The 72,089-nt window shown below is 45.0% G+C and overlaps 1 protein-coding gene across 1 annotated transcript; it reads left to right on the forward strand.

The window, feature by feature from the left end:
• The first annotated feature begins 41,606 nt into the window (after positions 1–41,606).
• On the forward strand, positions 41,607–45,284 carry MAFB (MAF bZIP transcription factor B). The gene has a single exon (XM_030010252.2). The coding sequence runs from the start codon at positions 42,343–42,345 to the stop codon at positions 43,276–43,278; it is 936 nt and encodes a 311-aa protein (XP_029866112.1). The 5' UTR covers positions 41,607–42,342; the 3' UTR covers positions 43,279–45,284.
• The last annotated feature ends 26,805 nt before the right edge of the window (positions 45,285–72,089 follow it).

The raw sequence follows: 72,089 nt of genomic DNA on the forward strand, positions 1-72,089 counted from the left end.
TGAATTACCTTTTTAAACCTATTATTTCAACGTGATTAACTTCTCCTCTTTTCATTTAGCTGTAAGCAAAATCTTGTTTACAAGGCAAAAAAAATGCATTTGCTATAATATCGGCAATAATAATAAAAATGAACATCGCAGGGAAATAATTTATGTGTAAACCAGCATAAAAATGTCATTGATGCATGAGTTTCCTCTTCAATTAATAAAAAGGAGGAAATATTTAAAAACAATTTATCAAGGAAATACATACAGTTCATATATCATGCACTCACAAAGACTGTACTAGTATCCATTCCACAAATAGCAGTGTGACCTGGACTATCGCACAGATGCTGGATTCCTTTGTGTGACCTAATTTGGAGTAGTTGTCTAGGACAGGACTTTGACTTTGTACCAAATTAAGATCTTGGGTCAAAATACTGATGAAAGCATATTCTGTTAAAACAGGTAACAATTAGTGCTGGTTGGATAACCCAAAATAAAATACAGCTGTCAATGGTTCTGGCTTCATTATCTACTTTTCACGAAGGTTGTTGTCATCACCCATAAACCCAGATGATCTACTCATAAAGAATAAAACGTTATCTATTCTGTGTATGATGGAGCTAAGTTTCAAAGTGGTCACAAGTATATCGTAAATCGGACATAAGCATCTTGCAATTATCACTTCAAAACAGTGTTACCCAGAAAATGAAGAGTTAAAATAAATCTAAAGGGGTAAGGTAGGGTGTGACTCCCCTACTAATCTTAGCTTTGCACACTAGATCAAGATTAAGGAGGTCTCTGAAGGCACATTCACTGTCATCTCCTAATGGTGTCAGAACATGGCTTTGGCTGTTCCTGCGGTATAAATATTAGATAACAAAAGTGCATTTACTGAACCAAAATCTGTGGAAACACTTACAAACCAGTCAAGGTATTTGGCAGTATTTGGCAACGTATTTATGCAGTATATGAAAATAAGACAAGTGAAGAAAAATCTGTTTTCTCTTAGTCATTTGTCTGGGCTACTTACAGTGAGATGCTTTGAGGCAGGTAGCATCGATAGGATGGGGTAATGGCTTTAAACTGAAAGAGGACAGATTTAGATTAGATGTAAGGAAGAAGTTCTTCACTGTGAGGGTGGTGAGGCACTGGAGCAGGCTGCCCGGTGAGGCTGTGGATGCCTCATCCTTGGAAGTGTTCAAGGCCAGGTTGGATGGGGCTTTGAGCAACCTGGTCTAGTGAAAGGTGTCCCTGCCCATGGCAGGGGGGTTGGAACTGGATGATCTTTAAGGTCCCTTCCTACCCAAACCATTCTATGATTCTATGTTTTACTACAAACTTGTACAAGGCCTAACACACCAGGCACTGAGGATGTTGAGCACCATAGGATGGGTCATGAGCTTAAAATAAAACATGTGGATATGGCTTTGCAAGACTGAAGCTTCAAGATGCAAGTTTTTCCAAGTATTTCCATGAGTTTTAGTGTAGGTACTAAACCCAATGAAGGCAAATGCAGAAGTATAAAACTGTTAAAAGGCAATGACCCTGTTTTCTGTGTCTTGAACTTGTGTCCATTTTCTACTGAAATGTAATGGATATATTCAAGACTATGCTAATTCCTAAATCACAAATTTTCTCTTAAGAACCCAAGGAGTTGGAAAGGAAAGAAAAAGGACATCCTTATAAAATCTCTATATACATAACAGTAACACACTTCAATATTTCCATTTCTCACAGGATATTTGAAGGGGATCTTTCACCCCAACACCAGCTATTCCTGGAACACATACACAAGTGCCGTCTCCTCTACTTGCAGCTCTTAGTCAGCAATTAATAAATAAATGGGACAGCCTAGAAATAGAAACAATATCTGTTTTGTCTACCAGAAAACATTATGCTTCCCGTTCTTCATCTTTGTAAAAATGTGTCTCAATTATACACCATGTAGACAAAAAAGATACTTTGGGCAGATCACCCAGTTTAAAGCTGATGCAACTTTACTGACGTCAATAGAATTACGTAGATTTACACAGTGGGAAACCTGGCCCTTTGTGCAGAGTTGGCACTGGAAAACCAGATGTCTTTGGAGTCACATATGGAATCAAACTCACATTTAGAAGTTTCATTATTGAGGAAAAATGATAGAATACCTATGCTGAACAGAGATATTGGCATTGTCAATTATATATTGAACTCTGTCCATTGGTTTGTGGCAATCTGAGTAAACCTTTTTCATTAATTACATCCCTACAAAGAAACTGGTGCCTTTCCTGCACTTGGCAGTCTATAATTTACCTCTTACATTGGTCTCCGAAATAGAATATCTTCTTAAAGACACCCACTCTGATTATGAAGTTATTTTTCTGTTTGTTTTTTTTGTTTGTTTGTTTTTTGTTTTTTTTTTTATTGCATTTGCTATCTGAAAAGCATCTACAATGATTTTCAAGGGAAGGCAAATAAAAAAACCAAGGCTGGTCTTAATCTCATTCTGTGCAGGAAGCTGGTTCTAACAAAAGGTGTCATTGTCAGCAAGCTCGACTTTTAATAGATTAGCAGTTAGTTTTTTTCTTCTGTTTTGTCTTACAGATATTGAACTTCAGGGGGTGGCAAGGAATAAGAGAAAAATAAAACTAACCAGGTAAGATTAAGCACAACAGTTAAAGTTATCTCACCAATACGTTTCTGCAGAAACCTGGTAACAAAGCCAAATTCCAAATGTAAAGCCTGAAAAAGGAATAAAATCAGATGTCAGAGTTTGCAGAACACATGCTGTTATCTCAAAAACAAAGGTTGCGCAGCTCTGTAGGCATTTGCCACTCAAAATAAATAATCAGCAACACTATGGTCCTTCTGGCAACCAATTGCAATGTGACTCCAGATCCGGGTGTTCTGGTTAAAGGCAGAAATATAATTTGTTTCCTTGTCATTTTTCTTGTTTTTCAGAATTGTCCTTAGGTAAATGTGTGTGAAATTATAACTGCTAGAAAATGACAGTCTGTAAAAGCTTTTGTATCCTTCCAGATGATGTGTTTGGCCCTAGGACTCAACCACAGAAAAAACTTCTCCTCTGTAGACTGTCAGGTGTTGTACAGAGGTATTCCCCCCTCTCTCCTGCCCTGGAGGAAAAGGAGGACTTGGAGCTACACGTAGGGTTTTGGGTGGGTTTTTTTCCTGGTGTTGTAACAGGGAGGAACAAGGTATGAATAATTTGGCTCAAAGCACATGAAAGTCATGCACGGTGCGATAGGAGGTATGTGCATTATTCCTGCTTGCTCCCCCCAGATCCACGACCCGGCATTCCCTGCATTGCCAACAGCGGGTGCAGGGCTTGGGAACAGTTGTTGTGAAGTCCCTGAAAATCTGGTTGGGTTTGGTTTTGTACCTGAAAGCAGCAAAGGACACTTCTGACAAGAAGGACAAGCAAAAGGGTCATTGGAAAGGAGGCTGCTCTCCTGGAGCAGGGTTGTTTCCTTGCTTTCTAGCACAGTCCAGGCAATGCAGGCTCCTGGAAGCTGCAGGTGGAGGGAAGTGGTGCTACGCATAGCTGGGATGTCTCAGGGGAGGTGTGAGAAACCTGATAGTTTCTGTTTGCTGAAGCTACTTGTTCACTCCCTTGTGGCTGACAAGTTTCCAGGGATACTTATATCCCACCACCTGGGAAGGCTTCTCATCCCACTGGGAAAAAAATACCATGCAGAAAACCAATGTGATATTAAGCAGGACTTTGCATCTAGAGAGGATGGAGAGAAATCATGTCTGCAATTCCCCTACATCTCCGCAGCAGCTGTTGGTTTAGACAGGCTCACTCGCACCCCGAGAGCAATCCTGCAACACCAGCCATGGTGCTCAGCAGGGTTAACCACAGGCTTTGCAGCTTGCGCAGACCTCTGCTCCACCAGGACGCTGCTGCCTGCTGCAGCTGAGCTGGATAGTTTAAACCTCCCAGGAAAGAGAAACCCTTGGCTAGCTGTGGCTAACCCTCAGTTCCCCTCTCCTCCCTGGCTCACTGGGACTAGGCAATGCAGTTAAACACCCTTTTTTTATGTATCGCCAGCTATATTGCTAAAACATTGAGTGCGTTTAAGAGAGTGAACAGTGTGCATCCCTATTGCAGATGGATTGTACAGGCAGTGCCATGCCCTTCTGCCAAACTCTCAGAGAAAAAGCACTTGTGGGTATTTTCTCAATTGCTAGCAGACCCCTTGATCTCCTTCTCTCACATTTCTCTATTCATTTCTTCCTTGCTTCAGGCTTCAAAAAATGAAGATACAGGTCTCACCCTGGTACCGGGGCTGCTGCTGGTGTGTGGTTTTGCCTGGTGCATTTGGATGCTGATGAGTTGGTACCTCGTTAAAGGAACATCAAGGACTGCAGCTGGGGCAGGGGGATGGGGTTTTCCATCCAGTGCAGGAGGAGGTTGAAAGATTTTTTGTGCAGAGAAAGGGACATAGCACAAAGAATTTCTCCTGCTCCTTCCTTAATTCTGGGTCCCACCTGCCTATTACTGAGCTGTTTTCTGGAGCTGCAAATGGACTTTCTTTTGTGGTACAGCAAACAACAGCATTTACAGATTAGAAATTACCCAGTCTGCCACTTCACAACCTAAACTGTGACCGGGGTAGAAAGGCAGAGTACTCTGAGTCACTGCTGTTTGCTTTGTGTCCAGCCAGTTTGTCTGTCAGTACTTCAAACAAGCAGCTTTCAGTTCCTGCACTGGGAATACCAATCCTTTCCCCTGTAAATGATAAAGGGTCTCTTCCCTTCCTGTCTAAGGCTTCTTCTGGCCAGGATTTTAAAAAGAGGCATTAAATTTTGCTGGCCAGGGAAGGCACCTGTCCCAGGGTAGTTATTTTTAGCAGCAGAGCTGACATCCAATACGGTAGCCCAAGTTATAAAAGTTGGCCAGCATCGTCTCGCTGTGAGTTATATTTTGCTTCAGCATGATTAACTGTAGTTAAAAAATTAGCTTTGAGGGCATGTAAACAGGAGAGCAGAAGGGTTGCTTGGAAGCATAAATCACACAAATACTAAATGGGAAAGTACATCCAAATTGGTACTTGTTTGCTCAAAGCTATTTAAATTAAGGGAAATATCATCCCTTCTCAAGAAAGAGAGTCCATAATTTCCTCAAATGAGGCCTAAACCAGCAAAGACCTAAAGTAACACTATATAGCCCAAAGCATTACCAACACAGGGAAATGACAGCAGAACACTTTCTGGCTCCCTCTTTGGTTTCTCCATAGAAATGGTGACATGAGGGAGGATCGTGGCCATGAGACAAAGGAGTTTCGGAGGCCACCTCAGCAGATAGGTCACAACTGGACATGCCTGTCTCCCCAGTTTCTCCATCTCAGCTTCATGGCAGCAACAGAAAGGAGAATTTTCTTTCTTATCTTGAACACGAATTGGCCTTTTAATGCCCTTGCTGATGCTGACAACTAACTGGAGGGCAGGAAAGCCCATCCCTAAATTGAAATTTCTGAGATTTGCAATATCCTGCTGAGTTGATTGGGAAAGGGAGCTGCATTTTTCTTTCCTGAAATTTCAGTGAAAATACAGAGGAAAATTCAGTAGTAATAGCAACTTTTTAAAGTTATTTCTCCTACAATTCAAGTCTTCTAGAAATACATGTAACATTTTCACCTCCCTTTGTCCATGAGAAAGCTACAGCTGGGATATTCAAGACCATATGTGTATTTTTCTGTGGCAACACATGGAGGTTTCCATCCCAAAGCAAGCTCCCACTGGGGTAGGTACTGTACAAAGAGAGCCTGTGCCCAAAGCCATGATAATCCAAGTGTCTGGGAGCAACAAGGAGTTGTCTTACGTCTAGCCATGAGATTTTCCCATTAGTGGTAACAGGCACGATTTTTTGCTTGTGATGAAACCCTAAGTAATAGTATTGCATGCTACTAGATGACTGGGTTTGCTCAAGGAAATGGTTATTTATTCACCTGTAAAACAAACGAGTGCTTTCTCTGGGTTGAAGTGTAGGTTAGGAACATGCCTCTCTACATCTCCCTAAAGCTATATCTCATCTTCCAGCTATGATTCAACATTTCCCTAAGTGTGTTGGCAGCACTCAGTTTGAAAGGTGATACTGTACCAGGCTTTCCAGTTCTTCACCTGACCAGCGTCATTCACATCCCTCCACCACCATCAGGGCTCTGAATAATGTTCACTGCTGAATGCTCACATAATTTTTCATTAGCCACTTCTGTTGGCTTCATGTCTTTTTTGTACACATAACCAATATGCATTAACAGTTTCCAGTAGGTCCATTAGGATTTTCTCCCCAGTCTCCCTGGCAAATATAATAGCATTATCAGAGGCTCAGATTTAGTTAACCCCTCCATATGCCGAGCATCTCTCCTCCTCCACTGCCATCCATATTTCCTTTTGTTCACCCTGCTGAGTTTCATTTTCAGTAATTATTAGTAGGAGTGTTTTTTTCTTCTTGAACACTGCAAAATGAAAATGCATAGTTTGGGGGCTTCCTTTAATTAGGCACTTTCATATAAAATCTGCTATTGCATCTTTGTATAGAACCTGCTTCAAAGAAAACAAGAAAGAATGCTGGTTTGCTCTGTTTTAGTTCTAAGTTTTTCACTAGCTTTACCCATTGGTAGATTAATTGAAGTGATGCTAAACCAGGCATGAACTTGGCCTGTAATATTTTAAAATATTAAAAATTAATCAAATTATTCCAAGAAAGCACCTCATCAAAAATCACTCAGGAAGACATCAAGCAGGGATAGGTAGGGTTTGTTTTTCTGATACTTCAGTCCAGTCAGGGTTTAACACTGGTTCAGGCATACACTGAAGTATCCAGCACATCTGACTAAACCAGACCAAACTCCTCCAGCAGCTGGTTGTTAGATACATTTAAAAGAGTGGTAGTTGGGATCAGCTTGCACTGTGCTATTTCAGGCATAGAGATGTCACAGCACGCAGCACCCCCGCCACAGTGACAGCCACACTAAAGCCTGCATCAATAAAATCCTTCGGTGTTTACCTTGAAAACGCTCCAACGCGTCGATTCGTGTTGCCTCCTATTTCAAGGCTGGGGGAGATGCGTTCCAACTGCTATGCCTCAGGCTTGTGAAATATTATATGGTGAAGCTGAATGCATGTTTATTTTAACAATAATAGCTTTACAGGAGGGGAACCCCTGATGGACTTGTTCAGCAAGACTGTTAGCGGCTGTAGCTATGAAGCAGGCGAAGAGCAGAGCTGTGCTCAGAATCAGTGCACAGCACAGACTTAGCTACACTTACCGGTGAGGGACTGGAGCTGCACCAGTTAGTAGCAGCAAGACCATGTCCTGTTTTCCACTCCCAGCCATGTCCTCTCCAGCACTTTGTCCATGATGCCAGTGTTTTCTATTCAGTTTGCTCAAGTTACAAATTACAAACTCAGTCCTGGGTTCTTTGCTATCAGCAGTGTGGCTCAGCCCAAGCATATGCAGAGAGATGCTCACTCAGCTCTACATCTTAACTTGGGATTTCAAACTCCATCACAGTTCATGGCTTTCCAGCGCTTTGATTCATGTTGGACTCCTGTTTTATTTTCATTACTTAACTCCAAGCATTTACCAGCTTACAGCTGAAACTCAGAGCCAGCCTCACAAGCCATCCTACGTTATTTTTGACTCAACCAACCTATGAGAGGAGTTTTTAAATCCTATCTGGAGAGAGGCAAACTTCCAAAACAAGTGGAGGTCAGATTTTCTGTGGGGGAACATCCAAAAATCTTGGGCATGTCTCCAGAGTTTATCCAGCCCAAACAAAACTGGCCTCTAACCTGGAAAGCAAGGAAGTGATCCCAAGATGCCAGCTGGATTAGAAGCAAGAATACTCTCTTGGGTGGTAGTCTCAGACTTGTAGTTCTGGTCTAAGTCAGCAGCCATGAGCCCAAAGGTGATCATTTTATCACCTCATAAAAATTTTGGTGTGAGCCAAGGCTCTAAACACAGGTGAGGTTTCATGGTTTCCTCGAATGGAAAGAACTAGAGGGACACACTTGTTCCCCTGAGCTGACCTCCCGAGGGCCAGGGAAGCCTGGATCCAGCTCTGGGCACCATGTGCCACCAGTGATGTTGGACACAGTAGTGACTGCAAAAGGAAATGGCTGTGAGGCTGCAAAACAGCTGCTGGAGAAAGGGCAAAGATTTGGATTTGTGCAAGGTAGGAAGAGGAAAGGCAAGGTGCAGGGTTGCAGCTAGGGGCACGTGCTGGTGACATCCCCGATAGCTGTCCACTAATCTGTTAGAGGGGCCGTAAAGAGGGAGATGATTGTTTCTTTTCTTTGTCCCTGGGGAAAGAAAAAGAAGTCACTGACCTAAGTCATAGTAGATAGGTATTGGGGAACTGACACAAGTTAAAGATTTGGAATAATCTGCCTGGGGAAGCTGTGGGTTCCTCTTCAATGAGTTTTTAAAGAAAGTCCTTCCAGAAAGGACACAGCTTTGTCCTGCAGCTATGGCAACGCTGAGCTTTCTGCTCTCCAGCCCAGACCAGAAGAGACGGAGCAAAATGGAGAGATGTCCTTCTCCCAGAGGCCAAGGTGGAAACAGACCACCATGACCATCCAGGTGGGACCGAGCCCTTTTCCCCCCTACATCTCATGCAGTTTGTTTGTCTTTATTGTCTAACATACAGGCAAGGGGCTTTGGTATCTGTTCTACCAGGAGACAAAAAGAGAAGATCTTTTTCTGAACTGAATCTGCATCTTTTACCGATCCCTTCTATTTGCATCCTTCCCTCCTTGGAGAGACTAGAGTTGGAGTGTGGGAACATACGCATCTGAAAATCATTTTTTTATAAACTGGGCTGTAGATATTTTTGTTGCTAGAAACCTGCAGCTTATTGATCTAAGCTCACCTTGCCCCCAACCAAGGACTGGGTGTTACATGAATAATACAATCAGCCTGTAACAGCACTGCAAACGGGACAGGATCAGAGGCAGCAATAAGAGTGTAATCTAAGTAAAAACACTGGATCTGTCTGTTTATGGATCTAATAAATTATGTTGGAATTGTGTGGTTATAAATCCAAGCTGTCCAGTAAACCCAACAACTAATTTGTCAGTCGCTCGTCTAGCAATCTGACTCTCCGTTGCAATTGCTCACCATGCAGATAACAAGGTGCCTTACAAATCTCTTGGTTAAATGTCATTTGTTTCAGTGCCATAACATGCTATGGATCATTGCTCACACACAGTAACCCAATTATATTAACCTGTGCAGCAATACGGTGTAATGACATGACATTAATGCGAACACTTCAGAGGTTTCCAACAGTTTGGTCTTTCCTCCAAAGGGGTTTTTCTCCTTGAGCATCTTTCTCCTTCTTTCCTCCCTCCCCCAGTGCTTAGAGGCAAAGCAACATATCTACCCAAACACATCTAAAATCATAACTTCCCAAATAACTGAAGCTCATTCACAGCTTAGAAAATGGGCTTGAGCCATATTACTTGTTGGAATCTCTCCAAATCATAAGTATTGTTGTTCCTTAGGCTCTGACTTCTCTTTGGCATTTTTATAAGAATATCTTGTAAATACAACCCCTTACATTTTGTCAGTATTGATCATGTGACCCCACAGCAGCAGGGGAAAACAGCACTTTTAAAACACACACAGGGAAAAGAAAACAAGTCTACTGGAAGATGAAGCTGTTATTATTTTCCAGTGTTAGAGAGAAAGCTGGCTAAATATGCTAGCAAGTTGCTTGGATGATTTGCCTCCTGTTTGCATTGCTGCAATAGGCACTGAGTAACAAAACAGAGACAACAAGATAAATTTGACAAAATCATGTCGTTCAGGCACCTAGGCTTCTGGGGGAGTGGCATAAAAGTAGTGAGTGAAGGAGGCTATTTTATAATAATGAACGTTGGTTTGGGGTTTTTTTTTTGCTAAAAGGCAAATGAATTTTGAAGTATTGCTGAAAATTTCCTTTCTTCTTATTTCTGAGAGAAAAATAGAAGTCTACCACCTAGTTTCACTGGCTGTCACTGAAAAAATCTCCAGAGTGCTGTAGAGAGGGTGCAAGAGGGTAACCAGCCAGTTCAGAGATGGATGTTGGTCCGATGGAAAGATGTGAAGGATTTATAGCTCTGTCTCATGGTGGTAGCTGTTTTCCATCATTATGGGGGGGGGGGGGGGGGGGGGGGGGGGATATGGCACAGATTCTGATCCTTTGGTGATCCTTCAGTTTCCAGCTGGTTTGCTGGTGAAGGTGACACCACAAGTGGCGTAATGTGCCCACAGTCTGTGCTCAGAATATGCCCCTATGTTTCTGTGTATTTATGGCTTTTCTCGGCTTCTGCAGAAAAGGCAAGTAACCCTATCGTAAGCATTGGGCTAAACTTGCTGATATCAGCTAAACTGAGCTTCTTCTTCTAGGAAGAATTTTAGTAAGTAAAGAAATAAAGAGACTCATCTATGACAAATCTTACCTGACACAAACATATTTTGATCAGCCCGACACAATCTGTAACAGGCGCATCTAAATATTATGAAGAAATATGTGGTGATCAGCTCCAAATACACGGCCTGTAATGTATACTTGCTAAATTCTTTCCATTGTGCTGTTAAATGCATCCAGCTGTCCATACGTTAAAGTTAAATATACTGTACTATAAAACTGAACTGAGAGTGGAAACTATTAAAATAAACCCAGCTATTTCCCTGTTCCCCCTCTCCCTCCCAATCAAGTATATTTTAGTTGGGGAAGGAGGAGAGTTATAACAACAATTATTTGATGTGGTGCATGGCAATGTCAGGGGGAGAGGGGAGTGTGAGCAGCAGGGAACGGGAGCAGCCCCAATCTGATGAGCGAGGAGAAATAGGGGTGAATATTCTGGGTGACCTCAGGGGGGGCAAAGGATCCTTCTTGTGAGGAGCAAGCAAAACCCTGCCTGGCTGGGTTTGCCATGCATAAAAAAGATGTATGGGAAAGGCAGGGAGAGGGTGATGTTGTCATGGATGAAGGGGGAGGTCTTGGAGAGCTGTGATCACTGATCTCATAAAGGAACAAAACATCTTTTTTCTTTTAAAAGAGCTTTGGGGTCCATGGGCAGCAAAGCATGTCCTAACAACTGATTTTGTTTGGCTATTTATCATTATTTTATCATTAACTGCTATGCAAAAAGCAGAGATACAAGAGCAAGAAGAATGTAAACAGGAATGATTTGCAGTTCTTATGGGCAGTGCAGGTTCATGTCTCATGTCCTAGGATAGGAATATCAAACCGAAAACTCTCTTATCCAGGGGCTGGAGCAAGAGGAACATGATAGAAAAGCAACAGCCTATGAGAAAATAGCTTTTTTCTAACTAACTTTCACCCATTTTTCTAAGGAAGCGAGTCTTGTATTGTCTGTCTGAAACGCGGTTTCCATAATTTTGTTTTGTTTTGTTTTTTAAATCAGCAAAAGACAGATACCAAACACAGTGCTCCTGCTGAAGGAAAGGTAATTACAGCTCAGTCCTTATCCATTTTGAGAGGTAGCAGCCAGGTGACCTGTTGGGCCGCTTGCCCAACCAAAGAGTCAAAGGATGCAAGAGGGCTGGCTTCAGTGTATATCAAGCCAAAAGGTAATATATTGCATCTTCTTTTGTCTCTGTTTTGCTGAAAGCATACAGAGCAGGGTAATATCTCCTGATCACTCTGTTACTGCAGGGCCCAGGAGGTCCCCCAGCCTGTGGATGTCCCCAGCAGTCAGAGGATGAGCCTTGTTCCCCAAACCAACCCCCCACCCCATTCCCAAACACTCCATTGGACACTCCATTGGACACTCACTTCATTTCATGGTAAATTTGCCAGATGTTTAATTATGTGTGATCATGTTGGCTAACATGCTTATTTAGAAATACACAAGAAAACAAATCTGGATGGCAGAGAAGGGAAATGTGAGCAGCAATGTGAACTGGTGACAAAGCCCTTATAGCATTTTTCCCCTTCCTGTATGTGAGCATGTGTTTAGCCTAAATTATTGCCCAGATCAGGTGAGGGTTCATATTTAAACACCCTGGCTGAACAAGTGCAAATCAGTTTTGTCCTCCAGTACCTCTCGTGAGTAACAAATGTTAAATTAAAAAAAAAAAAAAAAAAAAAGGAAGGTGTTTCAACATCACTTTTACAACACGCCAGATGCTGCTCTGTGATGTGAGATTTATGCCACTGTAGTGTGATGCACACACTGACTGCATCATACCTGTACAGTGTGTCGGATGTAGGGAGAGTATCAGTACACCATCAGCCAGAGCATTTACTCCATGTTGGAAACCAGGCTTCATGTGCCCCATTTTACTGAACTTTGCAGGTCAAAACCCCATAAAAATCAGAGGTGGGAGTGTAGTTTTGCTCTATTCTCATGGAATCACTTGGAAATTTTTTTTGTTTCCTTTTGTTTTGGTCACAAAATTCCAGAGCTGTTTTTCTAAATGTGAACTTTTGCCAAAAAAATCCTATCTATAAACAAGGTTATGCATCATGAGAACAACCATTTCAACAGCTAATTTCATATCATAAACAGATCATGGTTGAAGGCAATGGTCTTCACTTTGAAGGAGGATGAAAATAACGTCTGGGTTGGCTGTCAGTAAGACCAGAAGCGGTAGGTTTAAAATTCAACAAGCAAGATTAGATGAAACACTAAGAGCAAGAACTGAGTGCTTTGTACAGTGCAGTTGGGTTCAAATCCTTTCTGATTATTCATGCACAAAGTGCATGTGATCCTGTTTCCTGCTCTGTTGACGTCTATCAACAGCAAGGTGTTTTTCCAGTACCATTAAGTAATCCACTTAGTCCCCAATTATTTAATGCTGTGCAACTATCTTGTTGCTGTTTGTCCTCTTGACAGCTCAGGCAGCAGCAATACAACATATCTGAACCCTTAAGTATGTCTGCATGGAGGCTCGCTATCGAATACTGCAAAGGTCAGGGCCTCTCAGGGTGTCAGTGACAAAGAGGAGACTGTGGCAAAATTTTCTGGGGTGAGAAGAGTGATGGATAAATCAGCTGCCTGTATGGATGAACATACGGGCATGGAAAGCAGCTTGGTTGTTGAGATTTTGCCAAAAAGGAAGGGAAGGTGGAGGGAGATATGAGATGTCCAGCTTATATCATTGCCACTTTGCTTTGGCATTTTTTAAAATAGATGTCCCTCTGTCACACTTACGCATTTGGGATGCACAGGAATAGCAAAATCAAGTCATGTTAAAATGTCCTAGGATCACACCAGCAATAGTTTTCGTAGCTCTGATGGTCTCAAATCCTTCTCTCATGTCATACACTTGAGATGGGAGTGCAATGTGCTATTTGCCAAGTGTCAACTTTCAGGAGTATTTGGTATCAGCCTACAACTATCAAAAGGCAAATTAAAGGTGAACTAGAGTAATCTGTGCAGTGGAGAGCGTAAACGTGTGAGATAAGAGGGTTTTGATGCCAATCCAAGTTGCCTCCTCTCTCTCATTCCTCCCTGGTTTAGATAGAAAAAAAAAAAAAGCTTTTGAAAAGCCATTTCTATTGCTACCTTGTAATCAGCTCTAATTTTTCCTCCTCTCGCCCACTGATTCCTCTGCACACTTTACTTGATTTTTTCAATAGGAGCCATCTTTTTTTCAGAAGAAACAAATGCACTTTGCACTTCCACAGCTGGTTTTGATCCAATGATTTCCAACAGCTTCATGGACGGGCTTTCAGCACCTTCGAGAGATGAGAAATGCACTCTTTTATAGTCCAAGACCCCTATGTCCTAGGGGAACCATCACAACCTTCCACGCTAGGTAGCCACTTACACCTGTGAACAGAGATTTTAACTTCCTGGCTTTGAAGCATTTTGCTCTCGGCTTGCACAGCAGGGCTGGGGAGTGGAGAACCAGGTCTTCTGCAGTGCAGAGATGTGAAACGAAGTGGCCTGACCATGCAGCAGCTCAGTGGCAGCCTGGAGGAGTCTGCAGCTCCTCCACAACTGCTCTCTCTTCTGCCCCAGCCAGGAAATGTCCCTTTTTACTTCCCACCCATCCACATCACATGTAGAAAGAACAAAACAGTGCCCGTGCCACCCATGTTAGGCTGGAGTTTTCAGAGGTGTATGAAGAAGTTTGGTGACTGATTCCCACTGAAAATATGTTGCAAATGGACATTTAATGCTCTCTGGCTTCACTGACAGCCTCATACCTTGCTGGGTTAATGGCCTTAGATTCTTTCCCTTCCCAAGCTTGAGGCAATTGTTTTATAAAAGCTGCATAGCCCACCCCATGACAATCTTTCACCAGCTTTAAAATCCTTTTTGGTTCAGGTCTTGCAGCATTTGCTAGGCTTAAGTAATTTGACAGAGTGAGGATTGCTGGCCTTTGCTCAGCCAGTAGGTAAATAAAAGCCCAACTCCCTTTTCTTCTGCTAAGAGTAAAATGATGTATTGACAAAGGGCACGATGCATATTCACCTCCATTCATCCCTCCTGTTACTCATTTCCGTCGAAACACGAGGATACCCCCATTCAATTACCTCTGCTAAGGACACGACCTGTCGAGAGGTGTGCGGTTAAATGGCAGAGTAGAGCACGGCATGAGAAGTGGCAGGCGGAGCATATGCCATTTACATCAAACTCATGCATGTTTTAGAAAGGCATATAATGAAGAAAGCACTGACTTTTCCCAGGCCTGCCACTGCCCTTCAGATCACCTTGGAACAAACATAGACCTATTCCTATTCCCATACAAATATCTGCATGCCCTGTTTCTCTTCCCATTCCCTCCATTGCATTATTGGTAATTTACAGGGTGAATTTCTGCAATTTAAAAAACAACGTGAGGACAGAGGCAAAGCTGCAGGGTGATATTTGCAGATTATTGTAGTAACGCCCTGCAGACTTGTGCCCATCTGTAGCCAAATACTTTCAGGTTAGATTTTGGGGGAACCCAGGTGATGGCCATAAGCAGCATGAGATACCCCACATCCACCCGGCTGAACTCCTTGGCTGACAGGCAGGTTACTTGCAAAATGGTGGGGGTTTTTTTGCCAGTGTATCTTATGATGCCTTGCTGGAGGTCAACATTTTTAAGGAGATGAAACCTCTGATGTACTTAACTCTGCAGGCAGACCGCCACTGCCTACTGACAAAGCATTTCTAGGGAAGATTAAGGTTTTGCTACTCTTTAATTAGGGAACCAGGGAGAATTAGAGGTGTGACTGCATCCAGGAGCTTCGTAAAGGGAGCCCTCCCTTGTCTCTAATGCAGGAACTTTTAATAGCCCTTTCACAGGACTTTGTCCTGAATGTAGATTCAGAAGTTAGTCCCAAAACAACAATTAAAGATCTGTTAATGACAACAGATAAACTGAGAGATAAAGAGATTTGTAGGAGCTGTTTTTTCCTGCAATGGTACTATCCAGAGAGAACTTTCTCCCTCCATAAACATTTATCTTGTACTCCAGGCCCACTGGCCAACTCCCCAGCCGATATCTGGCTGATTTGCTGCCCTGACTTCAGCACAGCTACGCTGACTGCCACCGGTGCAAGACGAGGCTGTTAGCAGAGCACACTCAGCAGCTTCTTAGTTCTTGGGTATTCAAATGCTCTAAGCAACTCTCAAACCTACTGATTTATAGCTGCCTTGTGACTGAATTTCAAACCCATTTTTATCCCATATAAAGTCACTTTTCTATCTTTTAAACAGTAAGTCACCTCTGCAAAGCCCCATTCTTGCTCCTTGTGAGGGGATCAAGAGGGAAGGAAGGAAGGTGCTGCCACTTCAGAAAAAAAAAATCCCAAACTGGTCCAATTGGCTGCAGTGCAGATTCCTACTGTCCACCTACACAAGTCACCTGCCCTTGACGGATTGATTTTATTTATCTATTTATTTTGAGGACGCTTTTGCAAAAATCCAAAGGGAAGTAACCTACAAAAAGAAATGCTGTCACTGGGAAGTTAGTCATTAACAGCCAAGTGTCTCCCAGACAAGACAGAGGTGCTGCAGTCTCTCTGAAGTTTGCATGTCATTACTGAAGGATGTTGTGATGTGACAGACACAGGGATTTAAGACAGATCTTTTCCTTGCCCAGGGTCCCTTCTGCTTCTGCAGTGTTTATATGGGATCACTGAGCTATATCGAGCATTCGGTATCAAATGCATGAGGTACTATCCACATGCATCAGCCGTCAAGAAAGATTAACTTTTCACTGCACAGCAGCACAGAAATACTCCCAGGGCAAAGAAGGACTGCCCAGACAGAAATCTTTCTTTTTCTTCCCCCCCATTCTTCTCATTAAAATTGTAGGTGGCTGATGGAAATGGCTTACCTAGCACAGAGTTGAATGGCCAAGAGATAATTTGCTGCAGGAACTGATTCTGTTGTGGTTCTAGATAGAACAGTGATTTGTCGGCACCTTAAAAGTGCTTAAACCACTTTGCTGAATCAAGTCTGAGTCCAGAATTAGATTAAAACCATAACTGATCTGGAATTTAATGTCAATTATTTTGTACTGTAGCTGCCTCTGAAGGGGTAAGCAAAATATCCCATCTCTTTGCCCTCTAAATCCTTGTCAGAGCCAGTCACAACCTCATGATCCAATTTAACCACCAAGGAGGTCAGGATTTGCCTTTGGACCTGGATTTCAGCTGTGACCAGGTTCACCACTGTTGTCCTTGAGGATACAAGTCGGTTAGCTCCAGGTCCACAGCAGGGTTTTGTGTCCATCCCCATGTTCACAGCAAGACTGGGAGGTCCAGCTCTCCCCCAGGTGACAGAGGGGGAGAGCTGGACCTCCCGATCTCGCTGTGTCCCACCACATCCCTGCCATCCCCCACTGACCATGCTGGGCACATTTAAGGCAGTGGCTCAGGCAGGGCTAGCATGAAGAGGTTCCCACGTTTCTTCTCCTGGGCCATCACCCCTGAGCAGAGCGTAAGTCCTCATGCAACAGCATTTCTTTTCCTTCTGTGTTTTAACAGTGGCAGGCGAGAGGAAGACGGTCCGGTGAGCATCGCTGCTCTGCTCACCAGGCAGGGCTCACACTGCGTTACACTGAGCAGCGTGCCGCCTTCTTGTTTTAAACGAGTCAGCCAGTAACCATGAAATGAAAGCGCTTAAAGTCATCTGGAAAGGACAGATTGGCATGGCTGACCATTGAGGGTGCTCCAGGAGAAACCAGCAGCATCCTCTTTAGAAACACAAGCCAGGCTTGCAGCAGCATCAAAACCAGGAGAGCCGGTGCTGGCTCCAGCTCTGGCCGAGAAGTGATCTGACTCTAGTGATTCTGGTGTGCAAAGGAATGGTTACTGAGGTCCACATGGCTTCAATGGATGCAAGCAAGGAGAAACCATTCACAGTGCAAAGCTGTTTCGCTGTCTCTGGGCCCACATTTCTCAGAGGAGGCGAGTCACAGGCTTAGGGATGTTTTTCTCAGTGCAAGTTCTATGGTTATACCTCATGTGTATCTCAACTAATCTAATCACAGCATGTTAATGAAACTAGACCTAAAAGAGTAACCAATAATCAATACCAGGATGCCCTAATATTATGTTCCATGGACCTAACAAACACCCCTATTTTACACGCTTGTTTTCATTTTTCAGTACTGTTTTCTTTTCTTATACAGAACACCCAAGTGGAATGACTAACTTCACTTTAAAACTCCAGCAAAATTTTTAAAATCCCCTTTTAGTGGTATTTTAGTGATGATTCACTGCAAGCAGCCATTAAAACAATTTAACGTGGCATTTCAGAGCAGAGCCAAAAGACAAGAGACCCGAGTTCAAAGACCGAGCTGTTGCTGAACTGCTGCTTTCACAATTAGTGCGTTTCTTTCCGCAAGCAATGCATGATAGAAGCAATTTTCCAAAGAGAAGGAAAAGCACTTTGCACTGACAGGAGAGGCAGAGAGAGGGGAAGAGGCAGGGAAAGTTCGCTGTTTGGTGCCCTTAATCCTATTATCTGTAGAATCATCACAAAGCAGGAGTGCAAGAGCTCCTGAAACAGGAACAGAAGAAAAGACTGTATCTTCTTCATGCCCTTCCTCAAAAGTTAAACCAATCTTTTTTCTGTCTTATTGTGCCAAGACCTGCTTACACAGAGAACACGGATTGCCTGACAGTGATGACAAGCTTAGATACGTTACTCGTGTGCAGTGGAGATGGACACACAAAACTTTTCTCCCAGTCTCAGAAAAGACTGATGATCCTCAGATACCAGGGCAACTATGCAAAGGAGGGGTCTAGACCATGCTTTTTTTGTAGTTTACATCTGGAATTTATTTTTTCAGAATAATTTCATACTTAATACGAGGCCCAGTGTTCAGCCTGGGAAACATGGAACATCTTGGCCCTAAATACTATTTTAGTACTTTATCAGAGGGAAGAGCTCTTCTTTTGTTCACCCTGTTGTACTTCACCTCAAGCAGAGTAAGTTCCTCAGACATGATTGCAATCTGTTGGTACAAATATAATGCTAAAAATTAAAATGTGCTTGAAAGGGCAAAGAAAGCCTATTTTACTACATTTATAATTTTAGCCCAACACTTTGGGTACACCAAATCCTCCAACCTGCAATATGAAGGCTCACTGTAAGACACTAACAACCAATATCAATGTACTTAGCTTGATGTGACTGGTTCTGGATGCAAACACAGAAATAATGCAATAAACTTCTTTGCTTCAGCCACATAGAAACATCCCCCACCAAAAAAAAAGCTACCACCAAACTTGACTCATTTTTTTTAAAGAAAAAGGCAATTTTTCACATTTTAATAGCTTTCATTCCATGTCTTAATAAATGCATGTTTGTTGATTTGTGTAAGCATGATGTAGGATTCTGCAAATGAATGTAATCTGCAACAAGGGGATAGCTAACCACTAGCTAACACTTTTGAATAATGAATCCCTACTGTATCAGATGGACGCTATTCATAATAATTCCTTGCTTTTCTCATTTTGTCGTGTACAGTAGCGATTAATCAATTTGCAGTGTTATGTCACCCGCAACAAATTGCTAGCACCAAGACAAATTTATTGCTTTATGATAAAAGAACTTGTTTAGGTAGAAATAAATTAAATTTGGGGGTTGTTATTTGAATTTGATGTTTACATATATGACCCATGCTGCACAGGCCAGCAGAGGTAAGGGTATCCAATTATTACGCCGGTGTGTTGAGGATAGTTCAAAGAGATGCAAAAGCAAATGGTATGTTTGTACAGCTAACTGGTCCTTGAAGAGAGCGACTCTTCTTGGGAACTCTCTGTGCCATGAATGAGGCTCTCCAGAAGAATTTGGAAGGATTATCACGGAACATAGTTGTGCATTCAGTGTTTCTTCCATTTTAAGATGGTTTGATGCACTTTGATCTGGGGGATCTAGAGGAGAAGCATCTCCCAGGGCTCTGAAAAGTGACATTTTCACAGCTCTTCTGAAGACTGTGTTGCTTTGTGAAAAGGGACTGAGCAGAAATAGCTCTGTAGAAAGAGACAGGGAGATCTGTCTGCCAGGCTCCATGCTGCCCCGTCATCTCTCTCCGCAGATGATGCAAACATGTTCAACGAACCGCCCAGCTGTGAGCACAGCAGCCAAAGGTTTGGTGCTGGAAACCAAACACTGTGTCTGCTCTCACTGACGCAGAGTTTGGAGTTGCTTCCCAAGGTGCTCGGCAGAGATGGCCAGCCTCGAGGGTGCAAAGGCTGATTAACTTCTAGCAATAAGAGTGACCAATTTGCTGCCTTTATTTTATTTTATTTCTTTTTAGTTTCCTTCAGCATTTGACAGGCTCCAATCTCATGTTAGCTGCTCCTCCATAAATCTTACTTTTCCTCATACTTTCGCCTTCCCACTGCTGCAGAAATCACTTTGACTCTTTCTCCCTGGGTTAAATGCTGCTGTTACTTCTCTTTCTTTGCTTATTTCTTCCACTCTTCACTTTTTCTCATTTCTCGTATTCCTGACTAGGCATTTTCTGTAGCTCTGGATAATACCTCTCCCTTCCCTGCTACTCCCTACTAATGCCCTTGTCAGCCTTCTCCTGAATCATTGCCGCACCATCCCAAAAGATGTTTAACTGAGACTACGCCTGGCTGGAACCACAAGACTGAGAAAACCCCATGTGTCAAATGGTGTGTCTCCCCACCCCCCACTCCAGTTCATCAAGGTGCCCCTGAAATCTTGAGAAAACAGAGGAGACGAGAGGAGAGGAGAGGAGAGGAGAGGAGAGGAGAGGAGAGGAGAGGAGAGGAGAGGAGAGGAGAGGAGAGGAGAGGAGGGATGCTCAGTGTCTGGGTGCACAGCCCCTTCTCTGGAGGTGCAAGCAAACCTCACAAAGAGCTGTGGTAAAAAGGGAATAAACTTCATCAAGTGCTTGTAGGGGTGTGAGGGCACCACTGCTCATTTGCTGAAATCCCCTCTGTTAGTCCCTTTTTCTGAGGTGTATAACCATGTGTGAGCATTTGTCTTGTAGAGAACATCCACAGATTCTGACATGAGTGTGGACAGCACCTGAAAAAATTATGTACTCCTAAAATTCAGGTCAAAGCCTATCATTGAATCCAAGTTTCACCAGACTGACAGTTCCTCCAGATTTTTGCCAGCATAACTAGTCTCAAAGGGTTCTAACGTTAGTCAATGACAGCACAGTAATGGTCTATTAATTAGCCAGTTTCTATCAACACCCGCAGTGCAATTTTATTACCCATGATGGCAGCCAGCCTTTGATAGCAATCTGCCCCCAGAATCAGGTGACGGAGTTTTCACGCTTGCTGAATAGTCGTCATCTCTGACACTATCTGGTGAAATCAAGCTATTTCATAAAGCTTTCTCACCATCAAATATTACTTAATCAGGGATTTAAAAAAAAAACAAAACAAATAATGCTATTTTTTGTATCTTATTCTACCACTGTGTTGAAGGCAGGTGGTTCAAAACCTACCACAGCCATATAAGAAAACATACAGCGACAGAGAGCTGGAGCGTTGTCTAAATTAATCAAAGTTTTGCTGTAAAAGAAGCCTAAGTATTATTGTTAGGTTTTTTATTTGCATTATGGCAGTGTTGCTGTCACAACCCAATCATAGCATCATCATGCCAGCTACCATACAGTACAGGTGGTACGCTCCTATCTATGTTTCAGTGAGAGGTATAATTGGGGCATGTGGGTAAGCATACCCAAATTAATTTTAAATAACTGCCAATTTAGCACAGCACTATAAACAATTCATTGCTCCTCTCCTGTTCCCCATCTCAGAGCTCCGCAGATGCAGGGGATGAGCTGGATCTGCCCCAGTGCGAGACGAGTGCTCCACACATCTCCTTCCCATTTCAAGCCCTCTTTATGCTGCGTAATATTCCCTTTACTAACACAAAGTGAAACACGTGAAGTTCTGGATCTCCCTCTCCATTTAAAAAGTTACATACTGCAAGTGTCAAGACCTACATTTCTAATGGCTTTTTTTTTTTTTAAAGAGAGAGCGTAACAATCATTTTTAGATTGAAAAGGGAAAGAGCACTGAAGTACAGAGTTAGAAAATCTCAGCTGATTCAGTCAATTAATTGGCAATCTGAGATCCTATAAAATAAGCAAAAAAATACGTAAAGCAGGTTCATCCTTATGCACGTTAGTGCAAGGGGGGAGGGCACTGTGTTACTCTTAAAATGAATCAATATTTTGACAAAGCTGATATTTACGCTCACACATTTCAAACCCTTTGATGCCCACGTGGGACTTGGCCTCACAAACATGGGTTGCCAAATGCATATTCATTAACCTCACAATTGGCTAATCCAATAAAAGAAAGCAAGAAAGAGAAAGAAAGAAAGAAAGAAAAAAATCAATGCCCTAGTAGCATGCTTATGGAGTAATTTATTTTAAACATGATCCAAGCAGCTCATTCCAGACGTGCTACTAAAAGCTTAAAAAACACTGGCATTGCTTACCCCCAAGTCAAATCCTGCACAAAGAAAGGGCCTTCAGCCCAAGCCAAATGGAAAAAGGGAATTAGAAGGATGTTACTCATTCATTACTGCCACTTTAATCACTTAGAGGTCCAATTAAGTATAAATCATTAGTACTAAGTTACTTTATCCAAGACTCTTTATAACACACATGACTGGATTTGGAGGGCTCTCAGTGGCTAGATGTAGCGTGAGCTGAAAAAGGCAGTCAGATGTTGGGTTTCCCCCCTCCCTTTCCCTTTCCCCCTTGCTATGAAATTGATAAATGAAGGCTGCATTCTAGGTGCAGCAGTAATTTCTGTAGTGCAGTCAAGTGCTAGGTCCCTTGTCTCCTCCGAGCAATGAGGCCACCGTCCCCTTTAATGCCTCAGCCTTCCCCTGGGCTGCCAAAAGGCCGTACCAGAACCAGGCGCAGTTTCATTTCCATGCACAAATCCCCAGCGCAGGAACCCTTTATTCATTAACAGATCCGTCCTTTCCCAAGGAAGGAGGCGGAGGGAATAGAAAAGCCAGGAGAGAAAGTGGCTTTCATCCCTTTCCTGGTCCCTGACCATTGTTACTGCCCGAATCTCTCCCAAGGAGCAAAGTGGCTTCGGGGGCATGTTAAAGACATGATGCAATAGCATCCTTTAGGATGCCTTCCTCTTCCCTTCCTTTTCCCCCCCTTCTTTCCAGGGATAAAATTTCCCCAGCGGCCTAGATCACTGTCTGGGAAGCATATTTCCTTCTAATCGGTTTTACAGCTCTTTTAAAGTAATATGTCAGATCATTTTCTCCATATACATAGTTAATGAAAGTAACCCTACAAATTCATTTTAAATAGATGGAAGTTGTTATAACCCTGATCTGGAATTTATTACATTCATTACAATCTTGCTGAAGTAGGTAATGTAATGGACTATTACTTTTATTATCTTTTTAATCCCTCAAAATTATTAGGAACTGACTAATATTTGGCATCACCCTGTTAATGTTTAAACAGAAATTGATATCTTCATTCATCTAATAAATGATGGGGTCTTTTTTCTGCAGAAGAACTAAAGCTGGTGACTTTTTTTTTTAACCTGAACTAGGCCAAAAGATTTCTAAGTAAAATCATAAACTGACAATATAATAATTTTATTAAATCAGCTCTTTTATCAGGTTATAAGAACATTTTCCAGAATTATTTTCATGGCTCCTGACTGCCCGAGAGCGAGGGATGGATTAAGATTTTACTTCAGTGGTCAGCCCTTTAATCCAGCTTTTTGCCTCCTGACCAACACAAGCAAAGTATTTCACAAAAACCCTCGCAGTCAAGACAAACTTTGTTAACCGCTCAAGAGCAGTATTTTTCAAAGTTATCCTCAGATGCTTTAAATTGGCCTCCCAAAACCATCACTTTCTTGTACGTGTTCTTTAACACGGTGTTTAGTCACACCTCTTTGATATCCAACGGGATGTAATTAGTCCCACCTTAATTCACGACAGATGCTGCCAAAAATACAACGAGCACTTCCTTCTCATCTCCCTTGCTTGCTGGTAGCAATGCTTGCAAGTTCACTGAGCAAATTTGGTTTCGGACTGAAGTAAGAGGCCATGCATTGCATCATCCATTTTGTGGGTTAAAGAGTCTTCTGGGGGTTGTTTCAGGGCGGCAGATGTGAATACAAGCACGTGGTAGAAACTGTCTGAGGCCCGTGCATCCTCACACGTGCATGCACACGTGTGCAATGCTACATTTGGGCTCTGCAGCCTGTGCAAGCCAAAAAGTCCTGTCCAGAAAGACTGGGGTGCAGCCCGGCATCATGCACGAGGTCCCAGCGGGCCCTGAACTTTCCACCAGCAGCGATATGGACTGCATTAAAGTCCTCATCTGCCAAATCAGTTGACATCTTGCCAGACTTGTGTATACGCCGATGTCCCTGGGAGAAAGCTTCCTGCTATTGAAGTGGTTATTAGTGTTCAGCTGCAGACGCAATGCTGAAAGGGCAACAGCAGGGTTTTGCTATTTTCTACAAGTCCCTGTAGACCGGGACCAATGTCATTGATAATGAGTGGCAGTTGTGCCACCGACTCTGGCAGAAATAGAGTTAAACCCTATTTGAATGGCCTTCTTGGGTTTCCACACAAAATCTACCACCTGGACTTCACCTCTGGCTAGAGCCCTGTGCTATCCCAACAGGCACATGGGACACACTTTCCAAAACCATCTAAATGACAAAGTCCCATTTTTGGAAGTTATTTAGATAGAGATGGTAACAGTTTCTAAAGGGATTTGCGAAAGCACCTCAATTTTATTTTACATTGGTGATGATGAAGGTGCTTTTGAACCTTACATAAAATACCTATTTGTACTTTTGCATAGCTTTAGACATCTTTAAAAAGAGGAATCGAAGTCACTTCTAAAATTGCACTAACAAATCTGGCCCTTTGGCACTTCCCGAAATGTTACCCAGCATGCAACCTTTGAAACCATCCAAGCTATGTTTTAATGCTTTTAATCTGTACCTCACCTTACAAGGGCTATTAATATTCATTATAGATTAAGGCCAAAATGAAGATAACAAAGAGTTCTTTACAGTTTCTTTTGAGTTAAAACTGGGTTTTGCAGCACAGTGCAAATGAAAGACAAGAAAAGTTTCTTTGGACAGTAGCCCTAAAACCCAGTTACTGAGGTATATATATATTTATATATATTAAAAAGACCTTTTTATTAGTATATAGGTGAAAAAATGCACAGAGTTGGTAGCATGATAAAAGAACTACAAAGGGGACTCACAGCATGGTTTATTTTTAATTGAGATGAAAAATGAAAAATATAAAAATTTAGAAGCAACCTTGAAAGCGAAACATTTTCTGCAAATTGACCGGGTGAAATGAATATTAGATAATATGTATTCACAGAAGTAAAGATCCCCGAGACAAAACATGAAAGATAAGTGCCAGATTTCAGTGAAAATAATGAGAATGTTAACAGGAAGAACCTGCTTGGGCTGCGTTTATGGGAGCTTTGGAAATCATGCAGAAATAACCAACCTGCAAACTTTTACCTGCAATATTCATATCTTCAGATATCACCATGTCCCCAGTACTTTGAGAGTAGTTGGGGTTAGAGATGCAGCTGGGCTCTCTCTACTGGTTATGATGGCCTTATGCCAATTTATACCAGCTAAGGATCTGTTACGAACATAATCATGTTTTGTCCTCAAATGTTCTCTCAAAGATCAATTACCATTTTAATCTTGTAACACTGAACCTGCTGTAGGTACCTGACCAGAATAATCACTGAACCATACTGGTGCTGTTAGCCACAACCTGCCCTTAGCTCATGGACCAGACGTCCACAAAAGGATGTGGCAGAAAGATGCTATTTACTGGGACTTCTGTACTCCTAACTTCATTTTTAAAATAAATTCCCTTTCTGTCTCCCTACTGATTGTAAAAAATAAACAAATAAAGAGATTTGTTGGCTGGTTCGCAGAAAATCAAGTCTTTCAGCTGCATATTAGAACCAATGCTTTCTTGTCTTGCATTAATGCTGTCCATGCTTTATGATCTGCCGCTGAGACAGAGTAAAAGGAGCAGAGGAAAAGAATCCCTTTTTTTTGTATTCCAAATACTGCTTTAATAAGACTGAAAGTCTCTCTGTTTCTCTCCTTATAGCCCTACAGCAAATAAATGGAGGTGTCAGCCCAACACCCTTGTAGGTTTAAACTGAATGGAAGTGTCCTTTTGAAAAGCTTGTTCTGTCTGACAGTCCTGAATGTGCTCCTATTGCAGTTCCTTTGAACACCCATCTTTTCTGTGTTGGTGCTCTGCTGACATGGCTTTTCGTTGAGTTAAAGATTAACAGAATGCTACAGAATGACAGGACTTTGTGATAACTTAATTGCACGAAACATAGTTGTTCCTATGCAAATCGGAGTATAATTGGACACTGAGAAATTACTCTCCCTATATAAAGATGGCAAAGTGGATTTTGGACACATATGGGGAATAATAATCTATTACCTTTTATTATACTTGAAAAACATAGTTCGTAGTTTTTATGGTGAGTGTTAGACATGCATTTAATGCCGTGAAAGTATTTGATTATATACATTAAATATAAAGTCTGAAAGCTCTAAAGTCTCCTTCGTTTTAAGTGTATTTTAACTGCTGACATTGGAATTAACATAACAATGTGGGAGCTCTGCAATACATTCATAAATTGTGAACCATAAGGGACATACCTTTCAGAGGTCCCAGGGCATTTACCAGCCAGAGAGAACCCTGCAGAAACTCTTAAATGAGAAAATACCAAAGAAGCTCCCTGAAACTGTTTCTTTGTTACAATTAGGTTTGGGTAAGGGTAAGTACGGGATTATAGCATCATCTAATCAAATATCATAAACTAGATAGAAAAATGATATCATAATCACAAAAGGGGACCATTCCAGGGCAATTGCTGCAACCCAGAGTAAAGGTCTGTGTGCTAAAGAGCAAACGAAAAAGCAAGGTTAAAAACGAAAGTGATGTGTGACAACCATAGAATCCGTGATACTGTTTACCGAACTATTTAAGACTTTACCTTTAACAATAGCAAGGGATTGTAAACCAAAGTATGCGAGCTAAGCCCTGTCTCGTGTCGAAAGAGCGCAATTACAGCACATCACATCCTTCTCCCCTAGTGTTTCGCTACAGAGGCTCAACACTTTAGGAATGCTAAAGCACAACGGAATGGAAATGGTATTGGAACAGAAAGAGCCTCCCGAAATGAACTGTACGCAGCCCGTTGTGTTGGCATGATTGATACTGGAGCATGTAGGTGTAATGAAACTGATGCTGTCTCTTCTGCACCTGTGATTTATTGAGTACAAATTTAAGATGAGAAAAGGCCCCATACCAGGAGCTGCATCTTCCCCCTCAAAGAGGGTATGGTCATCCATCACCAGCCATTGCAAAAGGCCCAATAGTGAGCGGCTCATCAGATGAGCCAATAGTCTCTTTGTTGGGATTCCTAACAAGTGTTGGATCAGCAAAAGTCTATTTAGGCTGGTGGACCTTTCAGGACCAATTTGTAGTGGGTCACTGATTCTGCTAGTGTATTATCTTCTTTACTACTAGTACCAGTTGGGCAAGCAGCAAAGATTAATGATTTTAGCTGCTGACTGTTTGTGGCAATCTACTGCTTCTGGACCAAAGATTAAGATTTTTTTGTGCTTTACTAGAAAGGACACACCTTTTATCCGGGACCCGTTTTTATTTGCTGAGTTCTGTACAAATAATAAAAAAAAAAATAATGGGCACCTCAGCTGCCTTTTTAATGGCAATAAAAAGGATTTTTGCTGGTGCATAGCACAACAGAAGAGAGTTTTGCAAGGGAATAATAAAACTCAAAGCTGAGAGTAAGTTTCATTCTCATTGGGCTAGAGAATATGGCACAGCACAGCTCTTTTTTCCATCCCTCAATACACAGTGCTGGGGAAATGCAAAGATCTCCCTCCTCCTCTTTAAAGGAAGAGGAAGGAGGGAAATGGGGCTCTCTACAGCAAGAGCTCATTTTCCAGGTTGATCTTTCATTACTTTTCATTATTTAGCAGAAATCCCCATTATAATGGACTTAGCCATGGTGCAAAATAACTCAAGACCCATCCCAGCAGCCTGAATCTGTGCTGGGTCCCCTTGGCTTCTGGGGAGCTCCCGGGATGCCGAGTGGCTTCGGTTACTTTGGGAGCCAGTTTCTCCGTAAGAGAATTCAGAAATGACAATGCTGTGACTGTATCATCGGGGCAGAACAACATGGGAACACTGACTGACAATTCCAAGAAAGCAAACAAGGGAGGGGAGAGATTTTGGTTAAACATGTCTTTTCAGAGATATTAGCTGTCTCTCATTAGTCTTGCTAGCAAACTCTGAGATCTATTCCCAGGCCTAAGGGGGTGGTATAGCAGGACACTGGGCACTTCTAGAGAAATGCCACTGACTCCTTATAAAAACATGAGACCTTGTACTGCTCAGCTCCTTGGGCCAAGAAGAAAGGGACAAACTGCTGCTGAAGAATTTGGAAGTGGAAATACAATGACAACGAAGTGATTCTGCTGTTGGAAAGAAGAAGGGGCAAAACCAGGATAAAAGAACCCCAGACGGCAGCCCTGGTCCAAGTTTTCATTATGGGTATTATTTGCCTGTACCAGTGTGATGTGGTAGAAACTTCCCAGCAGCTGAGAAGAAGGTTGCAGCTCTATCATAGGCAAAGGTCAGGCCAGCAGAAAGATACAAGCATCCAGCAGTGAGAAAACGGTACAGAAACTAGCACAATTCCTGCAAAGGACTTGGCAGGAATTAATCTTTGCAAAGGGCTTTAAGTGTAGATGAGCCAGGGCTTGTGGGGGAGCTCAGGGAAGTCCTGTGCGCTCCTGCAGCTTTCTCAGCCCCTGTGAAGTTAAAGACATTGCACAGCAGCGTTTCCAAAGGAAAGCCCAGGATTTTCCCTCAATTGAAAAATAGGACAAAGCACGCGAGTGGGTGAAAAATGCACTCATCAAGGATCTAATTTTTAAAGGGAAGAATTCTATAAATGACCTAATAAAAAAGTGATCTAATTGTTTCCACAACTGCTTCCGAAATTACCAGGGCCTTTTCTCCTCGCTTGTCATTGTTCATGGAGTCATAAATCACAACCCGGGAGATCACTCAGCTCTTGACAATTTGCAACCGTACTACCAGGTCTCATATTCAGCCGGGCCGTGATCACTGACAAGCTGTTACTTAAGCAGTTGACAGGTTCAAAATAGCACAAACTACAAGGATACCATCAAGTAAAGAGCTTTTAATTCATTTTTTTTCACATGCTTATCTTCTACTCTTGTTGTGAGCACTGTCAGAAAACATGGGTACTCCACTGTAGGTGTTGCAAAATCACATTGTGAAATCTAACATGAATATGAATTTTTGTCTGTCCTATTTCTTGAAATATTGATGCAATTTCATAAGGCAGGTAAAGGTCTCTCATTCTGAAGGACATTTATTCAAAAAAGTCTTCCGTGTGTTACACGGAGGATATTTTCTTACTTCAATTGCTGAAATAGGCTTTCGTTAAAAATGAAAAGCACAGGAAGCTGAAATTTTAGGAAAACAATTGACCTTCCAGAAAAACAAACAGAATCATGTTGCATCTCACACCTTCTTATTTTTTGGTGGCCATCTCTCTGGATTTGTCCTTGGCTGGTTCCCTGGGAGGGAGGTGCTGGAGCCAGGGCTCCTCTGGTTGCAAACCGAAGGGAAAGCCACCCGTCTCGTTTAGCTGCCTGAGCAGTGCGGTGGCATAGCAAAGCAAACAGCGTTACTGACAACAAAGACAGGGTGATGACATATATATTTTAAATCCCAGCTAGCCAAACAACAGTAGGTGTTTCTCAGATTTGATCCTCCGGTTGACAAACACCCTTCTGTCTTTTGTTCCCCCAACAAAATTGAGCTTGCCCATTTTGCAGCTATTTTTCATTCCCTGGTCAGCCTTGCAGATGTGTTTTGACATTGCTCGGTGAACCTGGGCCATATTTTAGACACAAAGCTATGGAAACTGGGGTGCATCTGGCACTGTGAAACAACACACTGGGATCTCTCTTCTTCCCTCATACCAATGGCAGCAAGTGTCCTTCCTAAACCACTTCACAAATAATCCAACAATTTATAAATTTCAAATTCATTCCTCCAGGCACTTTTTTGGATTTGATGCCATTAAACAAAAAAATTGATACTAGGTATTAAGCTGAACTCATAATATCTGGCAAAACCCCTTATCAATCCTTCTTTTTGGGATGGTCATCCCATGTGCTGCAGCTTCTTTCTTTGAGAAAGCTCGTCCATACCCAGGGAAAGTAATAAAACCAGTTTTTTCAATGAATCATCAGAAGGTGACTTAACCTTTGCTCAGAAGAAGCAAGCACCTGACAGAAAGTTGGGGCCAGGGAATCAGCTTTCCTGACCCATGCAAGAGATACCAAGAAAGGAATTTAATAACTGAGCATTGGCAAGGGGAGAGCCAGTGCTGTGGTGAACTTCAAAAGCAGCTGTATTGGAAACGAAATGAGGCATTACCTGTGGCAGGAGTAAAAGTTGTACAAATTACATCATAGTGGGAAGAGCGGTGAAAAAGAAAAAAAAAAGAGCTTGTAGTAATCTCATGGTGTTATGTTTTTGGGTTTCTTTGGGTTTTTTTATCCTCTAAACACTGCCACCCTGGGAGAACGCAGCCCTTTCAGGGGTCCTTTATTTGATTTTGGCCTGGTTTCATGAGCAGAGGGCACTGGTGGGCAGCATGCTAGGTAGGGGTCAAGCACTGAGCTTGAAATTTTCCTAAACATTGGCTGGCGAACACAGCCAAGGCAACTTCTCACGGCCAGGAAGGGGGAGGATATGCTTGTGGGAGAGCTACATGCTGCAGGGCACTTCCCTGTGCCCGCCCAGCTAAGGTACAGGAGATCAAAATGTTACTTGCACTTGCAGGGAAACCTGTTCAAAGTCAAGTCCTCCCGCTTAGTGCAGGTTTTGCAAAAAAAATACCCCAAATGCACAGACGCTTTGCAGACAGGGCAGAACAGTAACAACTGGAGACTTTTCTTCCTTTTCACTCTACGTAGAGCGTTATTGCCTCCAAGTTCAGATTTGGATACATTTTTTCCCCCTACTGAATTCAAAGGCAAAGTGCACAGCTGGCCTAGGCTCCAGTCTTCTGTATACAAAATTGACTTGCCTTACAGGAGGATCAGATCTCTGCTGATGACGCTCAATAGCTAGAGCAAAACAAAAGGGCAGCTGGTCAGAAATTGCTTGGTGAAACACCACTAGACACCAAGCAAAGCCAAGCAGCAGAGTGCTCTGGTGTCTTTGCATGGAGACTGGGTGGAGCACTTACGGCAACATGTCATGAAGCACTGTGTCATTGTTATACCTAAATAGAGAGTGAGCCCCTGTGTAAGGGGAGTCCAGGACAAAGACTGAACACACACAAAAGCATCAGCTCCAAAGAGCTGCTTTCAGAATTGCCTTCCTGCAAAGGAATTAAATACTGCAGGACAACTAGCAGTCCTGCATATTCACATTCATTTAGATATTTATGTGATTGTACAGTAATATCCAAGCTCTTCCGCTGGAGATTTTTAGCCAGTTAAGGAGGCACAAAAAGGGCAAGTGACATGACCAAGGCCACAGAGGAAATTAGTGGCAGAGCAAAAACTGATTCTTCTTCCCCACACCCCCAATTCCATTAGTTGCTCAAACTTCTGGAGGACTGTGCTTATAGAAACCAGCAGGAGTTTCAGTGGTTTAAAGGTCAGGCCCAAGCACAGCAAAACCCTGGGGCAAAAATGTGTTTCTCCTCTCCCTTCCCTCCAGCAATTGTATATTCCAACACTCTCAGTGGAGGAGGTTAGTCCTTCACTAGAGTCCCTTGAATAAAGAGAAGCTTCTGGGAGCACACTGAGCAAATGGGTTATTTTGAAAGGACAAGTTAGCTCTATAATTTGCCTTCACAATGTGTTCTGCACTCTAATTACAAATGCAAACACAGTAATTGAGAACAGCATCATAAAACTCTTAAGGAAGCCATAAGTGATATAATACATGGACATGTTTACCATTTGGTGCAGCAGGATGCCTCTGTGATGTTTTCCCCATGTTTAAACAGGGTGGAGATTTGCTTTTCTTTCAGAAAGTTAATTCCATGACAGCAGTTCTCCCCTCAGCCTCCCTGCTCCTGAGCCTGGGTCAATTAAAATACAGCTTTTGGAAAACATTTCCTCTCTTGACTCAAGTCAGAAAAAAATCTTATTCTTTCAAAAGATAAAAAATGGTTAATTAAAGCTATTCTAAAGGGAAGAAAAACAGAAAGGTCTTAGTGTGTTCTCCACCTGTGATGTCCCACTCTTGCCTGCAACAGCAAAAAACTCAGCAGGGTGAAATGTAGAAAGGACTGGGGGGGGCTGTACTGCTGCTCCCCCCATCTAAACTGTCCTTGGGGAGACTTCAGCCCTTCCAGTGGTTTACAGGAGAGAGGCTCTCCAGACAGCATTCCTCCAGGTACCCGCTGCCTGAATAATGCAGGCAAGCGGTGCCTCTTGATGCTCTCCACCCATTGAATGAACTCTGCCATGTGCTGGGGTGTGGAGAAGACTTCAAAGCTCCAGTTTTTCCCAGTAGAAGAAGGGTGAGTAGTTTAGGCTGACGAATGGTAAATGAAGTCAGGCAAGCTGCTTGCAGACTGGCTGAGAGTTTTTCTGCATGGATGGACAGCAGGAAGGTCTGCAGCATCCTGCACATGGTGCAGTCCCACATTCCTGTCTTCACCCACTTTGTCCCTTTTTGCCCTTCTATCCCTCCTCCTCTGTCATCTCTCGGGTCACACTCCCCATGTGAAACTGGGGTCCTGCTCCAACAAAGACTTCAAATCAAGGCAAAGTCTACGGGCCTCAAAAGTCTTCCCAGACACAACACAGAGAACAGAAGAAAAGTGGAAAAATTAATGTAATATCAGCCTTGTCCCCTGGAAAGGACCTTTGGGATGCTGGGTGGTAGGGAGGAGCGGACAAGAGGGATGCTCGGCACTTCAGGGAGTACCGCAGGAGGAACGGTGGGACCGACCCATTTGCAGAGGAGCCAGGTAGTGGCACGGACAAATAAACCGGGAGAGGATTAGGGCTGAGTGTGCACCGATAGGGTCCCACAAGCTCACCTAAGCTTAACAGCTGCTAAATAACATGACAAATCATGTGATTCAAACCAGAACGGTTCAACCTCCCTTTCGAGATCAATGAAGACATGTGTCCTATCTGCAGCTCGCTCTGGCTCACACGCGCGCACACCCCGTCTCTTTAGATTTGCTGAAAGCTGCTATGGCCTGATTTTCAGAGGTGCTGAGTGCCTGCAACTCATCATGACAGGCTATACATCAAATCCATCACCTCTTGGGAAACTTGATTACCCTAGTGGAAACCCTCATTTCAAGCGTTTAACTGGTTCCTACTGGTTTCAGCCGGCCAGCTAGGTTTTGGAATGGATCACTTGGTTTGGGCTGTACTAATCCTTCAGGAGAAATAAATCCAAGTCCATGAAGACCAGTGTAGGAATCTACTGAAATGTCTAGAAAGGTATCACTTAAAAGGAAAAAAAATCTATTTTTAAAACATTGAACCAATAAAAATAACTCACACTTGGCTGGTTAGAGCTGTTCATCAGGTGACTTGCTGCTGAACAGATGTCTCCAGCTGGGAATTCTTGGATGAAATTCTCTAGCTTCTCCTTTTTTTATAAACCAGTTATTAAAGATGTACATTAGAGGTTTGAAACGTGTTAATTCAAGCCAGAAAAACAAAACAAAACAGAAACCACACATACGTTGCCAAAAGAGAGGTTGCTGAGGTGTAATCACAGCTTTAAGGGGTGAAGCTCTTTATCTGGATGTTTGAAGGATGAAAACACAGTTATTAAAAAACCTGCAAATACAGAGTTAAGGCTGAACATAAACAGGGCACTCTCACTGAACGCATGGAGAGTCTTAGAGAAGGCCATCCAGGAGACTCTAATCTGTTTTTTCACAATGCTCAGAAAATGTACAAAGTGGTAGTTAATTGGTATATGGAGATTAGTTCACCACAAGTAGAGAATTTTTTTTTTCCCTAAATTTTCAGCCACAGTGGGTATTTTTATTTATATATATATATATATATATATAAAAAACCTAATTAATACCTGTATTACTGTTTAGCCAAAGACTCTGGCTAGAAGAGGGATAACTGAATCTGATGTAGCATGGGTATATACTGATTGCTTCAGGAGCTGTTTCTTTTCTACCTTAGAGGGTATATGCTGGAAATTTTGGTGTGCATTTTGTCTCCACTAACGTATGAGGAATTGATCCCAGCAGAGAAAAACAAGCAGAAATGATCTCCCTTGGTATAGCAAATCCAATGTGTGCCATAGGATTGCCATTAAAATAGACACAGAAATGAAGCAACCTTCCCTGACCACCTTTCATTCTCACAGCAGCCTGCGCTCACCTTGCACCGTCCCTCTCCTTGCTGCATTTTTCTGCGAGCCCTCTCTGCAGCCAAGGAGATGTGATCACTATTTACGGGATCTCAGAATGACCCATACAGCAACCGACCAATTTGGCTGGGGAGCATTTAGCTTGGGAAACACTGGTTGAGAATTTGTAGTACCACTGTGCTGCCAGCTCTCCTGCACAAATTAATTTAACCATTCTGCAGAGAAGCTCTGGAAGCAAAGAAATAGTTACAGAGAAAGTGCAGCTTGTCCTAGAACAGCAATCAGCTTCATGAACCCTCCCCATGTCCTGGCCGAGTCATGTTAGATCTGCTCCCCTCAGACCCTCCATAGGATCCTTGTAGTGGCCCGTGATTGGAAACATCTCCAGCTTTTCTAGGCCCTGGACGACTAGTGAGATTTGAGCTGGGAGGTGTTCACAACGCGCAGCAATACACAGACACACATGCTAAAACGCAGTTTTATTTCCCAAAGAGAAAATGGCAAGTTGCACTATAAGCCAATATTTTGTTTGGGCAAACAGAGCATAATTTACACTCCGAGACTGATTTTAAAAGAATCTGATCTGGGGCTATTCAAGGCTGTGGATCTGTTTATATGTAAAAGAAACAAAGATCGGGAGCCTTTTTCTTTCCCCTGTCTGGGTAACAGCTGAATAAGTGTTCCTCAGGCTAACGAGAGCAAACAAAAGCATTTCCCCAGAATTATTCCCTTTCTTTGTCTCTCTTCTTTTCCCTTCTCATGTTTAGGACTTAAAAATGTTTGGGGAGGAAGGTGGAGGCTTGCAGAAGCCACCTTGTTTCCAGTTTGGCTCATCTTTATCTCTCAGAAATACAGAGAAGGACTTTAATTTCACTGAATAACAGCTTTCTACTAAATACTTCCTCACTTTTCCTCCACACCTGGATCTATATGGAGGGGCTAGCATAGAAATAGGTGAATAAGATTCACCTAAGAATCCTTAGGTGAATAGAGAGCTTCATTCCCAAAGGGCACAATAAACCTGATCCTTCCTTTTCTGATCAACAAGAGCACAGAAGCTGCAAATCTGACCAGTACATCAAAAAGGAGCTTGAAAAATACTTTGAGCAAAAAATGCTAACGGTGCATCCTTCTCTTGTAACTGCACTGATATTAAATCAGGAAACAGTACAGAACAACCACAAACACATATATACAGGGGCTGTCAAAACAGAAACAAAACAAAATCCCTAATGGGGACTAAAGGTGCAAAGAGCAAAAAGAAGAATATACAGTATAGGCTTTATGATTATATTTAAATCCTTATGCAGCAAACACTGGAAAAGGAATTCCAAAAATTTTCTATATATAAGCAGATTTTTTGATCCAGGACTTTGTGCAATGAAAAGGAATTACAAATCAGTCTGAATGAAAGGGTACAGGTGCCAGCAGGTGTCGGAGCATGCCTGTGGACGCCTGGGCTGTAACGACAGCCCCCTGATCCTGCAAAGGGCCAAGGGACACGCTCAGCTCTGCTGCGAGAAGCCTTTCTGGTGCCACGGCCGTTGAACCTAGAGCAATGCTGGTCTTTCTGAAAAGAGGCTTGCATGGTCCTGGGTTTCCTCAAGCACAGCTGAGGCCAGATCTTCCTTCCCTCCTTCTTGACCATCTAAAGATCTGATCATCAGGAAAGTCTCCCACTGAGTTGCTTGGAAAAACAGGCAACAGACTGTGGCCAGAAAGGGATGCTGACCTTTTCTGGAAGATCTCCTGGCTGCTTCTGACTTTGTGACATTGGGCATAGGTCCAGGATACTTTCCCTGTCCCCCTGACATCTCCCTTTTCTATATACCTTCCAAGGAAACTAAAAACCTTGGGAAGATGACTTTTCCCACCCAGACATCTGTGCAGTACCTCTGTATTCATAAGAGAAGCAGATAAGGAGAGAAATTTTTTCTAGTAAGATGTGGTCCAAGTTGAAAAACCTTTGAATGACACGAAATGCCATTGCAAGATACGACTGCAGTAATTATAGTTCTTCAGCTTCTACTGGCTACTTCAGTCCCAAAAGGCGACTTCTGATCACTCAGAAAGGTTTTGGTGCTGCTTATTAGCTAAATGCTCCTAGAGGGGCTCAGATAATGAATTCAACATGCCATGGTTCAAGTAGGAAGCAGAACTCAGCCAAGCACAGGAGGAAAGCTGATCCTAGCAGGGCTCGAACAGGGGATTTTGTGCTTCCAGATCAGGTGTTTCTGCTAGAAACAATTTTTACCATGGTGGCAAGGGGAATAACAAGAGCGTGTATTAGCGAGAGGGCTATGATGAGACTGCAGAGTTTGGAAATGATGAGAAAGAGACAAATTCTCTTGAAAATAAGTTTGGATCAGCTCATTCATGGTATGATGGGGCTAAGGCTGGAAGAAATAACTAGAAGGAGAATGTTTTGCTCTCTGCGTACCTCCCTGCCAAACACGCCCTCGTGGGACGATATAGAAGAGGATGAAATGTTGCCATTTCGTCTCGGACACCCCCTTCCCGTCCCCAGGGTGCAGCGAGACCCCGAGCAAACTGCAGAGGGTGCCACCGAAGAGTTGCACTTCTTTCTCTGAACAAAAAGGCAGGAGGAAAGGCACCGCACCCCCCCCCCCCCCCAGCCCTTTCAGCCCCCCTCCCCGGACCGCTCATCCGTGCAATCCTGTGCCCGGCGCTGCCGGCCCGGGCTAACCCCCAGCAGCGCGGGGCACTGGGGAGGCCACTGCCCCCTCAAAAAAAAAAAAAAAAAAAAAAAGAAAAAATCCCCGCTCCCCGGGTCCTGCATCCACCCAACCTCGCAGGGACGCGGAGCCTCGCCCGGGCATCACCCCCAACGTGCGCTGGTGCGGTGCCCCGCGACCCGCTCCGCGCTCTCAGCCCCCCGGGATTTCCAACCCCCCCTTCCCTCCAGGAGCTGTCGCACTCCCCCCAGCTCCCCCCGGTCCGCACCCGCCCCCTCCAAAGCCGCGGTGCCGGCAGCCGCGTTCAGCGCTGGTTGGGGAGGGGGACGGCGGAGGGGGGTCGGGGACGGGCCCCGCTCCGGCGGGAGCCGCGACGGGCAGGGGACACCTCCCTGCGCCGGGGACCCGCTCCGCACCACCACCCCCTCGCCCGCTACCGACACAGGCGAGGGCACGGGTTTAACTAAACGTGGTGCGGTTAAATCAAGCCCCTAAATTACGCCGTCCCGTAGAGCAATACCCGTCCGGCTGCACTTATTCTGCAGGACACCCCCCCCCCTCCGGCGACCGAGCAAACCCCAAATCCGCTGCCCGCACATACTGATCCCGATTCCCCCCCCCCCCCCCCCCCCAAGCAGCGATTTAATGCTGGACACTGCGAAGACTAGGGGAAGAAAAATACCCCCACAAAACCTACCCTTCTGAGGTGTTGCTCCACTCCCTTCTCACAGATCCACCTGTGAAAACGTGTCTAAAGTTAGTACTGGGATTTGCCCCGCTCTTAACTGGTTCAGGCTAAAATCTGAAGAGATCCCAGTTAACCCAGGAGGGTACAATAGCTTATTTTATACTGCAAAGCTGCTGTGCAGACTTTGTCCAAAGAATGTTGCACGCTTTACTTTGACAATCCCCGCAGAAAAGAGAGAGAGAGAGAGGAAACAAAGACTTATGATTACCATTAGTAATTTAATCCTAAATTCGTGGGCCATTCCCATCAGCCCGAACAAGCAAACATCAACACTTTTCTTTCTCATGCACATGTATCTGCGATAGATGATTAACCAGGTCCCTCGCTGCTTACACAGGGGAAAAAAATCCTGACAAACAGCACGGCGTCTCCTTGCAGTTTGGGAAATTAAAAATCAAGCGAGGGGAGGTAAGAATTAGGAAAGTGATGCCCTTTTCCTCCATCAGTGCCGGCTGCCAGGCACGGGTGATTTCGGCTTGGGTGTTTGTTAACAAAACTCCCATTTCAGACAACATATCCCACTAATGTTATGGGGTAAAAAAGCTAGTTCTGGGGAAAAAGTAGCAGTCGGCTACCAAAAACGAGGAGCGCTTCTCAAGAGAACCAGTAGCGTGGAAAATACATATGTAACACTCTTCTTTTTATCTGTTACCTAGACCTGCTGTTTCTAAGATTTGGGAATTGGGATGCCACCGTAATACGGTTCCCTTTCTAAATGTCACCCCCCACCACCCCGCCCGGCATCAGGCAGAAGCCCTACCAAACCAAACAGCTATAGGTAACTATATGCTCCAGTTTTAAGGGCGATCTTTCAAATTTTAGTGGCTCAAGGACCCTCACTGCCCTGCCCTGGGCGGACACGCCGGATCGAGCTGATCTGAAATGACACTATCATTTTCTTTGAACTCTTGCCGAATTTGGCCGGGACTTTGCGAAAGGGAGGGGGGAGACGAGGGAGAGCGGGAAGAAGTCATTCTTTACTCGAAACTAACCTTCAAAAAACGGATCTCAAAAAATAGAAAGAAAAAAAAATTAAAGCCGCTCGATTAGCAGCTTTCGGGCGTAGGGAGAAGGTCGCACTTAAACAAAAATTTCTCGGAAGGCTTGGAGGGGAGGCGAGCTGTGCCCCGGCGCTGCTATGCCGGGCAGGTGGGTGCCTCTTCTCCCCCCCGCCCCCAACGGCGGTACTTTTCCTCCGCGGGCGCGGAGGGGACGGGAAAATCCTTTCGGCAGCCGCCGGGGCCGCCGCTTTGCCCCGCGGAGGCTTTTAGGGTGCGTAGGGCCGGGGTGCGCGGAGCTGCCCCTGCGCGCAGCACCGCGGCCGCCCGACTCGGCGGCTTGTCCCCGCGGAAGGGAAATTCCTCGTGGGCTGCCTCGCTGGGCTGCTTAGCCCAGGAATCCTCTGCTTCTGCTCCAGCAACATTATTTCTTCCCCAAACCTTATTAAAAAAAGAAATAGATGGGACGGAGGAACATCATCCCCCAACATATAAATCCCAGCGAGAATAACCTTTGGTGGATGAATTAAAAGCTCTACGATAAACAAAATTGGCCTTTAACGGGGGATTCGGGGCACAAAGCGGTTCTTAGTTTAGCCAGCCGCGTAACGTCGCAAGTTTTGTGGGATGTATTTTGTAGTGGGGAGCGAGGGATGGAAGAGCAAAGAAACTGACCCAGAAAGTGCCCCGAAATTTTATGACGATGAGGATGGGCGCGCAAAACCGATCTGTAATTCGCAGTTTAAAAGATTAAGAAAAGGAACAGAGTGTATATGGACAGGGAGATAATCAGATCAATGCTTCCTCCGCCTTTCAGTAGCTCCACCTTGTGAATATACCTCAGTAATTATGAGAGGAAAAAGTATTAGCCATCTAATGGCACATTTTGCAGGGCTGCATCCTAGCTTCCCAAGCGCTCGCCGGGGTCCCCTTTCCCTCACTGGCAACGATAACGTTTGATGTGCAGGTGAAAATAAAGCTCTCCCCAGGCAGCTTGCAGGACCTCATAAATAATAACTACAGCGGACCCGCACGGGAGGCCCTCGGCTCCCCCCAAGCCCCCAGGGAGGCAGCAGTTGCCGGACGGGGACCACCGAGCTCCTGTCCCGATCTGCTCTGCCAGGGTGGCCGGGTCCCCCTGCCCGGCCCCTGCCTCTCCGCGGAGGGGAACCGCGCGCTGCAGAGCCCTCCGCCTCTCTGCCTCGGGGCCGCTCGAGAACAGCGAAAAGAAGGCGATTTCCCAAATCTGGCACTGATGGGGAAACCAGCAGCGCCGTGCCCGTGCGGAGCCCGGAGCCCCCGGCACCGCCGGGGCTGCGTTGCCCACGGGAGACGCAGGGCGCCGGGAGCGGGTTGTTCCATGCGTGTCCTCCCCCATACGCGTTTAGAGTGGGGCAACCTGCGGAGGGATGTCTGCGTGCTCCCGGGAGCGCAGCCCCTCTTCAGCCGGGATCGGGGTGCGGAGGGAATCACTCGCTCACCCCCCCGGGACCACAACGCGTGGGGAGCACCGGAGCTGGCCCCTCTCGGGCACTATTCACCGGGAGTTATGTCCCGTCCAAATGTCACGGGGAAAAACTCAAACGAGGCATTGCCGCACGAAATGAAACCCCGGAGCGCCTGTACTGCGAAGGGGGATTTCATCCAACTCCCCCTCCCCGGTTTCCACTCCATCCCTTCAACCTGCTGCCGGAGGGACCCCTAGAATTTTTTTATTTTTTTCGGGGGGGGGGCGGACTTTGCGCGACTTTTGCCTCCTCCGTTCTCTGGCTCCGCGGAAATGTGGAGGAGCGGGACAAGCGGGGCCGGGCTGGTGGCATCGCCCCGGGTATGGCGCTCGGATCCGGCAGGGAGGGACCGACGCCAGCTGGACGGGACGGGATGTCTCCGCTTGGGGACTTTCGCAGTGTTGTCCCAGCTCCAGAAAGGCAGTTCCCTCGTAATTATTTTCTGAAAAGCAGATCTTGAACTTTTTTTGTTCTTTTGGCTAAATAAATTGGGGGGGGGGGGGATATGGGAGATGCTGAGGTGCAGGGGGCGGAGGCGCAGCTCCGGAGCGGCGGGGCCGGGCCGGACCCGCGGCAGCCCCGCTCCCGCTCCTGCTCCCGCTCCGGCTCCCGCTGCCGCTCCCGCTCGGCTCCGCTCCCGCCTGCCCGTCCCCTTTTTTTTTCCGGGTGTTTTTTCCCCGTGAAAAGTAGCTGTTATTCTCCAAACGGACACTTGGGGTCGCACTTTCTGTCTGTTTGAGCGTAAAAACAGTGTAAAAAGAAGTCCTAATCTCCCTTAATCGTTACAAAATGTTCAAAAAAAAAAAAAATTCCTGTTACCGGACCAAAAAAAAAAAAAGAAACTAAAAAACCTTACAAGCCGAGTACTCCTTTGCATGCAGTCACTCACTCAGGGAACAGCAGAGGAAAGCAAACACGGTCCCCTCAGAACTGAAATGTAATTATATTTTCTCCCTTCTCTCCCTAATATTTGCAATTGTCTGTGTCAATGCCTTTGCTTTACTTTAGGGAGAGATTTGCTTCCTGTAACCGGGAGGATTTCCCCGGTTGTATAAGGAGAGCTGACAGCCTTGCCGAGCCGGTGCTTCCCTCACTCCCGGGTCGCAGCGCATCCCCCTCGGCACCACCCCGCAGCCCCAGCGCTCGCTCCCCGGCCGGACCCCGTGCGCGTTCGTGGCCGGTTTTTTTCGCGGTACCTTTCGCACAGGGGACGCTTACATAAAGTTGGAAGGGGCGATGCGTGTGCGTGGGATGGGGGCAAGCTGACCGCCTTGAAATTTGCTACGGGACGGCAGCGGGCAAAAAGGGACTTTGTTATATTTAGAACAAAGGGACGGGCAGGATGTCCCCGAGCCCTCCTCCTTTGTGGATTGCAGAGGCCGAAAAGGAGGAGCGGGGGGGGGGGGGGGGGCGGTTGGAAATAAGTAAATAAATAAATAAAAGAGGAGGCGACGGTGCGGGAGGGGGGAGCAAGCGGGGAGCGCCCGGAGGAGCGGGGCTGGGAGCGGCGGCCGCTCAGCTGGCGCTGCGGAGCTGTCACGGCGCGGCCCGCCCCCGCCCCCGCCCCCGTCCCCGCCGCCGCCGCCGCCGCCGCCGCCGCCCGGCCCCGCCGCCCCCGCCGCCCGCCCGGGCCCGGCCCCGCCGCCGCGCTGCCATTGGCGCGGCCGCCGCCGGCCCCGGCCCCCGCCGCGCTCTCGGCGGGCACGGCCGTATAAGAAGCCAAGGGGGGCTGCGCTGCGAATCACAGCTGCACAACGAGCGCTGGAGGCGGCAGCTACAGCGGAGACCTGGGTTTTTCTCGTCCCCCCTCTCCTCCTTTTTTTTTTTTTTTTTTTTTTCCTCCTCCTTCCCCTCCTTCCTCCCCCTCTTCCCTCCCCTTCCCCTGCGCTGCCAGCGCCGGCGAAAACTCCCGTGCAAAGCCCAGCCACCGCCGCCAAATAGCCAGTGCGCTCCCCCGGCCGCCTGCTCGGACTGGAAAGTTGCGGCAGGCTCCGGTGCTCTGCTACCGCGGGGAGAAGGCTCCGGACTTACAAAACGCGGACGGGGGCACGGGCTAGACGTTTTGCACCGTTCTTCTTCTTCCTGCACAGACCCGAAGGCAGCATCTTTGTTTTGTTTTGCTTTTGCCCTTCCTGCTCCTGCTCCTTTCTCCTTGCGACCGGGTGTCTAAGTGCCAGGAGCTGCTGCAGCCTGCGGTGCGTTGCAAACGCCGATATAAAAAGACAGGAGACATCCAGGCGGCCCCGGGTGCCGGCTCGTCCTTGGCTTTGTTGCTTCGGACTGAAGAAGCCCCAGAAGCCGGGAGAAGGAGGCGGCGGTGGAGGGGGAGCAGAGGAAAGGAAGCGAGAAAGCAAAGCCAAAGTTGATTGGGAATAAGGGAGCGCGGCCAGCCCTCTGCCAGGCTGCGCGCTGGAGTGAGGTCTCCAGCCCCCTCCGCCGGGAGAGGTGCCTGCAAGACAGCGATGGCCGGAGAGCTCAGCATCGGAGCCGAGCTGCCCACTAGCCCCCTGGCCATGGAGTACGTCAACGACTTCGACCTGATGAAGTTCGACGTGAAGAAGGAGCCCCTGGGCAGGAACGACCGCTCGGGCAGGCACTGCACCCGCCTGCAGCCCGCCGGCTCCGTCTCCTCCACCCCCATCAGCACCCCCTGCAGCTCCGTGCCCTCCTCGCCCAGCTTCAGCCCCACCGAGCAGAAGACCCACTTGGAGGACCTGTACTGGATGGCCAACAGCTACCAGCAGATGAACCCCGAGGCGCTGAACCTCACCCCAGAGGACGCCGTCGAAGCCCTCATTGGGTCCCACCAGGTGTCCCAGCAGCTGCAAGGCTTCGAGAGCTTCCGGGCCCACCACCACCACCATCATCACCATCACCAACACCACCACCAGTACCCCGCAGTCACTCACGAAGACCTGGCCGGCAGCGGGCACCCTCACCACCACCACCATCATCACCACCAGGCCTCTCCCACTCCCTCCACCTCCTCCAGCTCCTCCCAGCAGCTCCAGAACTCGCACCAGCAGCATCCCCCCTCCAGCAGCGTGGAGGACCGGTTCTCGGATGACCAGCTGGTCTCCATGTCCGTGAGGGAGCTCAACAGGCACCTCCGAGGCTTCACCAAAGACGAGGTGATCCGCCTCAAGCAGAAGAGGAGGACCTTGAAGAACAGGGGCTATGCCCAGTCCTGCAGGTATAAACGTGTCCAGCAGAAACACCACCTGGAGAACGAAAAGACCCAGCTCATTCAGCAGGTGGAACAGCTCAAGCAAGAAGTGACCCGGCTCGCCAGAGAGAGAGATGCCTACAAGCTCAAGTGTGAGAAACTTGCCAGCAATGGCTTCAGAGAGGCCGGCTCCACCAGTGACAACCCATCTTCCCCCGAGTTCTTCATGTGAGTGCTTAACAAAAATAATTAAAAAACAAACAAAAAACCCCCACCCCCCAAACCTGACCCCCGTCACCTTCCCCCCCGCTCCCATCCTCCTCTGACATCTCCATCCATCTGTCTGCTTGAGTAGAGAGAAAGAAGGAGAGAAAAATAGAGACTTGATTTTTTTGCAGCATCCAGTCTTCTAGAGTAGCTGTGGGAAAAGTAGGCTGGGGGTGGGGACGGGAGAGGTAAAGTGCAACTTTTCGACTTTCGTTTGTGAGTTAGAGAGAGGGACAGAAGCAGAGGCAAAGGAGAAAAGGACAAGTGGAGCGTTTTATAGATCGCTTGCTTGCAGAACGAGATGGACTTTAAGAGAATAATAATAAAAAAGGACAATGAACAAGCCATCTATAACATACTGCCTGCTTGGAAAAAGAGAGGACATATACAGCACCATCTCATGCACAATTTACCTGCTTGGAAAAGAGAATAACTAAAAAGGACAATATATGCAAACTCTTCATATATTGCCTGCTTTGAGAAATAAGTCACAGGACTCAGATGGGACATTCAATCTAAGAAAGGAAAGAAAGAAAGAATGAAAGAAAGAAAGAAAAAAACTCATCAGTTTTATTGCCTGCTTGATTATATAGAAAAATACGAAAATCTGCATTAAAAATATTAATCCTGCATGCTGGACATGTATGGTAATAATTTCTATTTTGTACCATTTTCTTGTTTAACTATAGCATGTTGATCATCGATCATAGATTTCTGTTGTTGTTTTGTTTCATCGATAAGAAAAGCATCACAAGTTATCAAACTTTTTACTGCTTGTGCAGTTTTGTTCGTTGGTTTTGCTCTCTTATTTTCTTTTATGGTTGTTAGCTTGTAAATATCTGCTACTTCAAACCGCACAGGAGAAAAAAAACACAAAAACAAAATAACATTTCAGCAGGCTGGTTATACGGTTTGTTTGGTATTAAAGAGATAAGTAAGGAAAAAAAAAGTTATGGGCATTTTGCATTAGAGAAAAAACAACTTTGTATATCTGGTGCACTTTTAAGTTGTATTTTTTTTTTAATTTTTTTTTTTAGTTTTCATTTTGGTTTTTGTTTGTTGGGGCAGAAGCAAAAACGCCTGAATGGCATTGACAAACCTAAACTTAACAGGGAAAAACTCTCATCGGTCACTAGAGCCTACTCCATGCCTTAAAGTGGCAGCGAAGCTCTTTCCTTCAGGACAATTCCCAGCCTGGAGTGGTTAGGCTTGGCCATATAGTTTCCCTTCTGATTGTACACTCAGGAAGCAAAGGACGGACGAGATACCAGTTCCTTTTAAGAAACAACTGCCCCTGGATTTTCGGTAAATAAAGGAAAAAAAAAAAAAAAAAAAGCCTCCTCGTTACGAGGGCTCCCTGTCGCCACTGAAGTTAGGTTTCTCAGTGGCAACGGCAGATGAGTGGGCTGGAAAAGCATGTAAAACTAAAACTTTTTTTTAAGACAACATACTGCAACTTTTAAGTGTATTCTTTTGCAATGATTTGTAATCTGCTTCTCTGCTTCCCTATGCAGCGAGTGACAGTTTTAGCCAAAATTTATTTGCAGTTGTATAGTAGTAGTAGTTTGGAGTCTTATGGGTGTTTTTATTACTTTTTTTTTTTTTCCTCCTGCAGGTCAGTAAAAGGATTTACGTTGCACTGACAAAAATACCAAAATGAAAACTTATTTTTTAGTTTCCTTTTAGGATAGCTGGCACTGCTGGCCGGATGCATTTTAAGTTTGTATTAGTTTATAAATTAACAGTAATAACAAGATTGTAATGAACAGCATGGTGCTTGCAGTTTTAAATATTGTGGATATTAGTCATGCATCAGAAAACGATCTTTGGTTTTTACTGATTCAACTGTGTTGAAATCAAAACATTGCAGCAGCGGAAAAAAATTGTTTTTATTTCATGTAAAGTTCTGAAGGGATCAATTTCAAATCCTGCTTATGATATGAAAAATATTAAAAAACCTGGTCTATTGTAGTTTTATTCAGACTGGTTTCTGTTTTTGGTTATTAAAATTGTTTCCTATTTTGCTTATTAAAATCATTGAAATGGCATTTCTTGGAGGGACCTGCTTCTCTGACGTCTCATGTTCCGAAAAAAAAAAAAAAAAAAAAAAGACAGGAAAACTTTTGGACCCTTATCTACCCTCCCACTGCTGTCCAGCCAAGCTCCTCTCCTGACTCCCAGCGCTGGGGTTTGCACGGGGGGTTGCGAAGCTGCTTTGCCCACTCGGGAACGCTGCTGCACGCAGGGTAGGAGCGCTCAGCCTTGCACCCTCTTCCACTTTGCCCAGATCTCGCCCGTGGCAGGGGGTGAGCATCTCCCCCCACCCCGATCCCAGCCCCTCCGCTCCCCACCGTGCGGCCGCCCGCCGGGAGCAGCGGAGCGGCGGGAGCCCCACGCCGGGCCCGGCCGCAGCCCGGCGGGGAGCGGGAGCCTCCGGCCTGAGCCACCCCCGGGCTGTGAGAGGGGAAACGCTAAGTGCAGGCACTTTTTTTTTTTTTTTTTTTTTTTTGTGTTAGAAAAGGAGAGGACTTGCACAAGTCTGTCCTTTCCCCCGGCTCCATTGGGATCCGGGCTGGCCATTCACTTTCCTCCTCTCCATCTGCACATTTTATTTATACCGGCTTTTTTTTTTTTTTTTTTTTTTTTTTTCTTCCAACGGGCAGTTTAGAAGACTCTTTAGAGGCGTGTGGAGAAGGGGACAGATCTCCCCCCCCCCGCCACCCCCCAGGGCTCAGCACCTAGCAGCCCCACCATCCATCAGCTGCTTTGAAGGCAGATAATCGCGCAGCTCCCTAAATTGCAGCTGGAGGAGGTTAGAAATCGCCCCCGCTCCTCGCCTGGGTGCGGGAAAGAGAGCCCCAGAGCCGGGTCGCAGTGTGTCTGTGCGCTGCTGCTCTCAAAGTGTGAAAACCGTGTTGAACTTTAAATCTCTCTCAAAAACAAAATCCAAGGCACCACACAACCAAAAATAATAGTCTCTCTCTGCCTTGCTTCTCTTCTCAACAGCAGCGAGCTGTCTTTGCAGGGACAGCATAAGGTTCGTTTGGACAGCAAACCGGTTAAGGATGGGGTGTGTGTGTGGGGGGGGAAAAAGGCAAATACAGTAACTTAAAAACAAAATCCCCTCTTAAATCTCAGCCGCATCCCTGCCTTGTCAGAGCCAGCTGGGCCAGCCGCTGGGCTGGGGAGCTGAGAAGGGGCTGCGGCCCATCCCAGCCCCCCAGCTGCATGAGTCAGGCCCGGAGAACAAGCTCGTACCCTGCTGCCCTGAGAAGGGGGGACAGGAGTTTGCAGAGGAAAAGGATGAGAGAGCCTGGCTTTCCCTGTATAGCCTCTCCCCTTGCCAGTAAATGCTATGGCTGCAGAAAGCCTGAGAGGAATATTGTTTGTGGGAACTGCCACCGCATATTAATGTCCCCTCATGCATGCATTGAATAAATCACTAGGGCTAATTGAACAACAACAACAACAAAAAAATAGGAAAAACAGGCCTTAGAAAAGCCCTCCAGATTCCCACCGCAGAACTGTGTCAGCGGCGGGGCAGACCCGCTGCACGGCGAGGGCGGCTGCAGCGGCCAGTGCCTTTGCAGCGCCCGGTCCCATTCCTGAGGTTTAATTTAGCCCATTTAAAAGAAAAGATAAATGCAACCGAGCACCACCACGGGCGATGGCTCGGGCTGGTGGGACTGGGACCCGCCGGCGCTGGGAGGGACGAGGCCGGCTGAGCCCGGCCCGGCGGGACGCTGCGGAGCGGGACTGCGGGGCTGCCCTCCCGGCCGGGGGTCGGGCTGCTTTCCCCTGACCGGCTCCGGAGGGGACTCCGACATACCGAGGGGGGCGAACACCCACCCGCACTTGTGCTCGGCCCGGCCTGCGGCTGAGCAGGGCTCTGCCCCGGCGGCGGCACCGGGGACAGGCAGCCCGGCGGGTGTCGGGGCAGGCAGGGCCTGCCTGCACCCCCCCTCCCCCGCTGCGCTCCCCCCCGCTTCCCGCCCCCCGGGGGGAGCCCCATCAGCGAAGGGTGACCCCCTCCCGGCTTCGCTCCCGTATTGCCATCCCCGCGTATCGACTTTGATCCCTCGCCGTTCATCACTGATTCATAAAGGGTGTTGACGCAGGAGTCGGGGGCATGGTGGGGAGAGCGGTTTCTCGAAGCGAAGGGGAAAAGGAGAACCCCCTTTTTTCCTCCCCGGACCGGCCTGCCCGCAGGGTGCTCCCCGGGAGCGGGGGGCCGTGCGGGTCAGCTCGGGGCCGCTCTCCCGGGGCTCCCTGCTTTCCACCCGGAGCGCTGCGGAGAAGTTGCGTGTCAACTGCGGGGGAGAAAGCATCTTCCCTCCCCAAACCCCTCTTCTTGCGTGCGCGTCCTCTGCCCGTCCTTTCAGCCACTTCTCCCCACGCATAGCCCGGCCGGGGGCTGGGGGCCCGCTCCGCGCCCGGGAGGTGCAGCAGCCCCGGGCAGCCTGTACTCCCCCGGGGCTCGGAGGAGGCCGGGAGGCTGCAACTGCTGCCTCGCAGTGCCCACGAACGACACGGCTCGGAGGGGCCGAGCGCTGACCACCTCCCGCTCCGGAAACCGCCCAGGCGATCAGTCAATCGCCCTTGAGGCTCCCCGGAGCGAAGATGCTGCAAACAGCCTCCAAAAAAGCACCGGCGTAGCCAGGGAGCGGTCCCCACCCCGATCCGCTCCCTGCAGCCTCGGGGAGGATGGGGTGGGGGTGCCAACGAGACGGGACCGGGACCGGGACCGGGACCGGGACCGTGCACCCCCGGCCAGAGCAGGGGGTCAGGGGCTCCGGGGTGTGCTGGGAGCAGAAGCATCGGGGGCTTTGCAGCCAGAAATGCGCCGGTCGGAGCCCCCCGAGAGCAGCACGGCGGGGGCGGGCTGGCTGCCCTGCACACCCCGGGCGTGGGGGGTGGCGAGGAAGAGCCCAGGGTTCGCACCGCTAAATTTGACTGCCGGACGACGGTTCGTCTACGTGATCTCGTGTAGTGCAGGAGGACGAGTCCCTTCAGCGAAAATAATATTGTTTTGTTTGATGTCGTAGTTTTGCAAGAGCTATTGCTAACAGCTGGAGCGAGATCTGCCCCCCCCCCCCCCCCCTCCCCGGGGCAGAGGTGACGGCCGGCTACGGCTGCTCCCAGAATTAAACGAGCCGCTCAGACAGGAAACACTATTGGCAACACCCCCTCCCCCGTTTACTGACACAAAACTTACAGACTATCTCTGCCAACGGTTTAATAGACTCTTTTCAGTATGCCCTTCCCTCCTCCCCTCCAGGAGAGTGTATAAAACTGATTGTCTTTAATTCTAAACCAGAGAAATCTAAGACTAAAAAGACTTTTCGAACTAAAGATAGAAACACCATTCTAAGACTTTCCAGAGATGCTGAGCGCTGCTGCCGGCCGGCGGATGAGTTGCTCCGTACTGGGGTGGGCAGGTGAGATGTGTTATGAGGATGAGCCAGGGCTTGCGAGATAACTGTTCCCAGCTGGTTTAGGGTTTAGTTTTTCCTTTTTTTTTTTTTTTCCCTTTTTCCCCTTTCGGGCTGGCGCAGCGCCCGCCCGGCTCTAGCAGCCTGGTTGGTGTGGGTGATTGACAGACCAAGGTCAGGGAAGCTTTTCTGGACTGTGGGTGTCGGGTTTCGGGGAGGACAGATAAAACATCTCCAGCGCTCGGGAGAGCCCGTTCTGGCTCCGCGGCCGCACAGCCCGGTGCGCAGGCTCCGCGGGGCCGTGCCCCGGGGCTGGGGCAGGGGAGCCCGCCGGATTCCGCCGGGCGCGGAGCTGCGGAGCGGCCCTGCCAGGCGCCCAGCGCAGCCCAGCTCCGCGCCTCCCGCCTGCCAGCATCCTTCCCTGCCGCTGCCTCGGCTCCCGGGGGTGTTCCTCTTTTCTTTTTTAAATTTTAGGTTTTGATCCCCTCCTCACAGGATTGAAGGGGTACTTCCCCACCATCGAGGGGGAAAGAGTTATTTTGGTCCTTATCTGGACAAGTTTCATTTACAGTTTCTTTTTTTCTTTTTTTTTTTTTTCTTTTTTTTTTTTTAAATCACTATGTTTCACTCCATTAAGGTTACAGTAAACCTGAAGTTGCGTGCGCACACACATACACATGCACTCTAAATAGCTTATTGCATAATCCTGCGTAGCGTGTTCAGTAATGTAGCATGCAGTGGTCTGATAGGATCCCACACTGGACTTTTGTTTTATGCAAGAAGGAGAACAAGGGCAGGGGGGGAAGCTTTCAAGTGCTGCCTTTTCTTTATTTTTAAATGGTGACTTTCAGTAGTGAATTCTGAACACAGCATGAGGTGCTGCAAAACGTTTTCTTGCTATTGCATCCAGGACAGGGAAGAGACAATTTATATTTGTGAGCTGGTCCTGTGCATCATGGTGTGTGGAAGTGTTAGAAAATGGGTTGTGGTGTACTTGAGATCTTAGGTACTGCAAATTCTTTGCCTTAAACAGAATTGCTCCAAAGGGAGCTTATTGTATTTACAGGTTTGTCACAATATGGTTAGAATAAACACTGCAGTAAAGAGGAAAAAAAAAATTCCACATAAAGAAAACGACATGTTTTCCTGTCCCACAGAGGCTGCTATTAGGTTTTAGAGATAGTTGTCCTCTGCCATGTTTTATTTCCCCTTTTAAAGTTTCACTGTTTGTCTTAAGGCACAGAGTCAAAACACTGCATTTCCACTTTATACATGTGTTCTCTTAAAAGATTTGTTTAGATAAGGAAACCAATGCTAAGTGTTCTCACTTGAAAGAAATTAAATATATAGAATGATAAGCTGCTGCTAAAATATATAAAAAACACTTAAATTAATAATAAGAACTTGTTCTGAGGCAAAATTCAATTTTACTTCCTATTATGCAATCTTTGCATGTAAAGTTGCTTTAATGCAAAATAGCAGCTCATCAAAAATTCTGTTTTATTGGTATCAAAAATTTATGATATCCTGAGGCATGAGGGGCAGAGAGCAAGGTAGGAAAGCTGTGTCCTTTTACCAAGTTTAGTGCCTTCTTTAAAGAAACATCTCAAACTTATTTCCCCTCCCTTCTTCCTCGTTTTTGGAGGCAGTGGGCGAAGGTTTACACCAGAGAAAACTCCTCCACTGACAATGTCACTGTGCAGATCTAATACACCATTTTGTTCCCTGTACCCTCTCTGCAGACTCTTGCTTTCACTGCAATACTAGGAGATACTAGGACATGTCCACACAAATATAGAGATGGGATTATTTCTACACTTGTGATGTTTTCATTCCATATTGCAATAATGCATATGTATTGCAAATAAACGTGCGTTGTTTGTGCCCGTATTTGACTATTGAAGCCTGCAACCTCCCACGGATAAAATGTAGAGATTTGATGCTGCTCTAGCCTCGACTTCCCACTAATGAGACTTCATTTGTTTCCAGAAAGGTGCTCCTGGCTTTATAAAGGATATTAAACACTCAGCGACAAGGGCATTGTGTTCAGTACGATTTTTTTCTGAAATAAGCGTGGCAAGAACTCAGTGCCAAGCACCTGAAATCTGCATTCATAAAAATAAACAACACTTACTCGTTCTGCAGTAGAACTTCAGGCAATTTATTAAAGGAGGCCACTGACCTTTTACAGTTGGGGAAACCGAGGCACTGTGGGGTGCGGTGACCTGGCCAAGGTGAGCCGCAGGCTGATGGCAGGGCTCAGTCAGACAAGTCCCTCTGGGCCGTGCTGCCTCTCCTCCCGTCGCCGCATCGGGAAGCACAGGGCAAGATCACTGATTGCCAGGGGATGGTGAGGGGGGGAAGGCAGCACAAGCCCCTGTAATCCTGTGTTTTTATGGATCCTGTCTTATTTACTGTTGAATGGAGCAGAAACTTTCCTGCTGGTTCAGGGGGCCTATTCAGAAAAGAAATTACGGAGGGCAATAAACCTGCACCTTGGACTTCTGCTGACTGCTTCTTCCTTGCTCTTATGCTATGGTGCAGTTACTACCTAAAGCCTTTACAAACATGAGAAAGGGAACATATAATTATAAACAGATCTCTGAGCTAGCACTGGCCCTTACAGCTCTCTGGATCTGCATTTCCCCCCTGTTTAAGGCGGCCAACAATTATAGGCAAAAGGGTTTTGAGTCTGAAATCTCTGCTCATGTGATCCTGAAGGAAAGCTTTTACATTTATCCCCAGTCTGGCTCCCATCTTACTTACTGTCCGATGACATCCAGCTCCACGTGTCGTGTTAGTGCTATTGCAGTGCTACTATCAGCTCTAGCACTGAGCCATCCTGTGCGGTTGCTGAGGCGGATAAACACAGAGTGCATTCAGGACACCAGAAAGAGAGGGCTGCTAAACTCCTTTTGACACAGGCCATAGTTATTTTTACGTCAGCCTTGACCCATGGATCAAGCATTTTATTCTGGGTATTGCAGTGGCAACGCTACACTGGTCTGCGAGAGCATGTGCTGATCTCAAGGATTGGAAGAGCACAAATTCATTAGGCCCAGCACTGGTTTTGCAGAGTGACAGGTTAACCTGCTCCACAGATTGATAAAATGGGGAGCAAGAACGTTAATAGAAAATGGTTTTGGCAGGGTATTTCCAGGTCCTCACTTACCTCAAGTCAGGCACCCAAAAGAGCAGGGTATTAAGCAAACACCCATAAGCCTCTGGGTCTATGTAATAAAGTGACTTATACATAAGTCCGACAGACAGACAGGAATCATGGTTAATAACAATTAAAAAAAGTCTATGGCTTTCTGATTTGCAGTATTACCAGATATCTCTCATGTAGTGATTTCTGTGCTACTGCATGCAGACTTAAACCATGAGGTGACACAAAAGAAAAGGACCCTTTCCTGGTAACATTAAATAGCAGGTAAGTTTAAATTTGAAATAAACAGATTTTATAGTCATGTTACTCTGATCAATAATTAATGAAATAGCTTGGATAAAATTTAAAACATAACACAGGTATCAGCTGGTCTCTGCTCCAGAATCTAAAACCAATGTTTCTATTAAATAAATCTTGTATCTTTTAAAAGAAGCCCTTCTCCATAAGCTGTTTTCAATTGAACACTACAGTAAATATATCAAGATTACTGGATCACATTGTTTACAGATGAAACAGTTTAGAGGTGAAGTTATTTTTGGTTTAAATCTTCTGTGTTTTAAAATGAAAGGCATTTCTGGAGTAGCTGCTGAAAAACAAAAATACCAGAAAAAAAGAAAAAAGGAAGAAGATAAAACGTGGCACTGTGAGGGTTAAGCAAGGTCCTAGGATCCAAGTAAATATTTATATGAGTGCTCAAAGAGGGGGGGAAAAAATCTCAATATAACCAAAATATAAATCATGGTGCTTTATGTTAGCTGTCAAATTACTCTAGCCCCTGCATTCCAGTACTTGCTCTACTGGTAATGTCACATACAATATGTGGGCTTATGCCCTGGTGCAGGTTTGGCAGGTAATTAAAGTCAGTTGCATGGAGGTTTACACAGACTCCCTCCGATCCACTGAAAGACAAACAACCTGTTAACTGTGATAGCTGCAAGTGTGCAAAACTAGATGGGAGCAGGGATTCTCACAAGCAGGGGAGAAAAGCCTGACTCCTGTGTGCGGGCTCGGTGCCTTGTCTCCAGCGTGGATTAACTCTTTGGTGCCTCTGTAACTCGTTGCTTTTTGCAGAGGCAATGAAACCTGGGTAGTGGCAGAATCAGCAGCCAGGTGTTTGTCAGAGGGAAAAAAAATAATAATAAAAGCAAGCCCCGAGGGCAGCTAGCCCTCGGGTCAGGTTTGCCTGCATTCTTGACCTGGGGGGGACTATTCTTGCTAGAAGTCGTCTGGGTGATTTAGTCTTTCTGCTTTGTCTTGGCACTGTGTATTGGAGACTACAGTCATGACAGAGTGAATTATTCCCAACAGCTTCGTGAAGCAGCCTGTTCTCCAACCTGAGATGGTCCTGGAGACCCCCAGCTCCTTCCTTGGGAGGCAGCCTGCAAATGATGCCCAGACCTTGCGTCTCATGGCCTTTGATGAAAACTCTTTCATAAAAGAGAACCAAAATCAAACTCCGGGGCTCAGCCCCCTGTCTGCTTTCATCTTCTCATTTGACTCCCTTGTGTGAGTAGGTGGGAAGTGAGGTTTTCAGATACACCTCTCGTTTTGCTCTTCCTGTCATAGGTGTTCCCATCTCGGTGGGGTGGATCTTTGCACTGGGAGGCACCCGCGCGTCTCCTGCTCCACGTAGGAAATGGGCACAGGACTGCAGGTTCTGCTCTGGGAACCGGAGTGCCGTGAAGCCACACCTGTGTGGGTGCAACCTCGGTGTCAGGGAGCCATGCCAGCACCGACACCACTGCCGTGCGACACCCTCTTATTTAACCACTGAATTAGCATGGCACCAAGATGACGGGTAATTGCCCTCCGGCTCTCTCCACACGCCATGCGTCATCCCCACCTCCAGCCTGCAAAGACAGAGGCTGGGGGCAAAGAGTAAATCCTTCCCCATATGGGTTGCACTGCACTGCCTTTCTATGGAGGCTTCCAGAAGGGAAGTCAAGCTGTAACGGGAACACCCATCTGCAAGGATAACCCCACCACTAGCACCATTTCACAGGGGCTAGTGAACAACCACCATCTGTTTAGCTGCCATCCATTTGCCTAGATGTGAGAGTACCCTTTCATATTCATTTAAGCAGTCTCTTATGCTAATCTCTGTCTACCTTCTTTCTTATCTTCTAGTCATATACAAAATCAGAGAGCAAGAGCCTTCCTGAATTAGCCCAGATTCCTGTTACTCAGCTTGGGAAATGTTGGGTTGAATCCCAACAGCAAGGGAAAAAACCCTCCAAAAACCCAAAGCAAGCAGAGATCAACTATTGGAATTACTTAGGTCCATTTACCTGCCCTAATCAAACAGTGATTTGTCTGTCTGATAGGAGTTTAGATAAAGTTTTCAGCAATTTGCAGTAATTAAATGTGAAAGGGGAAGAAGTAGAGGGTTTCCAGGCAACATACTGTAGAAGGGGAGTTTTGGAGGAAGGCAGAGAACCCCTTCTTAAACATCTGCCAGCCTGCATTGAAGGTAGCGGTGATTTCTCTGCTCTTATGGAGTTCCCCCCTCCTCTTCGCTCCCTGCAAAAATGTTCTCCTACTGCTAAAAATCAACCATAGGAGAGAGAAAATCCCTGGAGAGCAGGAAAATATTTTCCAAAACAAGTTATTGCCTCTGATTACAACAAGTGACAGATATTAAAAAGAAAAAAAAGTCCCAAGGAAAGACACTATCACCTCCCCCATAAGGACTTTGCTCCCATGTCAGAATTATGCAAGCTAGAGCACAGTGCAATGCTCAGTATATTCAAGATAGTTGTCAAGAGCAAAGTATAAACATTTCCAGCAAATGCACTTAATAGAAGTTTGTTTGCCAAGTGCTGCAGCCTCCTTTCTTGGTTAGGGTGAGGAAAACACCTTTTTCATGAAGTGGGGGAAACCCCCCTCTCCCCAATTAAAAAAAAGTCCTAAACCTTGGAATGTAAAGCTTTTTCTAGCCTTTTGCTTTGTTACCCATGGCTCTAGCAGCAATGTACCCAAAGGCTACTAGAGTCCCCCATCACGTACTTCTTTTTACAAATGTTAGCTGTGAGAGAACAGCCCCATTCACAGATGGGCCTGAGCTGATCGGCAAATGGATGTGGTGAGTGAACCCGCAACTGTGATCCAAAGGGGATGCAGAAGAAATGGAGTGGAGCCCCTGTCGTGCATAAAACATGGCTGCGTTCCTGGGAGAACAGAGTCTGTGGGAATTTGACCACTGGACTTTGTCAGGGCTAGAGGTCCACCCCAGGCTCCAAGGGGGGTTAGGTGCCTTGTGCCAGGAGATAGCTGAACACAGGGAAGAGATACACTGCAGCAGCAATTAAGCTGTAATCAGTATCTGCCTTTGCTTGAATCACTTTGCTCCACCCTGAACATGCAGTACAGCAGGGCTGGAAGCTCCTCCAGCCAAGAACTTGGGACTCCAGGGAAGGGGTGTGTTTGTTCCTCTTCTGAACTAACTACTTCATTCCAAGAGCAACCACAGTTGTCTTGAGCTACTGTCGCCAGTTCAATATGCCTTTAGCAGGAAACAGAAGCTTTCTGTGAATGAAAAAGGCCTGAAGATGATGCTTCTGTTTTAATTAACTAATGAACCCTCTAGATTCATGCTTTTTCCTTGAAATCTCAGTTGGCTTCTTTAATTGCTGTTCTCAGTGACACAATTTAATTCCCCCTCCCAGGACTGCACTTGCCTTTTCCCAGGGCACTCTCACTGAGAACGCCCACGAGAGCCCGCTTTTGTAGCCGGAGTGCGGGAGGAGCTGCTTCCCATTAGGGAACCTGCTGATGACTCCAAGATGACTACAGAAAACCCTCCCTGGCTACATCCTTCCATGCTCCCACGTGATAGAAATGTTGGCTGGAGAGGAGCTCTGGAGGTCTCTCATCCAGCCTCCCACTCAAAGCAGGACTGTTGCCAACACTAGATCAGGTCAGCCATGGCTTTGCCTCAGCAGGTCTTGAAAATCTCCACGGGTGGAGATCCCACCACCTCTCTGGGTGTCTGTCTGTTCCACTCACATTCTGCTAATTCTATTTCTAGGAACCTACCCACCTCCTAAGCAACTCTATTCTACCAGCAGGACAATAACTTCAAGATGTTTTGCAATACACCCCACCCCCTGTCCTTCAAGGACCTGATGACCCAGAAACACACAAGAAGTTGAACACCTGTTATGGGAACTAGGAACATTAAGTCTTCTGTTTAGATCCTCAAAATCCCCACCAGACTGTTCCTCAAGCGTACAGGCTGGAGGCACCTGCAGTATTAGCAGTAAAGTTCTCCAGGCCCCTAAAGTTCTGCTCCTGGGACAGCCAGAAACAGCTTGCTGCTTGTCTCAAGCTAAGGTCTAATTCACATACATAAAAGTAAGATATTATTCTGCCTCTCCTGGCTTAAGGCCTAATTTGCTAAGGTGTTCTCAGGGCATTTCCATCAGATCTGCCTGATGTTGCAGCAGGATTTATGTACTGAGTGCATATGGAACGTCCTACCTGTATGCCTATACATGCATGTTTGCAATCTCTTTCCTTCCTTCTGGCCCAGGTTATTCCGTACAAAGCAGAACAGCTTTGGTAGGACAGAGCAGGAAGGTAATGGTGCCAGGCACCTCTGGGAACAGGTGTTTGCACCTTTGGGTGCGGTAGCAAACCCAGTCCGTGTCTCTTGCCCCCTAAGCAGGCAGCCAGAGCTGGGGCCTCTGTTTGAAAGGAGAGCCTTGGATGCCCACTCTTGGGAGAAAATTCTGTATATGACAGGGAGGCAGATGCCAATATAGGACTGAATGGTGTGGATAATCCCCACAAGAGCATGATTTAAACCATTGCTTTATTTCTTACTAGCTAGCATGGATGGCACGGTTGTTTAGCTGGTGATAGGGCTCATAGAAAAGTCATGAGGATTACAGTGAAAACATCAGTGTCCTGGTATTTTCACTGCCAATTAGAAGCTTCAGCGGTGATTTGGTTGCTATCAAATCCACACAAAGGAAAAAATCCCACAGAGGAAGGATCCAGTATCTACAAATCAGAGGAAGACAAAATGCCAGACTCAAAACAGAGGGCACTTTTTTGTAATGATAAAGCTAAAATAATTGGTAGGTGAAACAACTCGTGAGGGGTTGCAAAGGTATATTCCATTGCTTGGAAATTGTAGGGAAAAGATTGGGTATTTTTCCAAGAGTTGTTTTAATCAAATTAGGAATAAATCCAGACATGTCCTATGGTCTATTATACATGTGAAATCAGATTAGATGGTCACAGTGGTTTCTTCTGGTCTTACAATCAATGAAAAAAAATGTAATTGTGGTGATAGTGAAACAGTGAAGAAATATACTGCTGAACTAGCAGGGAGGCTAACGGATATATGAAAATATTATGAATTCTAGAACTTATATAATAGATTGCATTCACTTCAGCAAGAATTCCACCATTGTTATTTTTTTCCACATTTAATTTAAAGAGGCAATATCCTTTTAAGCTTTCATTCTGCAGCAGGGTAGATTAAATTTAAAATAGAAAAGTGCTGCAGAATAGATCTCGGGATGTTCAGGGCTGGAGGACAACTTAATGAAGCAGAAACTGAAATACCATACGTCTCCAATAGCTTTAATTTATACAAATATTATCTTTGTGTCTTTCATAACATGATGCAAAGGAGCTCAGAGTACAGTGTAATTCCTTTGCTTTTCAAGATAATTTTATCCATTTTAGTACCTGGGTTTGAAACCAGCCCAATTCAAACCAAAAGAGCTATAAAGATTTTTTGCTCTAATTGCTGAAACAGGCTTGCACATATAAAATCAGTTTAATGGCTGGAAAAGGCTGCGTGGTTTATAAATAGGGATAAGTACCAGACCACCTAGAGTCCAATCCTGCCGCAGGTATTCAGACTGGTCAGTGCTGTCAGACGCAGACCGCTCGGGATCGGTGGCAGAGTTGGCCTCCTGGGTCCCACTGTGATGGAAACTGTGAACCCTCCTAACACAGGCACTCTTGCAAATCCAGCACATCATGCTTGAAACAGCTTGGTTTTGTAGGACTGTACTACACGCACCTTTGCAATTTTTTGGCCTTTCTTATTCCACCCCAAGCTCAGAAAGCAGGTAAATGGGACCATGGCCCCAAACCACTTGATGCTAGCAATAAAGCCAAGAGCAGTAGCAGCAGCAGGAGGGAGCCATGGTTGAGCACGCACTTGAGACAGGATTTATTCCCTGTTGATGAAGGATTACATGCTGGCATAGGCTCAGAGAAAGGTCAGGGTGCAGTAAGGCTAATAACCCCAGCACTGGGGCAGTGACAGGCAGTCCCCTCCGGTGTGGCTCTTCCTGACCAGGGATGAAGGAGCAGCGTCACCGAAGCGGATGACTTGGTCTGTGCTGTGATCCCTGGAGACCTCCCCTTCCCTCGCAGCTCTTCTGGCTGAACACAAAAGTGGTCAACACTTTTAGGTCAGAGGTAGTAACTTTTGGTGTACTTGGCCTCCCAGATATTTCAGGATGTCAGTGTCCTACTTTGTGTACTCCGCAGGATGCCAGACTCATCTCTGCTTCTAACTCACTGCGTGATTTTGGTTAAAGCAGCCTCCAAGTGAATTAATTTTCAGTTCTGTGAAGTGAAATAATACCTTTTACTGATCTCTGAAAAGGACTTTGAAACTTAAATAGCAGGTATCTAATGTCTAGCAACTTATTTATTCACAGATGTTTGAATCTGCTCAGGACATGTAAAACTGGACTTTTTTCTTTTCACTCCATGTGTTAGAAGTGGGGAGAAAGAGAGAAAGAAAAAACATGTTGCTGGAAGACATCATTCTGAATAAAAGTAGAGTTTATTAGTGAAAAGGGTTCATCTTTTCTTTATTCTTCATAACATGCATTTTCATGATTGGTTACAAGTCTGGCATTGCTTCTTCCTTCATATGATGCCAACAGTTTTCTATGATCTTAATTTCCCCCCCCCTCTATGAAAACCTCAGGAAAAAAAATTCCATATATTAGCCTGCAAGTATTTGATTGACACATAGATTAATGCTACACAATTAAGGAGCGTTATCAGGTGAGTGCTTCAAAAATCACAATATTTCACAGGCAGGCAGACTTCCTGACACCACGGTAAGTAGAAATACTTTATAAAAATTATTTAGAATCACTATCTATCATCATGAGAAACCTTGTGTTGTGCTAAAATAATTGACAGGTTGATAGCTGTGAAATGTTTCCAGTCCAATAAAATACAACATAGTATTTCCAATAACACCACCAATACGCAAGGATTTACAATGGTTACCAATTTATTATGAAAAATGATGGAGTTCTAATTTGTGAGCAACTTGAGTGTATTTCAACTCCATGATCAGTGTCCTTCAAACCATTGCTAATCCAGTCATTTCTTTCATGAATAAACGAGCCATGAATATGCATATTAGATGTAGCACAGCATGGGCTGCTCTGCCACCTTACATCCAGAAGGTCACGGACATAAATCTTCCTAGATGCTAAATATTCCCTCTAACTCAGCTAGGTATCGAGCAGCTCCCCAGTTTCCTACACTGTTAAAGAGAGGTGTAATTGGGTAGAAACCCTCACGTATTCACTCCCCCGTGGTTCACATGGACGAAAGAGAAGCTAGAATTAAAAGGATGGAGCTCAAAATGAACCCGCCAGGCACTTGCAGGCAGTTCATCAGTCACTTAATGTGAACCTAATGGCTCTGCCTCTTCCAGGAGCACTGCTCGGTTCCTCGGCTGGCATGGGGAATTCGGCTGCACTTGCTTTGCTGATCCATTTAAGCTGGGCTGGAAATGGATCCTCTCCTTCACAGCCCATGCAGGAAATACTTTCGGGGATCTTCGAATAAAACCCCACATTTCTGGGTCCCTTGGTGCTGGTGGACGAGGCAGCCAGGCAGTCGGCTTGGGCCAGGGGCCAGCCGGGAGCTCCAGCCAGCCCCTCTCCCCTGCCTTCTCCTCTTCCCGCTCCCATATTTCCTACTCTTCCCTTCCCTCCCAAGAAGTTTGCAGGCAGCATGAAGAGTGTGAGCTTCTCCTCTACTCAGGAGAATCAAAACAAGAGGTGGAAGATACAACACCTCTTTTGTTTGCTCATTTCCCTTGCACCTTTGGAGTTATTTGGGCTAATTCCGGTCTTGTTAAACAGGGGTTTAAGCCACAGAGAAACTCTGATGGGTGGTAAAGGAATAAAGCTTCTGCTAATATTAAAAAAACCAAACAAAAAGTAAGAGATGTTCCTGACTCAGACCTGTTCTCTAGGCTACAGGAACACCAAAAGCATCAGGTAAATTTTTTTGCTTTTTTATGTAAGTTTTCTTTAAAGGAGAAATACCTTTGGATTGTTTATTTATTTTTTTCTTTTAAGACAAATATTTGTTTTAAGCAACCATCCAGACATTTCCAGAGAGGTTCAAGTATCAGGGATTCCCTTTCCCCACCTTGCCCCCAAAATTAACAAGAAAGAGAAGGAACATAATATCCTAGAGTAACAATTAACCTTCAGCGTGCTTGCTTGTCATGCAGCATATGCAGATGCAGGAGGAAGAAAAGCTCAACTGAATGCACACTGAAGTACTGTCCTTTCAAATTCTTACTAGAGGACACAGGTTTATAAAAGAGTCCATTAAAAAACTGGACCCAATCCTGCAATAGGCTCTTGTGAGGGATGGAGGTAAATGTGGTCGTCCTTCTCCAAGGTCTTACTGCAAGATGAGGACTTTCAACAGGAATTTTCCTAACTCCTAGGTTATTGAAAAAATATATGTAACTATATATATAACTATATATATATAACTCTCTATGGAATGATATATTTAACTATACATGTGTATAGCTATATATATAGTTATACATATAGTAGTAATGAACATCACTACCACTCCCTTTGCAGCTACCTGACATTTTTCACTAGATAAGCTCAACAAACTTCAAGAACTCCCACTTGGACCCAGAAAATGTTGTTCAGTTTTTTCAGCAGTAATCTAGGAAGGGCTAGTGATAGCTTTTTGACATTCAGTTTCTGTGTTGTTCAGCAGAGAGGGCTGGGTCTGAAACTTGTGAACCAGTGTGAATTCCCTGCCTCCTGCTCCATGTGGTATTGCTCTGTTCCCCAGCAGTGAAAAAAATTCTCACTGTCCAAACTGTAGCAATTCTTGTTAGAAGGTTGTTTTTTTTTTCAGAACATGCTTCCCCCTCCCCCATGTTATGTATAATTGTTCCAAGAAAAGAGATATTATAGTAGGTTATTGCATTATTTAGATGGTATGCAGGATTGGATTATAATTTCCAAGGGAAAGAAGTCTAATACCCATCAGGAGTTATTCAAGCAGATTAAATATATCCACTGGTCTTAAATCCAGGCAGTGCGCTGGTTTCACCACTGCATGAAATAAATCTGGGCAGGTCAGGTTGGCTTTTTACCCCCCCCCCCCCCCCTTTTCTTTACCCAACCTGGCTTAGACAGCTTCACTCAAATATTTTCTTTCACATGTTGCTGGCAAAAGCATCAAAACCATAGCTGGGCTTATATTACAGCTGACAAATCACAGTAATTCATGATCAGAGCTACTGTAGTTATTCAGAGCAACTAGTGCAGCCACGGGGGCTGAGAGTGACTGACAGCACTACAAAAATTACCTGCTAGAATTTCTTAGAGCTGCCAAGTAATTTGGGCTAACAGCTCTTTTCCTTAAAGAAGCACCTCGTGAAGAGGGTTGGCCCCACGGTACCTCATCTCTAGATCAGTCCCAGCAATCAGAGGAGCAGGATGACTGGGATTAAATTAGCTGCAGAGGTCTATGATGTTGAAAAAGTTGTTATTGTCAATGAAAAAAAACCAAAGGCAATTTAACAGCTCTCCAAGCCTCCCCGGTTAACAGAGGAGGGTAGCCCTGGAAATGAGAACAAATAGGACAAAATCCCTGCTTTTCATCCATAAATACCTGTTATATTCCACGGGTGGAGATGAACAGTTGCAGGTCCCTGCACGGGGATAGTTCTCACTCCTTGCTAGCACGTGCAGACCTTGCTACCACAGTCATTTCACAGCTTACAAAATTACACTTTTCTTTAATAGTGGTTTAAATTCCTTGACACGCCAGTGCTGAAAAAACCTGAATAATCTGCTTGTAATGAAAAGTGAAACTCTCATCACCATTTCAAGTTACAAACACCAGTTCTGTTCGGGAGAAGTTTCAGGGCCTCTTTTTCTAAATTTATCCAGGTTTCAAAATTACTGGAGGACAACCAGTCACAGCCTGGATTCCTTGTTTGATTTTACCCTCTTTTTAAAGGTTCCTTTATTTGTCTGAAGTAGTATAGAAAATAGTTTAAAGTTGATGTATTTTGATCCTTCACATTTTAAAACCTCAGTTTTCAACTGGCAGCTTCTGGCTTCTCCAACAAGTGTTTCCAATACCTTTAGAAACTGGTGTATTGTCTGATAGACTGCATCTTCAAAGGCTACCTCTTTTCAGGGGAACAGAGCTGGTAGTTTTATTCCAGGAAGTTTTCTGCATGACACAAGGATCTTTTGTGGGCACTTTGCTCTTTTTCTTTCTAGGATTCCTTACTCTAAAATAGAAGTAACTTTAGAGAAAAAAAGTACAAGACCGCTCTTTGTGTGTTCAGCTAGCTAACTGTCATGATTTTATGAGGAGTCTCATGATACTTGGTATTTTTCTTAAAACCCTAGACCTTGGAGTCATATGTATATACCAGAGTTTCAGCATTAATTAAGAGAAGGTTTCCAGTCTGCGTGGATCTGGCAAGAACCTGAAAATAGTGAACCCTGAGAGCAGAAGAGAAGAGCCCTTAAACTGCTCTTCACAAAACTCATGTTTTGGGAGCTAAAATCCTAATTTCTGGAGGGACAGGGAGGTGTGGAGGCAGGGGAGATAGGAATCCTTTGCCCAGCATTGAGCTATGATACGTCTGCCACTGAAACACATCCCCTGAAACTCAGCCCTGTGTTTTTATTGTGTTAGGCTAATTGGCGTCAAAGGCCATTCAAACCTAAAACAGGAAATGAGATTTGGGGAAAACCCACACCCAGAAGACAGGATTAAAAGGAGCTTCCTCGAATCCCAGCCCATCTCTTGCAGACAGACCGTGAAAGTTTCAGATGCACTGATTCTATTCTAAAAATTCAAATTCTAAAGTGAAATCAAGCAGAAGCAAAATACTGTCCCTTAGTCAGCTGACAAGTTAAGAAAGAAATTGGAGGGATCCTAACAGCCTGCAGGTCAGCATTCAGATTTATCCTATCTAAGGCTTTATCAGCTGAAGGACTAAAAGCATCTTTCAAGCTGCTCCAGGCCACAGAGAAGCTCTCTTTAAAGACAGATACTGCCAGTCTCTTCTCCCATAGTTAGGCTTTTCAGGACAAGGATTTTTTTGGTCAACACAGAAGACTCTTTCCTTAAAGCTCCCACAGGGAAGCAGAGAGTGGATAATCCAGATCACAGAACAGGCCTTGCTCAGCTTAGTATTTTTTCCTGTGTCGTAACAGACATTTGATAACAAAGCAAACCTGCATCAGCAAGTCAGCCGATGGCAAAAAGAGTAATCCACTTAAGTTGGGTGGTTTCTGTGGTGCAATCCAGTGTAACACTGCTTCCCCTCTGGCAGTCCTTGCTAGAATCTAAGACATGTTATAAGTAAAACAAGTTTGTGAGGCTCAGACAAGAGACCACTTTGTAAAGTAACTTGTGCGTGCATGACTTGAAAGAGCAAGAAGAAAGCACACTTAGGACACGTTATTACAGGAGCTGGCAGCAGGTAAAGGCCTCCTTTCCTGTTTTAGCTGGTTTATTAGTAATATGACTGCAGCACCTTAGATGTCAGCTGTGAATTAGGACTCCACTAGTCCTGGGACCTAGAGGTGTTCCTGGTCCTAAAAAGCCCATGTGTGGAGGGGCTTTTCTGAGCTGTGCAGATAAAGCTCTCCAAACACCTGGCACCTAGTCAGAGCTCATCGGAGAGCCCAATGTCTGCTCCGCTTGAGGTAGGGGGGTACGTGTATGAACAGTCACGCTATCAGACAGGGACTAGAAGGCACCTGAATGCAATTGCGGCTGAATACAGCACAGCTTCTGAAACCTTGCAAGGTTCAAGTCTTTTCTCCATACATTTCTCTGGTATGCACTGATCCTAGAAAGAAAATCTTCATGTAACTTTTCTGCAGGCAGTTTAGGATTTTGCAGGTGAGTCCAGGATAGGTTTGTACTAGACATAAAGCATCTGCTATAGCAACTTCTCAGTCCTCCGCAGCTCTCAGTGTGGTCTGCCAGAACGCTCACTCCTGAGCTGTGATCATTGGTTAAGGCATATGGAACTGCTCTGCAGTATACACAAATGAAGCCATTGAACTGCCTCACGTTATCATCCAGTGTAAGAGCTAGACCTGTCCTCAGCAGTGAGCAGCTAAGGCACTAACTCTTCATCCTGCACAGGTGTCTGCTACTATAGGAGGAACATGAAGCCATTGCCTTTGGAGGAACTTGACCTACTTTGGAACAGGGGTGTCAGAGTTTGCATTCTTCCTCCCCACTTTTACTAGCCGCTGTTTACGTAGGGCCTCCACACCACTCATTAGAGGGGTGGCAGCAACCCAGCTAGAATATACTTCACTGAGATCAAAGCATCATGCAAAAATCCCATATTCAGTGTATTTATTAGAGATCAAATAACATCTATAAAGCATATGATTTTTTTTTAACTCTACTGATCCTACATTGAGCAGCTGCTTATCTCCTATATTATGGAGATCTGCCTTGCAACTACAGGGAGCTGAGGAAGAAAGAACAGGCATATTTCAAAATTCTTCCTTTTCCTGACTTTCTCTCCCATCCTTCTCTCAGCCCCTGCAAGCAAGAAAGAAAAGGAGCCTGAAGACTCTTGGTACCCTGCTACTACTTCTATCACCTCAGAGCAACCAGCTAACTCTTGCTTATTAAAGCCCCTCAAACGAAATATAAAAATAATTGCCACTGAGAAAGAAGTTCTGGCACTATCTTTTCAAGATAAGGGTTCGCTGACCAGAAGATCTTTGCTCAAGAAACCCTCCCAGTTTTCCTAAGCATCCCACTTTGAGAAGAGACACATGGGCTGTTTATAACCTCACAGCTGCTTGCCCTTTACTCCAGCCTTGCTCCATGAACATCAGCTGTTTACCCCCACCAGCTCATCAGGCTGATTAAGATAAGACACTTTCTTTCCTTCTACTTTCCTGGAACATTTTTTGCAGTATCTGCAGGTAGTAATTTGGGGTCCAGACAGGCTGGGAGGACTCTCTGAAGGGTTTTACTCTCCTGTAAGGCTATGCTCAGCAACTTAAGCAGTTGTTGGTGGAGTTTTATGGCAGGATTTGCCAGGTAGGAAGGGATAATATGATATGCTGGGAAATTTAAGAAGGGGAAGGATAATTTGGCAAACATTTTATATAGGTGCCCACTGGGGGGAAAGAATAGTCATACAGTTAAAATACTGGCTTTGTATTACAGTGCTTGGCCTTTGGCTTTTCCAGAGGCCTCCTGTATAACCTCTGACAAAAATCACTGGGAGAAAATTGTTTTTGAAGCTCTTTAGGCAAGAAAAATAATAAGGAAAGTACTTTGGAGATCTGTCTTCCTCAGTTTCCCATATGTAAAAATGAAAGCAATAATGTCATTTTTTCTTCTCCATCCTTGTTGGTTTCTCCCAGATGAAAGGTGCAGGGTGGAGAGTGCCTCTGAGGACAGGCTGCACTCTGCAATGAAGACTGAGCTTCAGATGAGGTCTGCCCACACTGCAGACCCTTGTTCTTGGTGAGCAAGCCTGCTTGGAGATGAGGCCCAATGCACGTGCAGCCAGCAGTGTTGGCTGGTGTTGGTGTGATGCCTCACACCGTAAGGGCTCCATGCTTCCCGGGTTCCTGTGGGTCCTGACGCAGGGTAAGGAGCAACTCAGCAGGTTTGGGAGGAGTTTGTGCATTTGGTTTTTCTTGATTCCACTTAGACTGAAATCACTTGACAGTGTTCTTTGATGGGTGGGAGGGAGTAGGTGAAGTCTTGTGAAAAATCTTTACTAAAATACTTCAGGTTACTCATTTTAGCATATCAATTTATTGAGACATTTGGCATAAATTCTGTAGCAATTCTCCCCAAAGACTTCAGCAATTCGATCCTTTTTTTTCTAAAGCACTGTATACTTTAATTAATAGCTTTTATATTTTAGAATAGCCAAAGGCAAGCTTCTTTAACCAGAAAAATGTATATATTGACACACCTTTAAGGCAGTAAACTTTTCTGCATATTAATATTGAAAAGAAGCTCATTAATTAGGCAGTCACACACACACAAATCTTCTGATAGAATAAGTGCATTGAAAGTTTTAGATCACTTGGGACAAGTTCTGCCTGGAGCAAAGCTGCAAAGTTAATGCTCTGTATTAACTCTAGCAATCAACCCCCAAAATGGCTGCATCCCTCAAGGCCAGTCGTTCCATTTGATCAGGTTGCAAAGCAAATTAGCATTCTTTTTGCCCCGGCTATGAGGCTTCCTATTCTTTTCATGAATGATTTATTGGTCTCCCCTGCCCAGGATATGCTTGTTTTACCATCTAGTTTTGCAGTGATGTTTGCCCCAACAAAAGGTATCCCCTGTGGTTTTGGTGCTAACTGGAACCTGCACTAGATGCTACTCTCAGTCTTGTACTGAAAAGCAGCATTTGCTGCATGGTGGCAGGAGTTCGCTCTAGTGACTGCTTTCCCATTAATATTCCTTCAAATTCTGGCTTCTTTATTCGGATAAAAGTCCCTCTTACAGAAATGCTCGCAGACTTCAGGGAAAGCCCTGCCTTTGCAAGGGGATGATAGCCAAACACTGCAGAGGTGACTCACGGTAGCTGGTTCTCTTGGAGGATATCTTGCAAAAAAGTCTGGGAGTGAAGCAAGAAGTCCCACACAGAATGTTTTTCATGTACTCTGAACTGCCACATGGAGGCTGCAGGACAGAGGTGTTCCTGAGCATGCCCTGCAATTCTGGCCCCCCAGCCTCCCACATTGGCAATGCTGGCTGGGGTGTATCAGGGTTCCCTCACAGCCTGGGTCTCTCTGCTATGGAAACTAGGGTCAGGGGTGTTTGCAGGGGAAAGTGTCTCATCCAGTCCTGGAGTCAGTGGAAATTCTCCTCTGTTCTGCACTTTAGGTATAGCAAAAGAACATCTGCTGGAACAGCTGAAACAGTCTTTGTCCTGGGGGTTCTTCAGCAACTTCTTTTTTTTGTTTGTTTTTGTTTTGAAGTTTGCTGTAAAAAAAGCAATGAGTAAAAATAAGATTGGGATGATGCTTTCACCCTCTTCCTCTCCCATATCTCTGCACTGTCTTGAAAAGGTTCTTGAGAGACAAAGTCCTCCCTGCTTCTCTTTTCTCACTTCCTACTTCATGAAACCTTGTTATCAGTAAAACCCTGTCTGATTTTCAGGAAAACTCTCCTACAAGGTATGGAGGAGTCAGTCACTTTGCCTAAAATCTGAGTTGTCTTTCCCACATATTCCTGAGATGAATCAGTCTGTTGGTTTCAGTATAGTCCTTTTTTTGCTCCTGGAATTATTGACAAATACATGGAGAATCAATTCTAATGAGCTCTACTAACCTACTGTACAGACCCGATGCATCGTGTGTATTAAGTAGAGACCTGAACTTCAGACAGGTACCCAAAATGAACATGAACTTTATCAGCTATAGTTTGACTACCATGCACACCTACACTGATTTCCATGAGTTATTGCTTATTTTCATCTGTGCAATCAAGACTAAAATCACATCTGTGTCTTCTGATGTCCAGAGAAGAGTGACATGAGAACTGGTCTCATTAGCACTCATGGGAGATGCTGGTACAGCCTGGGAAGAGAACGTGCAGCTTCTGACTTCTTAAAATTTAATGACACAGTTTATAGGGCTTTGATCCTCTAAGTTATCTTTACTTACAAGCAGGCTCATGAAAGTCAATGGGACCTATTTACAATACAGAAAGTTAAACACAGGACTTGGTGTGTGCAAGATCTATAGCTGCAAAACCAATATTGCCTTGTACGAATGTCATAACATTTTCTAAAAATTAATAAATGAAGAGATTGTTTCCTTTTCACCAAATATTGGAAGCAATTGGATTCTCTGTGCCCCTTGCAAGTGTCCCTCATGGGCTGGGGGGAGATTTCGGCACTAGAGTTGAATACATACTATTTTGTATTTTGAGCTGCTCTATACGTCTCTCCTGGTAGATGTGTTTCTCTTTAAAATTCTCAAGGATGGTTCAATAATCCTATAGAATTGCTATAACCATCAATGAAGTGCCTCTGGCCATTTTCATAGGTTTTAGGCATAGCTTAGCAGCAGCTTATTTGAGTAAAAACAGCGCAGGAATGGAAGAAATATTCCTTGCCAGCTGGAGTTATGCTGTGGGCAGCTTTCTCTTGTGTGTGAGTGTCCATTACCTGATTTAGAAGAGAAGCTGTTAAACAAGTCAAACCAGCACATTGGTCCAAACCATTCCATTCCTCATCACCAAAGTATATGAGAGTCTTTGCTCAGATGCTCAGAGAAACAACTAATTCATTGAATTTTCTATGCTGGCAGATGGCTGATATGGAAAAACTTCAGCCTGAATATTCTAGGTTTGGCAAATTTATAATTTGCTGCAGATGGGGTCTTAACACAAAAAAAAGCATTTGGTTACCTTAATAAAGGACAGTATTGCCTATAAATATGTGCCATTGTGCTGGGAGGTATCATAAAAAATAATTAAAACCAAACTGCTGTTGTCAATGTTGACAGACATTAGTCATGTCGCCAGCCTGCCATGCATTGCCAGGATGAGGTAGGACTGCTCTGATCCTGAGGTGAGATGCTGAGTATCCTACAAGCTTAGCAGAAGATGCTGAGACAGCCTGGGCTTTCCTGGAGCTAAGCCCTGGAACCACATCATCTGAAACCAAAGGGTAGTGTAATGCTCCTGTATTCTTAAAGGCCCTATCCTGAAGCCCAGTGATCTCACTCCTTCAGTTTTCTAAAGACCAAGCCCTGATTCTTTCCACAAATGACACACCAAATAGACCAGTTAAAAAGGGCTACTTGGAAAGGTAAGACTGCAGGAAGCAGTGGTTCTTATGGTAGTTTTATGCTGTTCGTTACTGAAAAGGAATACTTTCCTGGTGCCTGACAAGACCAAAAAAAAAAAAAAAAAAAAAAAAAAAAAAAAAAAAAAAATTTGTCTGTTAGCTGGGTGGTTCTTCAGATTTTGTGCTCAGTTACTAACCCCAACTTAATGATAAATGCATCAGCTCTGCTTCTTTGGGTGTCTACTTGTCTGTGTCCCTGCTTGTTACGTGCCTGTCCTTGCTTGCCCCTTTGTCCGTTAAAAAGACACAGCACTCAGCAGAGGCATAGGGCCAGCCCTTCCACCTATGCAAGTGAGGAAAGGCACATGGCCTTTCCCCAGTGCACCTGCAGGAAAAAAAAAGAGGATTTCTTGATCTAGGCAAGGCACGTGGCTGACCATGCTTAGATGAAAAAAAATCATATATTCTACTGCTTTGCTTGAAATTTGGCATGGAACTTCAAAGTTAGTTTTAAGTACAGGACATTGCACTGCACTGGTCTGGAGTTGCCAAAGTTGCTAATGGACAGTGGAGGCCTGGATACAGCCAGAAAAGGTCTGCCAAGGCATCAGAAAGCTGAAAATTATTTTCTGGGAGAACGTATGCACCATCAGCAGCACCCACGTACTGCTCCTAGGAGCTCTTTTAGTTGTTTCCTTCTACTGAAAGGTTTCTTTGCAGCAGTCCTCCAGAGAATGGGTCTCCATAAGTGCAGAACAACTGCTGCATCCTGTGTTGAACACAGGATTTGAAACTGTCCTGATACTCTCCAGAGAAGCGTTAAGTACCAGCTAAGTAAACTGCCTGCCTTTGTGGGCTGCCTTAACAACTGCTGAGGACGTCTTGCAGGAATCCTTCCCTTGGGAAAGTGGGAGTACTGTGAGGGACCCACCTTTCCCCCTCCAGGACAGATGAGTCAAGAGTAGTTCATCTTCCCAAGTCCCAAATGTCACGTCTCACTACCCCTCTGCAAAAGGAACTGTGACATCTCCTGAGTCATGGCACTCTTGCAGCTTAGAGCTCCCAGGCTCTAGGGTCACTGCTCCAACAATTTGATTCTAAAGTATGGTGAGCAGAAAATCACAAGTATTTCCCCACAAAATATTTCAGAAAGAAAAAAAAAATTCACTTTTTCCGTTCTTTTGGAAGAAACTTTCCAGCTACTTGCTTAAAAACAAACCAACCCCAAAGGAGAAAACATCCAGCTTCTGGCTATTTCCAGTTGTGTGGAAATTATTCTTTCAGTTTGGGGATTATTTTTTGATGTGCTGAAAACCAAACTGTTTAGATATTTGCTTTTTTTAATAGTTTCAGCAAAACACATTGAAAAGATTTGGCTTCATCTGAGTGTGGTTTGGGAACATTTTAAAATTCTCAAATATTCTGCAGGAAGAGAAATCTCTCTCTACCCAGCTGGGCCATCTGCCTGCTATAGTAATGATCATTTCCTTGCCTATTTTACCCCTTTCCTCCCTCTCATATTTGCACTTATTCTGAATTTCTCTGGACAGGGACTTTACCTTCCTTTACAATTGTTCAGCACCCTCTATATTTAGGGTATTACTTTCATGCAGATGAGAAGTAATGATAATGGATTTGAAAATGTATATTTAAGTCTAAAGGCTATTTAAGATTCCCCATTCAATTTCATAGAATAATTAGCAGGCAAATCTATACAGAGCTCTAATTTTCAGTCTTTCCTGAGGTTAATTTCTTCAGGGTTCAGTCACAGTGCTAAGTGTTTCTTGTAGAAGTTTCTAGAAACATTTTTCTTGGTCATTCCTCAGAACATAAGAATGCATTGGCCTTGATTCTTTGGTTTGTGGAAGCTCAATGTAAAAGCCCTTGGAAAAACTTGGACCATTGGACTTGGCTTAAAATGTTCAGCAATTCCATTTAGACATCCAGACTTTACTCAAAGTACTCAAGCCTAGAAATGCAAGTTTTTCTCCCAAAGGAAAATGGATTTTTTAACAGGACTTCCTGACTGCTGCTGGTGGTGATGTTATGGGGACAATCACCATTGTGGCAGTTCTTTGATGCCTCTCCTTCTGGCCCTTGCTGAAAAGTAGGAAGTAGTGAAGTGCCTGAAAACATAATTAATACTAGTAAAACTTTGATCAGTACTTTCATTAACGCATCTGCAAATGTTTCAACTATACCGGGTAATAAAACCTCCCAGAGTCTTTTAATTGCCATTTTATTACAGATGGAGCTGATTGTACCACCACCAGTTACAGCAGGCTGAGACTTTCCATGGCAAGCAAACGCGGTTAGGATAACCCAGCTCTCTAAGACCACAAGGCACTGAGCAGTGGAACCCAGAGCAAGCCCCATCAGCTTCAACTTGCTCATAGTAGTTTACTAGATAAATGCAGTTAAAAAAACTACAGTTAAAAAAAAAAAGATAATAGAATGTTAGCCTGAGTTCCAGTTTGCCAGCATTTTCATTTGCCTTTCTTAATCAAATTGTTAATAATCAAATGAAGATATCCCACTGCAGCACACGGGAGGTGGCAGACTATTAAGTACACTTTCCTGGCCTGGTTCCACAACGTAACACTGTATGCACGACTGCTTATGGCTATCATTACGTGGCTATCGGTTTCTCCTTAGTAGATTTTGGACCTGTTACCTAATTTCAACCCATTTGTCAGTGCATTCAAAGATATTAAGCACTTATACGTCTTAGGAAAATAGGTGCCTGGGTTCAGGAAAGTGATTTTGTCAGTGCTTCCACTAAACCTGCTGTATGAGCTCATCCCCTATGAGACATCAGAATATCGAGTCAGTCTTGAGCTATACGTCCAAGGGCTACGTTGGTTCTGCTGCTCACGGGACTCTATTTCTGAAAATGATTCATCTCACTCATGCACTCCTACACATGCAGACACTTTCCCTGCTCTCACCACAAACACTGCTTGGCAGGATGATTTTTTGCAGCTGTGTAGATACCCTCATGATCTCTTCTTTTCGGTGTCCTGTTTATCTCTGGTAACAGGCATCACCTCTTCACTCCATTCTCCCCTGCTCTGATTTTA

Source organism: Aquila chrysaetos, chromosome 3 (assembly GCF_900496995.4).
Source record: "Aquila chrysaetos chrysaetos chromosome 3, bAquChr1.4, whole genome shotgun sequence".
Lineage (NCBI taxonomy): Eukaryota > Metazoa > Chordata > Aves > Accipitriformes > Accipitridae > Aquila > Aquila chrysaetos.

What these genes read in the sequence shown, in the direction of transcription:
- MAFB (XM_030010252.2), top strand. Translation starts at nt 42,343, where the DNA reads ATGGCCGGAGAGCTCAGCATCGGAGCCGAGCTGCCCACTAGCCCCCTG.